The 72,089-nt window shown below is 34.7% G+C and overlaps 2 protein-coding genes and 1 pseudogene across 8 annotated transcripts in view; all 3 read right to left on the minus strand.

The window, feature by feature from the left end:
• Nucleotides 1–24,258: 24,258 nt before the first annotated feature.
• On the minus strand, nt 24,259–25,596 carry LOC149828858 (pentatricopeptide repeat-containing protein At2g13600 pseudogene; annotated as a pseudogene).
• Nucleotides 25,597–25,787: 191 nt separating this feature from the next.
• LOC149828859 (pentatricopeptide repeat-containing protein At1g31920-like) lies at nt 25,788–26,285 on the minus strand. Its single transcript, XM_090017159.1, has one exon. It carries the CDS (start codon nt 26,283–26,285, stop codon nt 25,788–25,790), a length of 498 nt encoding a protein of 165 aa, XP_089873285.1.
• A 41,749-nt stretch (nt 26,286–68,034) lies between these two features.
• The window catches only part of LOC149828860 (squamosa promoter-binding-like protein 16), a 7,570-nt gene continuing 3,515 nt past the window's right edge, over nt 68,035–72,089 (minus strand). For 6 of the 7 annotated variants that reach the window (XM_090017762.1, XM_090017760.1, XM_090017764.1 and 3 more), the window contains 8 exons: nt 70,865–71,754; nt 70,678–70,752; nt 70,490–70,597; nt 70,271–70,388; nt 70,048–70,183; nt 69,819–69,957; nt 69,111–69,713; nt 68,035–69,011 (listed from right to left, as the gene is read on the minus strand). In XM_090017762.1, coding sequence (XP_089873888.1) covers nt 68,577–69,011; nt 69,111–69,713; nt 69,819–69,957; nt 70,048–70,183; nt 70,271–70,388; nt 70,490–70,597; nt 70,678–70,752; nt 70,865–71,754 — 2,504 coding nt within the window. In that variant the 3' untranslated portion in view covers nt 68,035–68,576. The remainder of the gene's footprint in view (nt 69,012–69,110; nt 69,714–69,818; nt 69,958–70,047; nt 70,184–70,270; nt 70,389–70,489; nt 70,598–70,677; nt 70,753–70,864; nt 71,755–72,089) is intronic. The other variant, XM_090017765.1, reaches the window with a different exon arrangement.

Here is a 72,089-nt window from a genome sequence, read left to right on the forward strand (position 1 = left end):
TTACCCTAGTTGAGCCTTTGGTCTGAACCCAGCCTTAGCTAACCTAGCATACTTTCTCCTAGGACCTAGCTCGGTATTTGATTTAAGCCTAGGTTTGACCAAACCCACTATTAGGTTTGAACCTAGCTCACCTAACTCCACCTTCTTCTACCAAAGCTAGGTTCTGCCCAACTTAGCTTAGCCTAGTAGAGTTTGATTTCTGCCAACCTTTATTAACGAAGTTACACACTCAGAGGAATCGTCGGAGGTATCGTAGTATTATTTTTTAAGAAAAATTCCCTCGGGTTGTTTTAGAAATTTTTTGCTTCTCACGACAAGCGCTCCAAGGTAGGGTCTCTTCCTACCGAATGCTCATAAAATTATAATGTTTGACTTTATGATCGGTTATTTTATTTGATTATTGCATCAGTACGAAAGTTTATGAAAAAATGAATCTTTTACAAACATTTGCAAGAAAATACATATTTTACAAGGGAAATGACTAGTTTACAAGGAAAGAGATATTTTACGAAGAAATGGTTATCTTTGAATAAAATATTATCGTATATGTGATAACACGAGAAAATATATTTATATATACTATTCGGTATTCACATGCAATTATTTGTGCTTCACATGTGTTTGCATGCATTGGTTCACATGTATTGATTCATGCTCGCATATATGGGTTTACGTAAAATTATGGTTCGCAAGTATTGATTCATGCTCGAATATATGGGTTTACGTAAAATTATGGTTCACATGTATTGATTCATGCTTGCATGCATTGGTTTACGTAGAATTATAATTCACATGTATTGATTCATGCTCGCATTAGTTTACATAAAATTATGACTCACATGTATTGTTTCGTGCTCGCATGCATTAGTTTACCTAAGATCAAGCTTCGCATGTACTACTCTATGCTCACATATATCTGAATTTATATTTACTATATTAACATCCTGAATAATATTTTTTCTGCATATTTATAGAGTTTTTGAAATATATAATCTAAATTCACTATGACTTCTAGATTTGAGAACAATGTATTGTAAATGTTAAATATTACACTTTTACTTGGAATTGGTATGGAACCCTTCTAGGCTTTCAGTCTGACCCTTTTTAGGGTCAGTTGATTGCAAGTAAAGAATACAATATAGAGTGGATGTGGGATGTTGCGGCGCTATCGACGAGCTAATCATTTTCCTTTCCTAGGCACTAACACATGATATTGTATTGGTTTTGTAATATTTTAAATGATACATTGTTATTTTAAATAAAAATATTTCATATGTGTCATGTTATCCCCTTTGAATTCAGTATAATCATTTTGAGTGTAATGTAACCCGCCTGAGGTTTTGAATCCCTGTTTGAAAAGGTTTCCGCTAATGATTTTGATAAGAAAAGAAAAGTTTTAAATTTTCATGTAATTTTCCAAGGGTTGAAAATCTCTGGGCGTTATATGTCATGACCTCCACCATAGCAGTACTTGCCCTCACCCTCACAACAACCTCAGTTGAATCCATAACAGAGGCAAAATACTAGTCGAGTTTATGCGGCCACGACTAATGAAGCAGGCCTGAGTCATAGGGTCATCGAAGGTACAATCTCTATAGTTGATCACTCTGCTTGAGTATTATTTTATTTGGGTGCTTCTCTGAGAATGAAGAAGGTATGTGTTAACTATCTTTCTAGTATAGAGGTGTCTATTGAAAGACACAAAACTTTAGCAAAACTTATTCTACTAGAAATGATAGACTATGATGTCATTTTGGGAGTGAATTAGCTACATAAGCACTTTGCTAATCTAGAGTGTCATGGGATAAAGGTATTGTTAGAATGACCTAATTACCCAACTATTGAGTATAGTTCTGTATATCATTTTGAAAACAAATGAAAGATCTCTTCACTAAAAGTGCAAAAGTTTTGTTTACCTTATTAGTGTTATATTTTTTTTTATGATTATGTAACAGACATTGAAAATCTGAAAATAGTACAAGAATTCAAAGATATTTTTTCAAAATTGTTATTAGATTTACCACCTATGAGGGAGATAAATTTTTCTATTGATATAATACTTTAAATTGCCTCAGTTTCAAGAGCATCATATCGAATGGCTCCAACCAAATTGGTCAAGCTAAAGAAGCAGTTAAAAGAATTGATGAATAAAGGATTCATTAGACCTAGTGTGTCACCATGGGGTATATCAGTCTTGTTCGTAAAAAAAGATGGTTTACTACAATTATGTGTTGATTACCGCATGTTGAACCAAGTAACGCCAAAGAACAAATATTATTTACCTAGAATTGAGGACTTGTTTGATCAACTGAGGTCAGCCAAGGTATTTTCAAAGATTGACTTAAATCAGGCTATCATCAGATGTGCATCAAGGCTAATGATGTTCAGAAGACAGTCTTTAGGACTAGATATGGTCATTATAAGTTCTTCGTAATGTCATTTGAACTCACGAATGCGCTGACAATCTTCATGGATCTTATGAATCATATTTTCAGAAAATTCTTGAATCAATTCTTCATAGTTTTTAATGATGATATATTAATTTATTCTGAAAATGAGGAACACAAAACCTACCTTTGGATTATCCTAGAAACACTAAGAAAACATCAATCATATGCTAAGTTTTTTAAGTGTAAATTCTAGTTGGATTGTGTCATATTTTTAGGATACATTATCTCAGGCAATGGTATAGAGGTTGATCTAGTCAAGGTCAAAGAAGTGTTATCATGGGAACAACCAAAGAACATTACCAAGATCCACAATTTCTTGGGTTTAGCTAGATATTACCGCCAGTTCATCCAAGATTTTTCAAGAATTGCAGCTCCAATAACTAAATTATTGAGAAAAGGAGCTAAATTCATTTGGACTCTCCAATGCTAGGAAAGCTTTGGAATGGCAACATTGGAATGACACTCTATAAGGCATTATATGATAGTCTTTGTCGATCGCCAACATATTGGAGTAATGTTAGAGATATAACTCTTGAATCCTCAATTGTCATTGAACACCTTTCGGATCAAGTACAGATAATTCGACAAGGTCTACTTACAGCTCAAAGTAGACAGAAGAGCTGCACAGACCAAAGGCAGCATGAACTAGAATTTGACATTGGAGACCATGTTTTTATTAAAATATCACCAACCCGAAGTATTTTTAGGTTTGGTAAGAAAGGCAAGCTTAATCCTAGATATATTAATCCCTTCAAGATACTTGAAAGAGTAGGACCAGTGGCATATCGAATAGCTCTACCACCACAGTTCGCACAAATACATAATGCATTTCATGTATCGATGCTCAGACAATTTATCAAAGACCCCTCTTATGTAATTCAACATGAAGATCTAGAGGTATATGAGGACTTGACAATGAAAGAGCAGGCAGTGAAAATTATAGATCATAGCAAGAAAATATTGATAAATAAAATTATCTCACTAGTTAAAGTATAATGGCAGCACCACAGAATCAAAGAGTGTACCTTGGAACCAGAAACAAAAATCCCAAAAAAATATCCCCAACTATTCAACTAAGTGTATAGATTAATTTCGAGGATGATTTTTTTTAAGGGGGTAGGAATGTAATACCTAAAATTTTTAAAGGTTTATTAAATTCTTTTATTTTGATTTATGGTTTTTAAAGCTTGAACCTCGTCGAATTTGAGTCAAATTTGAATAAGATTCAAGGTCTAGAAGATCGATTAAAGTGAGATAAGGATTTGAATCATTTGTTTGTTCTGGATATTAATCCAGATCCATGCTTAAATAATGACTGGATCCTTTAAGCAGATACGGACATTATCCAAGTGGATATTTTTAATAGATCCAGATATTAATCTGAATCCATACTTCAAGGACATATGCTGGGAAATATTTAAATTCTTCAGGGATAAAATAATAATTTCATAACTTAGGGGTATATTTTGGAAAATAATTAAATTGTCTAAGGGTAAAATAGTAATTTTATAATCTAAGAGTATTTTTAAGAAAATAGTTAAATTATACAAGGGCAAAATAGTAATTCACCATCCTAAGGGTATATTTAAGTAAATATTTAAAATATTAAAGGACAAAAAGGTAATTTTTATACCAAGTGGTAGATAGGTTACTTTAAATCATACCAAGGGCATTTCAGTATATATTTCAACTGGTTTTTTGAATTTTTGAAAGTTTAGGGGTTTTTTAAAAATTTAGAACATGGTTTTCTAAAAAAACTACATTGCAGAAAACTGTGGGAGTCTCACTTTTTCTCTCTAGTGCTAACACCCAGAAAGAAAGGGGGGGCATTTTCTCCCTGAAGCTAATGCATGGCACCCTCTCCCTTTCCAGCTTGCTGACACACAGGGGGGTGACCCACCCCCCCTCCCCTCCCCTATAAATACCACCCCTCTCTTCCTTCTCTCTCATCTTCCCTCTTTCTCTCTTTAAACCCAACTCCCTCTCTCTAAGTTTTTTATCCCAAGTTCCATTATTTTTTTGATTTGTTCTGCCAGAAACCCTCATGCCTTGTTTCGCTACCTATCTAATGTCTTTGATTTTTCTGAAGGAGTGCTGGCAGTTCAGAATCAACTTTTGAAGCTTGGTTAGCAGAGGTTCTACCAAATTTGAAGTAAGTCTTGAAACCCGACCATAGAAGCACTGCCAAAATCTTCATTCATCATTGGAGATTTTCTGATAGTACTGTGGAAGCACTGCCCGATTTTCAACTATTAAAAAATAAGGTATGTACCTGTAGGACTCATTTGGTCCCATGTATAGATTTTTAGGACTTCCTAACCTCTTGTCTGAACCCTTAGGATTTCTTTTATGCAGTTATTACGTCAAAATTTTAGTCTATTGAGACTCCTGTATAGTGGAGGTTCTGTTAAAAAATTTAAATAATTTTTAGAAATTTTCATATTAAAGAGGGTAGGTTCTACTAAAATTTTCAAAATAATTTTTAGGTTTTTTATACTAAAATAAGGTTGGTATTCTCCAAATTTTTATAAAATTTTCAAATACTATGATATGATATAGAGTAAATAATGCTAGAATTATATTACTATATTACTGAATGAGCAATTCTGTCTTATTTGAATTTGAAATAATCAAAAGGGAATTATTGTTATTTTAAAAAAAATAAATTATATATTATCTGTTAAGGATTTAATTTTTAGCATTTATTTTGATATATTGTGGAGGATGTGAAATAAAATCATAAGCTCTGAGGTAGCATTATTTTTCCAAAATTAATAAAAAATATTTTACACTTTTATTTACGAGGATTGTGGGTTCAAAACCCTAAATTTAATTAAATCATTTTATGAGACTTTTATATGACATGTATGCTAAGAATTGCATACAAGATTGTGGTTGAGCCATGAGTGTTAATCAAGGTTTCTGGAATTGTCCAGAGATCCATTTATGATTGAATATATGTTTCATGATGATAATTCATACTATATGTGTCTAATTGCAATTATGATACATTTTGTAACTGCATATTGACGCATTTTGATTGCATGAAATGTTTCATGGGTATTTACCCAAAAGTTCAACTATTGTGAATTATGAGCATGTTGCATTTATTTTTAATGGCATGCATTAAAAAGATGATCTCAAAAAACATAAGAAAAGTTACATTGTTATTTATGGAGCCAGTTTGATGGTGAGAACATGACAACTAGTGAGTCGGTCAAATAGTACCGGCGCTTTGCACTTATTCCTGTGGAATCCCTGTGAAGGGTTGTGAGGGTGAAAACCTAAGAGTAGATAATTTATCCCTAAGAAGGGTTGTGAGGGTTAAAACCCAAGATCAAGAAATCGAAAGGATGCATGATCATGTCCCTGATCCATGGCTGATGTAAAGTGGGATGGACTTGGTTAAAAAATACCGACAGGCCAACCATGTACATGTGTAGCAGTTGACTGCGATTATAGCCAGTCGTGAAAAACCTTAAAGAAGGTTCCTTTACTCTGGTGTCGGCCTCTTTACTTCTAAGAATAAAATGTGAAATAAAATTTGTGAATAAACACCCCTTGAAAGTATGTATGCTCATAGTGGACCGAGCAAGTGGTGCCTTGGGATAATGTTGAATCAGGATCGTCACTTAATTTTGTGTAATGTTTACTAGCATGATATTTAACTCAAAAGCAATTTAAATTGAAAGATTATAATATGGTTCATGCATATAAGATAGGCATGTAAATATATAATTATTTTTTTATTAATTTTTAAAATTAATTTTTATATTTTATAAAAAAATATGAGATACAAGCAAAATTTTTTATTATTTAGATTAAATTATTTTGATCATATATGTAACTCATAAAGAATTGTGAGACGCCAGCAATTCTTTATGATTATTTAATTAATTATAATTATTTTGATTCAATTTGTACAAAAATGCTTGAAAGAAATTTGTCTCATGAATGTATTTTGAAATATCATATATGAGAGTTGTGATATATTTTATGTACATAATTTTGTACACACTGGAGACCTGAGAAAGGTCTACTAGTACATACAATGACATTAAGTTGTCTCATTTATTTTTATTAAAAAAATTCAAATTCACATAGATGAACAAGCGAATGTTACAGTACACGAAGACTCAACTATGATTTTGTTGTAAATTAAGTTAATTTGAACTGTATTTGAGTTTTCATGATTTTGGCTTGTATGTACTCTGATATTCATTCAATTCAATGAAATATTTTTGAAATAATTGTTGTAGTTTTCCTTTTACCTGTAACGAGTCTGAAGATTTAGAGTTGATTTATGTTTTAAAAATAACTTTTGCTGTATTTAAAAAAAATAGTGACTTTTTTAATCTCTGAATTTTTGGGGCATTGCATGCATAATTGCCCCAACAAAAATGTTAATGGTGCTTTTATAGGTTGCAGTGGTTATAGGATTCATTTTAAATGTTTGGTTTAGTTTTATGATGAGGATAATATCTGTCTTTTTTATCTTTTTCTTTTAACTACAATTTTGTGATGACTTTTGAAGACCTCTGTATCTACTTATGGTGCATGAACTTTGGGATGATGATGATGATGATATTATGTGGTGAGAGGATTTTGGTGGGTTGGTGTCAGTTCCACCGGTCTCCTGTGTCATCCCCCATCTCCATACCCCTATTAAATTTTATGATGCAAGTTGTTTTGATCAAGTCTAACTCTATAGATGGATTCAACATGGTCAATTTAATAAGAATTGACCTTTAGATCGCTTTTTTTTAACAAAAAAAGTTGCTTTTTTTAAAGCACAAAATTTTGTGTTTTTATCAACCATTGATTTTTTAATTTCCAAAAAACCTGCACATAAGTCAGATTTCAGCGATTTAAATGTTAATCTTCATTAAACAAATGATGTAAATCATATCTATGGAGTCTGATTTGCTCAAAACAACTTACATCACTGAAATTCCAAGTATGGGTACGAAGATAGGGATGACTGAAACCGATTTCCTATCATGGTACCAACACTTAAACCAAATTTTTGATCTCCAGAGATAAACTGAGCTAAAAACTCTAAGGGCATGTTTGCAATGCCGTCTGATTCTTGGATTTTCCCAATTTTCTGAAATTGCAAATCACTATCACAACCATTCTCAAGTTTAGTGCATGAGCTGTGATTATGAATTTCACTTGAGAATGCTTCTACTTTGAATCTTGTTAAAATTGGTTACAAGATTAACCTTGTGACCAACAATCAAAGCTTTTAAATTTTCAGTGGTGATTGTTCATCCCACCCTATGACCAAAGAAAACTTGCCCTAATTGTATTTTATATTCATTACAATTAATTTTCATGCTAGCACATTTCTTGAAATCTTTTGAAGTGAAATAACTGAACTATCACTCACCTGACAAGAAAAGGGCATCGTCTGCAAAAAAAAAAATGTGAGTCCTAGAGTGGTCCATTAGGAAATTTAGACAAGCTTAATTTTCCATTTATCTCTTCCATCAACAGTCTCGTGGACTAATCTTCCTTTGACAATGAGAAAAAGCGATGACAAAATTGGATCACCTTGTAATGCTGTAAATCTCATCATCACTCGAAGATTTATTTATAAGAATAACAAAGCAATTGCTAGAATTCTGACCTTAATCTAGTGTATTAGATTTCATCCACAAATCTAAATAGCTTCAGAGAATTTTATTAAAAATTTCAATTCACTCTATCACATGCTTTTGCCAAATCCATTTTAAGGCAAAATGCTATTTAACCATGATAAATTATAAAGTCAGCAACTTAATGGGCTAACATGATACTTTCTCAAATATATCTACCTTTAGAAGGTGCACCTTGATCAGGCCAGCTGGCCTCTTTGAGAATTGAGGCCACAGCCTAGGGCCTCAAATGAAAAAAATAATATAACGCTTATATTACATATGCTGAAGGCTTCCAATGAAACATGGCACATGTTGAAGGCCTCCAATGAAAAAATATATATGGATATATATGGGCCTCTAATGAAATATGCATAGGGCCTCAACTTCTCTTGAGCTCCCCTGACTTTGATTTTTCAAAATTATTCTAAGTATACCCCTCTTATGATTCACCATAATCTTGGTGATGATCTTATTTAAAAAAATCACTATCACCATAGGAACCAAGATAATACTAATCCAATTGATTTTCCTAACAATTTTGTCGGTCTTGAAAAGCACATCTAACCCGGTGATATCCTAATACCTTTTATAGAATGTTGTAGGAAAACCATCTGACTAAGGAGACTTGACAAGCTTCGCTTAGAAAACAACTTTAACTGCTAGTTATACATGCAACGTTAATAGTTCACAAGGGCTCCACGCATCTAGCTCGGTGAGCTAGCTTAAGGCATTCAAGTTGAAAGGTGTAATGAGTTTGGCAGCAAGCTTCATAGTGGGGGTGGAGGTGGGGGGTTGGGGGTGACCAATAGAGGTTTTAACCATTTGGTGGTGGGTTGTATGGGCAGAGCGTCAATTTCTCCCGAGCCTCACCACCTTAACCAGGGTTTCTTTACAACAAATATAAAAAAAAAAGTTGATCTTCTTCGTAATCATGTATTCAATGAATTAGGTGTGCAATAGTGGATTAGTTATTTGTTGATGCATAGTTGTATATAATGAATCAATTTTAATATTGATTCAATGATTAAATTATAATATGTGAGCATGTATGAAGCATGTTTATAATATATTGCAACCCATACTCATGTCTTCAATGATTTAGGTATGCAATAGTTGATTAATTATTTATTGATGTGTATAATTATAACCAGCTATAATTAATCAATTTTAATATTAATTTAATAATTAAATTATGATATATGAGTATGTATGAAATATATTAGTAAGAGAACAAATTATATATTGCAATCCATAATCATGTATGCAATGATTGAATTATGATATGTGACTAATTTCATGCAAATTCTATTGTCATTTCATGATTCACAACCACAAATAACAGATAATTTACACTCATTGATACATTGGTTCTATTGGTTTCAAGCACACAAGTGGTTTATAATGCTATCAAAGGACCAAAATGGTCCACCGGATCAAATGCACTTTCAACAATTCCTATAGGTTTCACTATGGACTATTGGTCATAGTCTTGTAGATGTCATCATGCAATTTGAAGTTCTGCTATTAACACTTTTCAGTTCTCCAAATTTGAGCTTACCATCACTTTGGAAGACATGTCACATACCACATGATTAAAGTGTCATAGAGAGCTAATAAATGCACTAGGGTTTAGAAACTTCAAGTATGAATGTCAAGTTATAATAGGATGATGAATTTGAAGGTGATAGACTCAAATTGTCATAGTTGATGAAGATATATGACAACAATAAATCGAGGAGACTAAAAGGAATGATACCTTGTCTGAGAGGGAAGGCCAGTCACATTCAAGACAAGGAGTTGAGGTTATTACTGATGTATTTTCTTGGCAGTTGTGCAAATCGACACTGGTGGGAAGACCATCCATGCATATTATATGCAACTTGCGTGAGACCTAGATCATGTTGATGATTTTACATGTGTGACAACTTCACTTTCACACCTATATGCAAGTCTGAGTAAGGTAAAACAGGGTAAAGAAAAACTTAGTTGGCATGTTAATTTTGTTGGAGGTACGAAAAGTAATATCTTGATTTGATTTGATTTACATAAAAGCATGAATTTGTGTAGCACTTGTCTACTTTACAGGTTTCAATATAGGAACACCTAAACATTGGAAGGCCCCTTAGACGTGACCCAGTGCCTGAGTTTCCACATATGGCAATGTGGAGTAGGTAATGTAAGAGAGATAACGAAAAAGAAGAGGAAGATAGGGAGTGAAAGTATAGAAGAGGGAAGAGTCATATTGTAGGAAGGGTCATTTGGTATGCAAAGTTGTGCAAACTAACTGAATCTCAACTGAGTATATGTGAAACAAGGAGTTCTTGATTTTATAAATAATGCAATATATTTATTAATATTTGAAACTTCTTTGTGTAAGTAATGTGGTGCGCCTATGAAGAACATGAAGATAATAACGTAGATGTGGTTGTCCATATGATGGATCTCACTAAAATGGACATACAAATGCATAACATGAATGAAGTCAAATTACAAATGGTGAGTTGAGAAGTGTGACAACTTGGCTATGGTTAGCCACTACATAATCATCTTTCATATATAAGCAAAACCATTTCTTGTTTTCTCAAGGATCAGTTGAATGATTACCTCACCATATTCCTCAAGGAACTACAAAACTGGCACGATGGTGGAGATGACATTGCATACTACTCTGATATAGGTATTGCCACAGGATATGTAGAAGCTTACAAGCAATAGTTGTTTGACAACTCCAACACCAGGAGAGGCAGTAAGATAGTAATACAAATTACATACTTTGATAACCTCATACGCATTGTCATGGTGTATGATATTCATAATTTGTTTATGAAACTTATATACTTTGTTTACAAATGCAAGGGGATCGAGCAAATCAAGGCAAGAAGTCTGAAGCATAGGAGTTCAATTGAAATGATAATTGCAACTGATCAGTTAGATGTAAAGGCAAAAAATAGCAGTTGCTAAGGCTGAAATCTTTCAATTGCATATAACTCTTATGGCCTTGAATAAATTACTTGCGACAAAGGAGAAGCTTCTACAGATCCATGAAGAGTTACTCGCTATGAAGGATAAAAAGATCCATTATATTATAGTATGTGTGCAGGCTTTGCAACATCCACAAGAGTCACAATCCATAGATTTCTCGGTTGACATGTGATCAATAATTTTTATAATAACATGAAATATTATGTAAATAACATATTTTTTATATTGTGATAATTGTTCTTATGATTCTTTCATATTGCAAAATTTGAATTTGAATGAATATAATGGTAAAGATATGATTTTTTATAAAAACATGAAATGTTATGTAAATAACATACTTTTTATACTATAATAAATACTTTTATAATTCTTTAATGTTGCAAACATTGAATTTGAATGAATGTATTGGTAAATGTATGATTTTTTATAAAAACATGAAATGTTATGTAAAAAACATACTTTTTATACTGTGATAATTGTTGTTGTAATTCTTTAATATTGCAAAAATTGAATTTGAATGAATGTATTGGCAGGGATAAGATTTTTAACAGAAATATAGAATGTTATGTAATGCTATTATAATTCTTTATTATTATAAAATTTGAATGCATGTATTGACAGAGATATGATTTTTTACCAAAACATGAAATGTCATATAAATAACATACTTTACAAAAATTAAATTTGAATGAATGTATTGGTAGGGATATTATTTTTTACAGAAACATGAAATGTTATGTAAATAACATACTAATGATGATGTTTGCATATTTAAGTTAACCTCTCAACTGATGAAGTTTGCATGTTAAAGTGTTCGGACATCAGGACAATCACATTGTTACTTAACCTCTCAAGTGATGATGTTTGCATATTAGGGTTAACCTCCCAACAGATGAAGTTTGCATCTTATAGTGTCTGAATATAAAAACATTCACATTGTTACTTAACTTTCTAAGTGATGATGTTTAAATATTAGAGTTAACATTTCAACTAATGAAGTTCATGTATTAGAGTCTGCAGACATGAGGACATTTGCAATGTTACTTAACCTCCCATGTGACGATGTTCACTTATTATAATTAACCTCTCAACTAATGAAGTTTGCATGTTAGAGTATGCGGACATGAGGACATTCACATTGTTACTTAACCTCCCAACTGATAAAGTTCATATGTTAGAGTGTGTGGACATCAGAACATTCACATTATTAATGATGTTCGTATATTAGAGTTAACCTCTCAACTGATGAAGTTCGCATAGTTATGGATTCAAGGATAATGTGGTACAATTTGTTGGATTGTAGAATCTAAGATGTTATCTGTATAATTACACTGAACATCAATAGCACTAGTTTGCTAACATACCTACACATTTTCTGCAAACATCATCTAATCATGTACAACATTAATTGTTTGAGAAAGTTAAACATTTAAAGTATGACATCTATATCCCTAATTGTTTGGGACAACTGCATGCCCTCTGCGGGCATATTACAAACATTCGTATTGTCAATTGTTTGGGAGAGTTGGATGTTTGTGGCATGATTTTTCTTAATAGATACATTACAAATTGCTTGAGATAAATATATATTCTTCACACGAATCTCATTATCGTTTGAAGTACTACTTCTTTAGTGGCAATTTTGTTTATCAATACTTCTTGAAAATCACTTTCAACTGCTTATTGTCTAACTTTGTCATGTAGTATAATAAAAACAATTAAGTAACCATCAATACTACATAACATAGAATCTACATCATCATCCAAAATGAGTAATTAATTTTTTTTTTTAGCTTTCTATGTCTACAAAATAACTATCCCAAAAGATCAAATGTTCTTTAACATATCTAGTTTTACCAGACATCAAAGCTATAAATTCTTTAAAGCTATTATTTTTTTGACACTATTATAAATCATCAATGATACAGTGATGTACTTTAACCTTCTCTGAAGCCATCATAAATTGTCTACACCAACCACACAACATATCATGCATCAAAGAAAAGTAACAAAAGCCCATCCATATATTATCCATACATTTAATCAACACAACTGTCTACACCAACTACGATTGTTGATACTGAAAACCAATTAGTTCAACCCTAACCCCATTACCTCAATTGAATGCTCATGTACAATCAACCCTAACCATATTACCCCAACACAAACCAACCATAACAAATATTAAATAAAATATAATTTATCTAAGGTGGCAACAACCAAATACAAATGCTATAAGGCCAACAAATATTTATATATAACTTAAAACCTTAAGAATGCAAGATAACACATGAAACTCACTTTTCATCTTAATTTTTAGTGGCCAAAAGACGAAAAATATTGACCAAAAAATTATCGCAACCTCGCTAGAATGCTAGAAGATGAAATGTTCGGGAATCGCCGCAAGGATGAAAGAAAAATGGTTAAGCTTCTAAAGACAAACAAAAAACAAAAGAAGAACCGCCAAAACAGAATAAATTTATATGAATTAAAAAGCATGCAAAGGTAAGTTCATTCACAAAATAACCTTAAGACATTCGCATTTTAAAATATAATGGCATTGCATTAACAGGAGTTTCACGTACAGTATTTGTAAAAGTCACATCATACATTTGTGAGTATCCTGACTTTATGCAATTTTTAGTTAAAGGAGGTTTACATGGTATCAATGCAAAGGTCGGGAGCTCCACAATGTATGACGCGAACATGTCAAGCTCGAATGAGAAAACATGTGAAGATAAGGATGTTCGCAACATACATTTGATGATATTCCAACTTTATGTGAGTTTTTAGTTAAAGAAGGTTCACATGTTGTCCGTGTGAAGGTCAAGACGTCCGCAAATGTATGACACAAATTTGTTGAGCTCAAACTTATAAATTCTAAAAGGTTTGCATCAGGCTTGCTAATATCATATTTGCATATTTCATATATGAATCTTCTATAATGGGATTCAAGTTGGCCATATTCACATTTTTTTTATGTAAATTTTATCAGGTCCATAAATTTTTTATGTGAATTTCTGTGTTCTTAAGATATTGCAACCTTCGAATGGCATACATATCCATCGCGCTTTCACTTGTGTGGAAGATAAAAATGCCTTAAAAAGGTCAGAAATTGGCAATTTTGGGCAAAAGAAGGATTTCAGCAAATTAGTAGGCAGTTTTTTAAATGCGCCATTTTTGAAAGACAATACGGTCATTTTGGAAATATTAAAATATCGATGAGAGAGAGAGAGGGATAATTATTTACAACTCTTTCCTAATAGTTATATACTGATGTAGGATTCCTTATTAACCATTTCTTTACTTTTCAAAAAGAATGACATACAGTGGCATCGAGATGCAATTGAAGCATAAGGAAAAACGTTCCTCGTTTTTCTAGAAGGGTGTGTTTGGGTACTTTGGAGGTAAATTATCGTGAAAAGTTGAATTCTCAATCCAAAGAAATTCTCAATTCCCTAGTTGCCTGTTTGAGATCTGGGATGGGCGTTTATAGAGTTTATGCATTTGAGGAAGTGGCAGCTGAGCTGCAAAGCAGCTGCTTTGCCAGCTACCATCTCTAGGAGGTGGTAGCTGCCAAATCCATCCTTCAGTGTAAATACAAAGGAGAAACGGCCTCACTTCCCATCCCAAATGCATAAACGCCCATCCCAGCATCGAGATTCCAAACAGGACCACCACGGGCATTTGACCAAGATTTTGCCTCAAAAACATCAAATGCATAACCGCCCATCCCAGCACCGAGATTCCAAACAGGCCCTAGATTCCCATTATTTGGGTAACTCATGCTCAATGATTTCTTTTCAGAAAACTCGTATTATTGTTTGGTCTTATCATTGAATTCATATGAGAATTCTCATTCTTCCATTTGAATATGATTGAGAGTTCCACTGGATCAAAATGTTATGGTTCCAAATCTAATGGGACACGGCTCATATTGTTTATATCCAAACAGTATTCTTGACTTTCTTTGTGCAGCACCTTTTTTACCATGTCCTCAGATTGGTGCGTGTGTGCTTAGTAGGTATTCCAACATGGGGTAGGCTGCAAGCTGAGGAACCTCTCTCTTCCTCGTCGTGGAGAAACCAAGAATTTTCTGGTGCTTAGCAGTATCGTTAGCACATGCAAGATAATGCCCATTGCACCATTTCATTTTGGTCCTTATCTATATTGTCAGCACACGTAGCACAACACCCATTGGACCATCAGCATGTGGCACAACGATCACTAGGTCTACCATAAGAACCATCGTGTGTCAACCATCACTATCATCACAATCGTAGATATTTGGTCTATCTTATCAGATTCAGAACAATACAGAAAGCTCTGATTTTGAGCAAGTTACAAGAAAAACAAAAATATAATCGGAAGAAATAGTATAGAACATTATTTCCATTAGATGGAATTCCACCAAATTGCACAAAAACACACTGAAACGGTATGTGAATGTAGTGTAGAATTTACAGAGATCTTTTGTGGTAGATGTGAGCCCTACGAATCTTGGTTATTCGTCATGACAAAGTTGTTGCAAAGGCTCAAGCACTGTTGTGAGCTGAGCAAATGAAAGTAGCATATTTGGGTCACTGCATTGAAGTGAAAGGGATCAACAAAAGCATAAGCCAACCAAAAAAAAAACAGAATCATCCTCACCTGGTAAAAACAGGACAAATCAAGAAAAAACGAGAAACATCAAAACCTAGAAGAAACAGAAACAACTGGTCAAAAAATGTAGCACTAAACCATCATGAGGTTAAAAACAGGACAAATCAAGAAAAAATAAGAAACATCAAAACATAGGAGAAACAGAAACTGGTCAATAAAATCTAGCACTAAATCATGAGGTTTACCTGTTGTATCTTGCACTTTGGACGCACTGTTGATGCATTATATCCTCTTCTCAATAGTGTGAATTCAGGTTTCAAGTAGCAGGCCACCATAGAGAACCCCACTTTTAAGCTCATACTCATCATTCAGGAGTAGGACACTAAGAAAGGGCAAAGATGTGTTGTCTGTACACAAATATCACAGTTTTGTTAAAATGTATCATTCAACATTTGTAATATTATATATATTTTATATATATAAAATATAATACATATTCATATATGGTATATATGCATATGTATTATCCTAATTATATATATAAAATATATATTTCTCTATTTATAGGCATAGGGGTAGTTTAGACATTTTACAGTTTTACGCATATTCCATTTGGAATATGATTGTAATTTTACTTTTAATTTTCCTTTTTTATTTTTCTCTTTTTTGTGGTTTGCGCCACCTAGGGAGGCTCCCCAAAGAGTCGTTGGGGAGCCCCCAACGGTCACAAATGTGACCGTTGGGGGCTCCCAACAACTCCTTTGGGAGCCCCCTAGGTGGCTCCTCTCTTGTGTTATAAATAGGGGTCTCCCCCTTGTAATTCCTTCACTCCTTGGAGGAGCTTATACTCCATTGTATAGAGTTTTTACCCTCTTTTTCCTATTTCTTCAATAATATTCAACTTATGACTTTAAGTCATATTTATCCCTTTTATGGGTTTATGTATTAGCACTTGATGTGCTTGTGTTGTTCCCTTAAGTGGGTATATTCGCACTTAATGTGCATGTGTATGGGTTCATTATCGAACCTAAAATATTCAAAGTCACTTTCTAACATGGTATCAGAGCAAGGTTGAGATCGAGTTGCTCTTTGGTGCATCGGGAAGCGTGGTATTCAAGAAAGTTTTAAAGAAAAATGGTGAAGTATTCATTTCTCTCTCTTTTCTAAAAGTTATTCGGTATGCATTCTATTTCTTTAAGTATTGTATAAAGAATTTAATATGTTCCTTTTTTTATGTGTACTCTTTGTCATTATGTCTTTTTATAAAAAATTGAGTTACTTGATACTCTATTGAATATTTTTCATATACATACTTTTTCGTATGTTTTTCTTTGAAATTTTTTAAAATGATAACTTGTTTGGCGAAAAATTAGATATATGATTGCTCAAAACTTAATGGGTCGGTAAAGATTTATGACCATTGGAGCCTTGAATTTATATTTTAAACCTATCTTTGTTTATAAGAATACCTTTTATATGTGGTAAGTCTTTAAAGAAAGGTATGTTAAGATTAAAATGTTTGTGAGATGTAGTTTTTCGAAAAATGCTTGGCATATATGAAAAATTTCTTAATAAGTTTTGATTCACTTACCTAATGTGTCCTTTTTTATATGAGCAACATTTAATTAAGAAAGTTTTTTTTTTATATATATAATTCTGGTTGAATTAAGTCATGTTTTTTTATAAAACTTAAGAGCTTTTTGAATTTTTCCTCAATAAATGTTTAATTTTATAGATTTATGCCATAGTACAATCTTACTTTATCATAAGGTTTTTTTAACAAATCTATTATTCTTCTTTGTTGAGATTTCTCTCACTTTAGTGGAGTTTCCCCCTTCTTTGGGAATTTTGTGTGTTTTGAGCTCTCTTTAAGGAGCCTTTTTGGTCCTTATAATCTTCTTGTGAGTACATGCTCTTTTATGAAGATTTCATGGTTGTTGTGAGAAGATTGTTTGTGAGTATCTTTTCCCTTGCATAATATCCTTCAAATATTCATTAATACTTGTAACCCTTTGTGGATCTTTTGAGATTGGTTGTGAGCATCATTTTTTAAGTTACAATAGTGGATTTCATAAGATTTTCAAACTTCACCATCTTTATGAATGCCTATATTGGCCTAAGTTTGTTATTTGCTCATTCAAGATTATTGTCATTTAAAAATCTTGCATTGCATAAAAGTGCATCTATTATCATTTGGTATGCATTTAGTTGCGCTTTATATCTATCATGGTTGAGGCTTGTTTCTGACTTTTTGATTATTCCAAATCGGTTCTTACGCATGATGTTGCTTAATATTTCATAATTGTGTTAGTTGCATAATAAGTCTTTTTTGTATAAATGACTTCTTTTGAAAATTAAGCATAATTCGTGTTTATGCAAAATTGTTGTTATAAAACATATTATTGTGATTGATTATATTGGACCTTTGATTCAATTTTTAATCGGTCCTCTTTTCTTTGAAAAATAATTTCTAAAGTGTTTATTGCCTTTTTGTGGCATTTATATTTGTCCATCACATGTTTTTTTTAATGCATCATTGTTTTGGCCTTTTTTTTTATATTAGAGATGTTTGTTGAGGTGAGTTAAGGGCACCTTGTGTTATGTCATTTTAGATTGTCCAAATTGTCATATTATAGATGGTGGTTGAGGTGAGTTATGGGCACCTTGGGACTCTAGAATGATTTGGTATATGATCTCTAATTATGAGTGTGTCACTCGTTGTTATGTCATTTTAGATTGTCCACTTACCATATTATAGATGGTGGTTGAGGTGAGTTATGGGCACCTTGGGACTCTAGAATGATTTGGTATATGAGTGTGTCACTAGTTTAATGTTGGCCATTGATCTTATGGATGCTCTTATTTATATATAAATGTGATGGATATATGATGTTTGAAACCTTAAAATGTTTTAAGGTATATTAAAATCAAGGTTTTAGGGATTATTGCCCAACCTTTTATTGTTTATGAAAATTATGAGTGCAGTTGCACATTTGTGATTTCGTGCTTTTGTGCACAAATGTTCCATATGTTCTTGGTGTGCGTATGTTCACACATTTATTTTCAAGAATATTGTTCTATCGGTTGTTGTATCTTGTTGAAGATACTTTTACATAGTTTATTCCAAAATGTTATTTTTATGGGTATTCTTTTTGAAGAATATTGTTCTATTGATTCAAGGTTTGATTTATATATATGTTTGTCATTACTAGTTTTATTACCTCAAAAGTCTTCTCCTTTTATAACTCTTATCTAAGTGTCATCATATGTAGACAAGAATTTTATTACACCTTCGTGTGTTGGTAGCCCTTTGTTGGCTTTTGCTCTCTTGGTCTAGTAGCTGAACACACTTGTCTTTAGTGTTATTTTATGTAGACAAGGCACGTTGATTCACACCATGGTGTGTGATTTTAATCCATGTTGGCGTTTGTGTCCTTGTTCTAGTCGCTGAGATGTATGCCCATGGTTGGCTTATTTCACTCATTTCAAGTGCCATCTTATGTAGACAAGAGATGTATTGTGTTTTAGCCCATGGTTGGTTTGTTACTCTTGTTCTAGTAGCTGAACATACTTGGTTTTGAGTGTATTTTTACGTAAACAAGAGATGCTTTTGGTCCATGTTGGCGTGTATTCTCTTGTTCTTGTCGTAGATGCACTCATTTCAAGTATTATTATATGTAGACAAGAGGTTCTTTTGCACACCTTTGTGTGTGTCTTTGGCCTTTAATGGCATTATATTTATATTCTTGATCTAGTAGCTTATACACTTGATTTATGGGTTTTGGAGGACTAATGAGGTAGTTGTTTGTAATGGATGAACTATTGTTGAAATTTGCAAAATTTCATTCATGACTTGTGTTTTAAGATATTAAGTGAATCATATTTTTGATATGCATATTTTAAAATCAAGTTGATTTTTTGGCATTTAATCTATATATTAAGTGCTTATGGTTTTTTTGCCACTTTTGTATGCAAAATGTGTTTTTTGTCAATTGAGTGAGATTTTCCTAAATGGGTAAGATTCTTTACTCAAATAACACTCTTCGTTTTGCCTCGTAAATGGATTTAAAACCTTGTGAACTCTTGTGTTTATTTTGTCTAAAGTATGCTTGGAGACTTCGTTTCTCTTGTTTGTCACTTCATTACATGTTTAAAGCATGTTTAAAGCATGTTTAAAGCATGTTCATTAATGATTTTATTTAAGTATTAATTCATTTCATGATAGTATATGCATATGCTCATTATGGCCTTTTAAGGCCCTCTTTCATTAAAGCATATGTAGCTTATGCCTTTTCGTAGGCTTATTGTGGTGTCCCTTAGTGGACCATTTTGTTATTTCCCATTATGGGGTTGTGATTGTCCAATGATGGACCTTATAAATGCATAATGCATTCATGCATTCTTGTAATTCGTTTTCGCTCACTCTTTAACATGATATTTGATTTTTGAAACTTTGGTTTTCTAAATTTTCTTTTTATGCTAAAGTAATTATCCTATTATGCATAAAGTTTGCACCTTGTTAGGAATATTCCTTTTTGAGTAAAGTGTAAATATTTTTTACTTGTTCTTTGTTGTTGTTCCTCAGGATCTTGAAGATAAGAGGAAAAGAAGTACCTTGGATAGATCATAAAAGGTGCTCATCGTTAAAGACGTTGGAGGAAGACATTTGCAATGGCATTCGTACTGAAGGCTCTTGAAGCCTTGAGATTCTTCCTCTTGCTTTCTTCAATCTTTTCGTTCCCCCACGCAAAGCTTGAGGGGGGGTGTTAAAATGTATCATTCAACATTTGTAATATTATATATATTTTATATATATAAAAGATAATACATATTCATATATGGTATATATGCATATGTATTATCCTAATTATATATATATATATATATAATATATATTTCTCTATTTATAGGCATAGGGGTAGTTTAGACATTTCACAGTTTTACGCATATTCCATTTGGAATATGATTGTAATTTTACTTTTAATTTTCCTTTTTTATTTTTATTTTTTTTGTGGTTTGAGCCACCTAGGGAGGCTCCCCAAAGAGTCGTTGAGGAGCCCCCAACGGTCACAAATGTGACCGTTGGGGGCTCCCATCGACTCCTTTGGGAGCCCCCTAGGTGGCTCCTCTCTTGTGTTATAAATAGGGGTCTCCCCCTTGTAATTCCTTCACTCCTTGGAGGAGCTTATACTCCATTGTATAGAGTTTTTACCCTCTTTTTCCTATTTCTTCAATAATATTCAACTTATGACTTTAAGTCATATTTATCCCTTTTATGGGTTTATGTATTAGCACTTGATGTGCTTGTGTTGTTCCCTTAAGTGGGTATATTCGCACTTAATGTGCATGTGTATGGGTTCATTATCGAACCTAAAATATTCAAAGTCACTTTCTAACAAGTTTCACTTCATACCTGTAATGAAAATCATATTTCTGCTCAGCCTTGGCAGTATCTCTTGAACAATGTCTGTAATTTTCAATGCTTGATAAATGACAATTATAGGGCACATCGCAAAGCAATTTTAGTAACTATAGAAAGAGTTCATTCAACATGTACGTTTTAAAACTCACACACACACACACACAATCCCAGCCAAATGAACCATTTGGCTGGTGTTGGATGCTACTCGACTCTGGCTGATACACAACCAGCCAAAACAATACAAAGTGGCTCTGCACCTCTTCCAATCAAAACTGCACTAGTGTAGAACTCTAACATCTTCCAAACTTTCCAAATAAGCTATGCATGCCAGGGACAGAGTGACAACCACGTATCTTAAATACTGGCATCTGTCTTACAGCCAATTCATTAGATAAAAAGCTTTAAGGATGAGGATTCATGGATTAAACATTGATTGACCCCTCAGGACTCTAACCAAGCCCTAGCATTTGCATATAAACTACATTTGCAATAGTAGGAACTATGCAAACACCTCTTGTAAAAATGCAATAGCTATTTCCTACTATAACTAGCAAATCTGCAAATCTAGAAATTTCTGGTTTCGCTGCATCATTTATTTTGTTCAAGCTGAAACAAGTTGAAATGCAGGCAGCAAGTATGAAAGAAAAATTTAGGAAAGAGCAATCCTCCTAATCACAAGAAGCATCACTACAATATAACAATTCTCACCTCTTCCGCCATGATTAGGTCATCTATTTTATAGTAGTTGCCAGAGCCCATAGACGCACATAGGTTATGGCTTTATACAGTAATCCCTTTCTATTTACTGCTGAAATATTTGCTAAATTAGACAAACTCCCTTGGACTTGCACAAGTTCAAAAAGTGGCTCAAACAAGTTTAAAAAGGTTAATTAACTTAATTTTCATAACCTATCATCAATAAAGTCCCCAATTAATTTAAATTGAGTTGAAAGTACTGAAGCTTGATAAAAAGAAACCGAAGAAAACAGTGTGACATCAGGTTAAACCACATGCACAAAATAAATGTGAAGTTCACACACACAATTTTGATATTGGTGTTAAGGTAGAATATAGATTTTAGCAAATCAGGTTGGTACCATCACCTAACCATGGCAATATCCCAGTTTTAGGTGGTTGAGGATGCATTGTCTAAACAATCCCTAAGTACTACTAGTAGTAATTGAAGGAACAAAAGGATATGATAAATGTTCTCATATAATAAATGACCTTACAGAGTAACTTTGCAACCCAATTCATAGAAGGGTATTGGCTTCTCAGATCCACACATGCAGGATTAGATTGGATTTCCTTTTTTGCCGTGCCAATTTTACAAAATATGAACAGCTTAGACAGAAAGCATCATAAAAGACATAATAACATCTATTACTCTCTTTTTTCTGTTACAAAATATAAACAGTTCTAGACAGAAAGAATCATAAAAAACATGATAACCTCCACTACTATTTTTTTTAGGAAATATTTTTATTGCATTATCATTTTCAGCTAACTGCAAAAAATCATTTTTTTTCACCAACAGATCCACTTGTGGTAGAATAAAGCAAAGCAATTATCACAGTAATCCATATCTTACATTTGATTGAAAGCAGGAGGCACATTGAGGGTAACTTTTTTTTTCTAGTATAGTTCATGTGCAAGTGAAAATGGCAGATTAATCCTTGCACCTTGTTCAACCTAATCAATGTCAACAGAACTGAGAATAATTAACTTATAAATCATCTCATAGTGGTGAACACACACACAAGAAATAAGAGGTACATACAAGACAGTTTGAATTTAGTAATTGCTTCATGTAGCTTTCAAGATTCTATCCATGGAATACAGAGTTTACATTGTACCTACACCGTTATTGTCTGAACCAAATCTAGGCTCCAACTCCATATGCTCCCACCAAAAGACAACTGAAACGAGCTGAAAAGCAAGCAGCAAGCAGGAAAGAGTCATCCTTTGAATCACAAGAAGCATCACTATAGTATAAACATTTCTCACCTCTACCCCCTGATTGTGTCATATATTTCATAGTAATGTGCCATATACAGAAATAGGCAATGGCTTTATACCGTAATCCCTTTCTATTTACTGCAGAAATATCTGATAAATTAAACTAACTCCCTTGGACCTGCACAAGTTGAAAAAGTGACTCAAAAAAGTTTAAAAAGATTATTTCCCAAAAACCATCATCAGTAAAGTTTCCAATTAATTTAAATTGATTTGAAAGGACTGAAGCTTAATAAAAGAAACCAAAAAACACAGTGTGGGATCATGTTCAATCACATGCACAAAATAAATGTAATGTGCAGGCTGATTGGAAGACACGTTCTGGTGGACCCCAAAGAATATGCCACAAACTGGTTTAGAATTGAGTGGATATGGATCCAGAACGGCTTCTTGGGGTCGGATCTGGGACAGTTCGTAACATTGTGCCAACCTCAAGAGTGGATAAAGGAATAGGATTGGCATTAGACGGCAAGCAGCACTAGAATTATTTGCACAACCTATGAAATAAGTCATGTGAAGGCATACCTAACAATAGGATGTTTTCATGTTAGCAACAAATTATAATGAAAAGTAGAATAACACGAAAGGAAGAGTATGACAGCGGGAATAATAAAAATAAGGAGAACGAATACTATCTTGATAAAAGAAGAAACATGAAAAGACTAATGCCACATGAGACAGATTTAAGTGACTCTTAACACATACAAAAGGATAATTTTACAAATGGTGTAGATATTTGATAGTTGCACTACGGATTTTGATTGCTCCAACTTAGACAGAGCCATTGAAATTCATAAAGCAACTAATAAGATTATTAGGTTTAATATTATCTTAGGCAAATGTCTAACTTTTTTCATGTTTATGTACCTCAGGTAGGATTAAGTAGAAAAGTTGGAAAAAAAATTAGCACAGCTAATGAAAGAAAAGTATGACATTCATATAAGTGGAACCGTATTCATAGATGAAGACTTAAATGACCATGCGAGAAAGGTGATTAAGTGAACTTCGAAAGAGCATACTGAGAATAAGGATATATATATATATATATATATATATATATATATATATATATATATATATATATATATATATATATATATATATATATATATAAAGGAAAACAGTTCTTGACTTTGCATTGGCGTTACTGTAACCTTAAAGAAAAAAGGTAACAGTCTATAAGGTTCAAGAGAAGATACTGACCATTCTTTAAATAACTTCCAGAATTCAAGTTCAAGATACTGCACCCTTTTGATTTTTTCACTCCCTTGTCATTCATAATGTCTCTCATAATTTTTACATCCACCCACCTATTTACAGACGCATAAATGTTGGAAAGAGCAACATATGTTGCACCATCATTTGGTTCAATATTCAGAAGAGTTCTTCCCACAATTTCTCCCAGGGAAAAGGTGCTATGAGCCCTACATGCCCCCAGCAGGGCACCCCATAGTACAGCATCTGGTTTAACTGGCATATCTTTAACCAGCCGATAGGCATCTTTGACAAAGCCAGCCCTTCCCAGGAGATCAACCATGCACGTATAATGCACAATCTTTGGCTCAACGTTATAAACTGATGTCATTCTCTCAAAATACCAACATCCCTCCTTTACCATGCCTGCTCGGCTGAATGCACTAAGAAGGCCTACAAAAGTTACTTCATCAGCCTCCGCCAAGGAAGACTGCATCCTCTCAAAAAGATCAAGTGCCATTTTGCCACAGCCATGTATGGCCAGCCCAATCAACAAGGTATTCCATGAAATAATATTTCTATCAGGCATGGAATCAAAAAGCAATATTGACATCCCCATGCACCCACATTTTGCATACATATCAACCAGAGCATTACCAAGGCTGACAATCAACTCAATTCTGCTTCTGTAAATAAATCCATGAACTTGCTTACCAGACTCCAAATTTCGCAATTTGGCAATTGCTGAGATGAGGCTAACCAGTGTGACCTGATCAGGCCTCTCGTTCAAGAGGATCATATCCACAAACAGGCTCAACGCTTGCTGGTAACGGCCACAATGAATGCATGCTGCAATGAAAGTATTCCATGTAGCTACATTTTTATATGGCGTCTGGTTGAACATCCAATAAGAGAGATCGAATTGACCACATCCAGCATAACCACCAATCATGGCATTCCAAGAGACAATGTTCCTATCAGTCATCCTATCAAAAATGGTGCGTGCAACATCTATGGAACAGCACTTTGCAAACATATCAACTAACGCTGTACCTACAAATACATCACCTTCCAGTCCAAATTTCTGAACAATTCCATGCACCCAATTGGCAATTCTGACATCTGCCAACTGTGCGCATGCCACAATTAGAGTAACCAAAGCAACCCCATCTAGCTCCAAATCAGCAACCTTCATCTCATAAAACATACTCACAGCAACACCCGGTTGATTATCTTGTGACCAACACTCCATCATTGTAGTCCAAGCAACCACATTTCTCTCAGGCATTTCATCAAACGTTTGGCGCCCAGCACCGAAATCACCACAATCAACATATCAATGCATCAATGAAGTCCATGAAGCAACATCTTTTAAAACCATGGCATCAAAAACTTGCCTAACCGTGTTCATGTCACAAAACTCAGCGTACATATGAATCAAACGGTTTTGTATATATACATTACAATCATACCCAAACTTCACCACAAGTGAAACTCCCTCCCTTCTTGACGTAAAAGAAGTTGGGCACATACTTTTATAACTAAAGGAAGCGTATACCTATCAGGACTAACACCTCCATACATTAATTCCTTATAGAACTCAATAGCTAGCCACGGTGAAGGGCTAGAAACGTAGCCCCTCATCATTGTGTTGCACATAAGCATATCGGGAGGATGAATTCGGTTAAATATTGAGAAGCCATGATCAAGATTACCAAGCCTGGCGCATAGGCTCATGATGTTACTTACACAGAGGTGCTCATGAATAAGACCGGTGATGATCGTTCGTGCATGAACTTGCTTTAGTTCCTCGAGGTTTTGGCACTGGCCTAGAAGAGAGAGGAGTGGCTGGTTGATTGGCCCATGTGGTGGGGAATCCACGTTGGGATCAAGGGTTGGAGAGACACGAAAGGAGAAGAGACGCCATGTTATCGACAAGCAAGAGGACAGGCGCTGTTCCAAGTGCAAGGCAAGCATTTGTCACAGTCACAGTTAAGAGGCAAGAGTAACAGCATTGGATAGACACCAACCAGCCGGCTATCTCAACAACACATGATTGTGATTTGTGAGAGAATTCGACACGTTTGCTTCTGAACGTTCTTTTGCATTACGAAGGAAACCAGATCAAATTACTTAGACGGCCCCACAAAATTTCTTATATCAACTTTTTTATTTCACGGCTAGGTCTCTGCGCCTGCGGCGGTTTCTTCGAGTATAAAAAAAAAGAGAGAGAGAGAAACCACCACAGAGGAGGGTGTAAACTCGGGGCACCCGCAGTACTCGAGCCAAGGGGGGCCACCAGCTTCGGCTTATGCAAGGAGCATAATATGCCCATGGGATTCGAACCCCAACTGCTCATCTGACAGCCCAAGCATGTTCCAACCGCGCTAACCCCTCAGGTCTTTTCACTTTCTAGATAAATCACATCAATGGCTGAAGTAGTTATTCCAAACCTAAGAGAGGAGGATGTAAACTCGGGGCACCCACACTCCTGGACCCAAGGGAGCCACCAGCTTCGGCTTATGCAAGGAGGATTTTTGGTGGTTATTTCAAACCTAACAGACTATTTGGTGGTTTTGCCAAGCAAGGTAAGTACCAGTGTGTGTCTGAAAGTGAACCAGGTTTTCGAGATCATTTGTAACCTCACAGAGCAAGGTTGAGCTGGTTTGAGAAACACTTTGTTGAGAAAAAAATTGTTGGACGATAGGTAGAGATAACATAAGAGAAATGTTGTTTCATTTCGTACCTTTTAAGCTTGTTTTAATTTTTTTATTTCTTTTGAAAGGTTTTTCTTTTGAGAATTCATGGGAGCAAATACAAGGAGTCCTACACCTCTTGTAAGTTCATGGATATGGTGGAGTTACCCCGGTAAGGCCTTAAGGTGGAGATACCCTTCTTAAGATTATCAATTTAAATGTAAGACTTCATACTCCAGTGACGAGAGTCACTTGTACTTTGGGCCGGTACCATCGAAGAAGTGTAGATCTTTCTGTGTATTTCTCAAACTCGGGATTCTTATGGCTAAACTCTTTGATGCATATAATGAGTTGTTTTTATGATATACAGTGAGATTCATGCATGTGTAATAGAATGGGTAGCATATGACAACTATAAATTATTGATCATATAAGGTCGCAGATTTTTTGTCTTTCTTCAAAAATTGAAACCTTCTTAATAAATTGATTCATGCACTTGAGATTCCTACACTTTAGACTTTTCTCTTCTTAGGTTGGTCTAAGATAGCGACACTCAGCTTCATTAGAATTTTTCTTATTTAATTCTGCCTTGGTTTCAAGCGACTAGATATAGGGACCTAAGATTAAGTCTCATGGCATTCATGTTAGGTCTGATGGTCTCCACTAAGGCTTGAACACTGAAGGACTACGGTTTGATAAAAATGCATTTAAGTACAGCTCTTGTCCCTAAAAAAGTTTACTGGGGTCTTTGTTTTTAGCTCGAAAGGATTTCATTCCTCACTTTTATCATCCTTTAACTTGAGGCCTAGTAATCATGGGTCTTATGACTTCTTGATCCAGAAGGGTGGTGTGAGTTTTGAAAAATGATTTTTAAAATAATATTTTTAAGGAAAACAAGTGTGAAAGCTAGACACCAAATCATAAAAATCAACTCACACTAGTGGTGAAGTTTAGGTCAATATCAGGGAACGGGAAATACTTCGTATTCAAGCACACAACTAACTACTCTTTATTGCCAAAAATAAAATCAATTAATTGAGTAAATAAGGGAGAAAGTGCTGCTCTTTGCAGAGGACTTTAAACAATAATTAAGCGGCCTTATTACAACCCCAAATTAATTGAAATAAAAGAAAACCTAAGCTAGAATAAAGGGAAAAAAATCTTCAATGATTCGAGTCTCTTTAGTCCCCTTCAGGTAATGTTTGTTTTCTTGAACTTTTGCTCTCTGAGGGCTCCCTAAAGGGCCTTTTGAGGGCACCTTTTCAGGACCTCAGAGGGCTCTTCGAGGGTACAAAATTAGGCTTCTCGCACGTCTGATCGCTTCCCTGCAAGAATCAAAAACACAAACGCAGCAAAAACTAATAGAACTAAAGCAAATTTACGTTTAACATCAAAGAAAGCAAGATATAGCCATTGTTCTAACAAACTACTATGCACTAAAAGATGAAATAGTGTAACTACTAACAAACATGAAACAAATTAAGGAACTAACGTATGACTAGATTAACTACTCCAATCAAGTATACAACTAATGTATCCAAATAAAAGGAGGAAGAATGAAACTGACTACCATCATGTAAAATCATCAAATGATTAACTGAATGAATAATATGAACTTAGGTTAATGAAAGTAAAACAAGAAAGCAATTGATTAATCTCTAAAAATGTAAATTCAAAATTAACTACAAGCTAACTGAACATGATATGAATTAAAGCACAGTGAGTATACTAAATCAAGAAAACAATATGAATCTAGACTTAATTAATAATCTAATGACTATACTTGAAATCAACGTCTAATGCTATCAACGACTGATGCTGAATTACTAAAGCAAATAACATCTAATGAAATCCTGGCTAATGCAATACTGAAACAAATACTTGCTAATGAAGTTGACGTCTATTGCTGAATGAAATAAGTAACTAAAGCAATCAACATGACATGATCAAATGAAATAACTAATTAAAACACTAACTAATACAAATAGCAACTAGAACAAATAACGTCTAACGAAATAAGTCACGGCCATGAAATCAATAAACAAAACAAATAGCAACTAATAGAGCAAATAACATCTAATGAAATACTATTAAAACCACTACTACGTAATTCTAATAAAAATATATGACAAAAAATAATTAAGACAAAACGTGATATGTAAAAACTGACTGATAAAATAAATTAAAACACAATAGTCAGAACTGACGTTGATCCACCAAGTAAACAAGAAGAAATAAATTCTGCAATGTAACAAAACAAAATCAAAGACTAATTTTAAATTAATATGATCTAACTAAAAAAAATCAGATGCTATGATATGTGATGAATATACAGGAAAACAAGAATGCATGCAATGATCCTACGAGCTACAAAGATGGGGGAGAAGAAGATGGTTTTTACCTGCTGCACCCAAACGAACTTCAGCTCTCTCTCTCTGGCAGAGAAGATGCGAGGAACCGACGTCGACGGGTTTTAGAAGACAGATTGAGAAGCATAAGAAGCAAGAAAGGAAGAAGGTAAGCAACCAGTCAACCGAAAAGGGGGAAGAAAGGAAGAAGGGGAGGCAGAGAAGAGAGAGAGAGAGAGAGGCGTAGGATACAGGGCTGGAAAAAATGATTTCTCATGTTGAACAATCCTATTTATACTAACAGAATTAGGTTAAAAATGGATTTTTCAAAAAGAGTCCAAAGATTTTTCAATAATTTTTAAAAAGGGTCTCTTCTTAAAAACGTGTTTTTTCTAAAAATCAAAATTCTTAAACTAACTAAAATCAACTAATTGCAGCCTAATCTATCTAAAGTATAATTAAGAAAATTCTAAAACTAATAAAAACACTAGAAACGCAGGACTGGATCAAAAAATGTGATATTTTTTTAAAAATTCAATTTAAAATAAAACCTCAAAAACAATGATAAAGATGGGTTTTTAATGCGATTTTATCATGGATCGTGCATAAATAGAGATGAATAAAATATGAATATTATGCATGATCAGAGGGATGTCACTATCTATCCAACCTCTACCTTCGTAGGCCATATGACCAGAGTCTGCTACATTACCATAGGTCTAGAGGTAAGTAATGGCTTTCTCCTAGCTCACATTTTTTTTATTCCAACCTCTGCTCCTGAGGCAATCATATAACTGGAGCTTGCCACCATGCCATAAATCTAGAGGTGAGTATTGGTTTTTTTATTTCTCTTTTTTTTATTCAATGTTTTCCCTTGAGATAAAAGAAAAAGCTCCTCATGAGATTAACCTATGAAGCTTATTAGCGTTGAAGGTATTCAATACCCAACCATTTTTTTGTAGAGTCAGTTGCCTAGGTGGATGTCCATCAGATCTATATTCATGCATTGATAATAATCTCATACCTCTATAATACATCCTTATATGCGCATGGGCTAGAAGCATTTGATTAAAATCTCTTAACGCCATTGTGTCACTTTCTTATCTTTCTCTTAAGAATTTGATGTCTTATGTGGTAGACTCTCATGTAGGGATACACTTGCAGGAATGGTCATCTTGAAGAGAGTTGGATTTGTTTTAAAAGAAGATCTTTGACCTTTATTCATCTTTCAATAATATGTCTAACATCATGATGAAGTTATATCCTCTCCCTATGATTATGGGAGTCAATGTGAATTAGACTGTCAAGACCATTCTAAGTCTTGTCGAACGAGGTCGGATCAGTTCAAGGACAACTGGATTGCCAAGATGGTCTGTGGTCTTGTCGAACGAGGTCGGATTAATTCAATGACAAGTCGATTACCAAGATCATTTATGGTCTCGCCGAACGACGTCAGACCCACATCCGGGACAACTAGGATGTGGAGACCGTTATGGGTCTCACCAAATGACGTCAGGCTAGTGTCCATAGGTAAACCAGGCTTTGAAGAACACCTTGATCTTGTCAAACGAGGTTGAGCCAGTTTGGTATATGTATGCTTGACTGACAAGGCTTCCTTCTTGGCTAAAAATTTTGGACTTTGAACGGCTTTACAATACCCTATCTCTAGGTTCTGGATAGGTTTAGACTCCTTGGGCATGCCCCTATATGATTTCAACCTAAAATCATAATTGAGAATGGTTTGAAAACAAAGAAGAACTTGACAAAAGCTTCCTTAGTCTGGTCAACAGGAATAGTATGCTTATACAATGAAGAGGATAGATTGGACCTTGAGAGAAAAATCTTTTTGATTTTTTTTTTTGAAATATTTTAATTTGTTTGGATTTTCAAGATTTTTTTTTTGAGATTTTTTTTTTTTTGAAAAACTATTTACAAGGTCCAGGTCTTAGAGGCTTACCTGAGGCCGTAGGATGATGACTCGTGTTGAAGATTTTTTCTTCTCCAGACCCTGGTGGTTTGGCCTTGACTTGTGATTGCCCTTTTTTAGCATGGTGGCCCTTTTTTAGATAGAGAGGAAGAGGAACTCAAACTGTTGCATGTTCTTTGTAAACCCAGGCTGAGCTGAGGCAATGAAAATGTCAGTCCTGTGTCATCTCTTGTGATGGGCATCCCTACCGAGCCGACGCTGGTTGACCCCTTTTTGGATTGCTCTTTTAAAACCCACATAAGTTTTTTTTCATTGAGCCCTTTATGGTCGAGACCCTGGGTTCTCATTCTAGGTGTGGCTGAAATAGATTCTCTTGTGACCTTGGGCCTTTTAGAAAGGTTTTTGACTGACACTTGGCCCAAATTGGGTAATGCCCCACTTACAACTAAGCTGGGTGACGAGGTCATTTCTTCTTTTGACCAAACAGTTGACATGTCAGTTTGCCCCTTGGGTTTGGATAATAGAGACTATAGAGGGAGGTTGTCTTTCTCTATGATTGACTTTCAATGTTGGGATGTTGTGGGGGGGGGGGGGGGGGACTTGAGTATGATTATTATCCGGTGGACCTAGATCAATCACATTTACCTTACCGATTTTCTCATGGAATTCATATTTCTTGTACCATCATCTATCCTTGGTAATAGATTTGGGATACTAGAGGCGTCAAGCAGAAACAATTTCTATAGATGAGGGTTCGTGGAATATAGACCAATTTGTCAACGAAAGACTCTTGTTTCATATTGTTCCCCGCAAACCAGTTTTATCTTGCTTCATAATCTTGAATCACTTTTTCTGTAGTGTGATCGTTGTTGTTGGGCTCTGGTTGTTTCTCATTCAGAAGCAGTTTCTCATTGTGTATGTGGTCTTGGATAATGTGCCTCAAGATAGGATAATCCTCGATGTTGTGCCCCACAACTCTGTGATGTCGACAGTACTTAGTTGGGTCAGTTCCTTTCATTTGTGGTGGGTTAGACACTTCGGGTAGCCTAGATAAGTCATCCTGTAATAGCAAATACATGACTTGTGACATCAGCTGCTCGAACCTAGTGAACGTTCATTCTTTGGTCCACTTAGGATTGCCCCCATATCCGTTCTCATTCAACTTCTTTGGAGTGACCTTTTGGTTACCTGTCTTCTATCCCTAGCTACCATTTTTTTTTTGCCTTTTGCTCCAAGGTTCGCACTTTGTGGACCTAACCTTTAGATGGGTCTGACTTTCTATAGATGTTGTTATTGTCTTTTTTGCTCTTTAGGAACCCATCATATACTCCTCTTTTGATGCCTATTTCGAAGGTTATAGCATTTTTTATGAGTTCGACATACGTTTCAACCTGAGCCATGTTGATTAGGCTCCATAAAAGTTGCCCATCAGGATGACCAGTGCATGAAAATCTAAGATCAGCTCCTTTATCCTGCTGGCCATAGACCGCCACCGGTTGATGAATTCATGAGCACCTTTCTCTTTCTTCTATTTCAGATCTTATAATTGGCTTATGGTAGAAAGGGCTTCAATGTTAAATTTGAACATCTCTATGAACAAGTTGATGACCTGCTTAAATTCTCTGATATTTTGGAGGTTCAGGTTAACAAACCATTTCAATGCTTCTCTCTTCAAGCTTTTGGAGAACCAATTAATTAGCCTCCTATCATTATTTTGATATTTGGTCATACTTTCTAAGAACAAGGACAAGTGAGTCCTTGGGTCTCCTTTCTTACTAAACTTTAAAAACTTGAGAGGCATATCATCATCACATCTCTCGGGCAAAAAGTTGTTATTCGAGTATTCCCTTCGGTCCATGTTCATATATCTCATTCTTGACATTAAGCTCTGGACTATATCTTTCAGTTATTTGATCTTTTTGTCTGCTTTTGAGGACATGGTTTGGACTATACAGGTCAACCCAGATCTAGGGACTCTCCTCTCGAGATCAGACACCTGAGACTCTTCCCACTAACCGTACTCCTTGTCGTCTTGCAGATCTAGAGTCTATATGGTCATTCTAATCTCTTTATTGGATCATATCCTCTCACATTCTGATTCTTGGATTCTTCAGGCTCTCCTTTCGGCTTGTGCATGTTCTCGTTTCAACTGTTTTTGGATTTCTCTCATCTTATTGTCCATCCTCTCAATATTTTGTGTGGCCTATGCTAGCATATCCTCTTTCTTGGACTAGGCTTTGAAATAAGAGGTCTTAGGGGTTTGTCTCCTGGTGAACTCAACCGTGCTAGAGTTGTTTGTCTTGTAACCCATGTGAGAGACTTTACGAGACTGGTGGGGGTGTCGTTCTTCAAACCAAGCTTTGAAATGTTAGGTCTTGAAGATTCAGCTTTTGGTAGACTCGTTTGTGCCAGAACTACCCATCCCGTAACTGGCATGGAGGACTTTACAAGACCGATGAGGGTACTGACGTGAGCTGGATTTAAAAAGTATCAAAACATTTCCCCTTTTCAGTTGTCCATAGACTCATCAGAAACGTTTGTATGGGTCCTCTCTTTAGGATCCTCATCGAATATAATGTTTTACATCATATGGGGGGAAATCTCATACGTAGAATTCTCGATAGGTGATTCCTTTAAGATGGATTAGATTTTGGGTTTATGGGCTTTAGATCATGTATATATTATACCCCAGACAATTGATTCAAATAGGCTCAAAGAGGTAATCGAAAAATTTTAAAAAAACAAATTGGGTACCCTAGAAAGGTTTATCCACTGACCTATGAGGTTTCTTCGGGTTAAAGAGTTTTAGGGCCCTCACTACAAGAAATCTATGGATTAGCGACAGATGCTATCCGACGTTAATCCATTGTTGAACTGTTTAGCAACTGATTGGTGATGGCTTAGCGATGGATAGCGTTTGTCATAATTCCTTGGTCGCTAAGTAGCGACATAACTGATCTATCGCTACTTTCGTCGCTAATTTGTGATAGATCAGTGAATGTCATGATCCATCGTAAGTTCGTCGCTAAATAAGCACAAATTTGGTTTTGTGACAGATACATATCCATCGCTAATCCGTTGTAAAAATCTAATGATGAATATGTATTTGTCTCTAAATTATGTCACCAATTTAGCAACATATTATCGTTGGATTACATTCTGTCGCAAAACATTGGCTGATTCAGTTTTTAGACAGATAAATATCTGTCTCTAATCGATCGCTAAATTTGCGACAGATATTATTCATCGCCAAATATCGTCACCATTTTGTGATTGAATTTCTTCAAAAAATCCATCGCTGAATATTAGCGATGGATAATATCTATCGCTAATCTGTGACAAAATTTAAAAAACTAAAACAGTTTTGTTTGAAATATAAATATCGAGAAAAAATTTTTTGTTGTACAATTTATATAACCTGTGTATAAAAAGCAAAGTACACATAAAAAATACATATACAATGTAGGTGAAACAAATTTAACACAAGTTATAAGTGAAACAAATTTAACTACCCAGTATAATCCTCGTCAAGTTCTAATTAGTTATAAGTGAACAAATACAAAGGGTTTCGTTTAAAACAAGTACATGAAACAAATTTAACACATGAAGCTACTCCTCGCCAAGATTCGGAGCATCATCCTCTTCATTGTCTCGATGTGCCCCTCCATCAGCTCCTCTACGCTGATCATCTACAGCATCCTACAAGAGAACCAAAATGTTAGTATTGATAAACAAAATATAATGAAATAAATTATATGAAATGCACCTAATCTAAGGCAATGAAAGTAACATGGTTGAATGACACATAGACTAGCAATAAAGTGAAGGACATTAACAAAATTCAAAGGATGTCAAAAAAAATTCATACTTATAAAACCATGCTTATATGTGTTCTAAGGTTGTCAAAAAACTTTTATAGTGATGAAATCATGCATATATGTGTTATAAGGCAGTAAAAAAATATTCATAGTGATTCAATCATGCATATATGTGTTATAAGGCAGAAAAAAAAATGTATAGTGATTCAACAATGCATATATGTGTTTTAAGGTTGTCATAAAAATTTTATAGTGATTCAATCATGCATATATGTGTTCTAAAGGTGTCAAAAAAATTTATAGTGATTCAATAATGCATATATGTGTTCTAAGGTGGTCAAATAAAATTTATAGTGATTCAATCATACATATATGTGGTCTAAGGTTACCAAAATTTTTCATAGTGATTCAATCATGCATATATGAGTTCTAAGGTTATTAAAAAAAATTATAGTGATTCAATCATGCATATATATGTTATAATGCTGTCAAAAAAAATTTTAGTGATTCAATCATGCATATTTGTGTTCTAAGGTTGTCAAAAAAATTTCATAGTGATGAAATCATGCTTATATGTGTTCTAAGGTTGTCAAAAAACTTTCATAGTGATTCAATCATGCATATATATGTCATAAGGCAGTCAAAAAATTTTATAGTGATTCAATCATACATATATGTGTTCTAAGGTTGTCAAAAAAATTCATAGTGATTCAATCATGCATATATGTGTTCTAAGGCCGTCCAAATTTCTTATAGTGATTCAATCAAGCACACATGCATTCTAATGCTATCAATAAAATTTCATAGTGATTCAATCATAAATATATGTATTCCAACATTGTCAAAAAAAAATTATAGTGATTCAATCATGCATATATGTGTTCTAAGGCTGTCAAATAAATTTTATAGTAATTGAATCATGCATATATGTATAACAACATTGTCAAAAAAAAATTATAGTGATTTAATCATACATATATGTGGACTAAGGCTGTCAAAAAAAAATCATAGTGATTCAATCATGCATATATATGTTCTAATGTTATCAAAAAAAATTATAGTGATTCAATCATGCATATATATATTCTAATGTTGTCAAAAAAAAATTATAGTGATTCAATCATGCATATATGTGTTCTAAGGTTGTCAAAAAAAAATCATAGTAATGAAATCATGCTTATATGTGTTCTAAGGTTGTCAAAAAACTTTCATAGTGATTCAATCATGCATATATCTGTTATAAGGCAGTCAAAAAATTTCATAGTGATTCAAGCATGCACATGTGTCATAAGGTTGTCAAAAAAAATCATAGTGATTCAATCATGCATATATGTGTTGTAAGGCGGTCAAAAAAAATTTATAATGATTCAAGTATGCATACATGTGTTCTAATGCTATCATTAAAATTTCATTGTGATTCAATCATGTATATATGTATTCCAACATTGTCAAAAAAAAATTATAGTGATTCAATCATGCATATATGTGTTCTAAGGCTGTCAAATAAATTTTATAGTGATTCAATCATGCATATGTGTATTCCAACATTGTCAAAAAAAATTATAGTGATTCAATCATACATATATGTGGTCTAAGGTTGGAAAAAAAAATTCATAGTGATTCAATCGTGCATATATGTGTTTTAAGGTTATCAAAAAAAAATTATAGTGATTCAATCATGCATATATATGTTCTAATTCTGTCAAAAAAATTTATAGTGATTCAATCATGCATATATGTTTCTAAGGTTGTAAAAAAAAAATCATAGTGATAAAATCATGCTTATATGTGTTCTAAGGTTGTCAAAAAACTTTCATAGTGATTCAATCATGCATATATGTGTTATAAGGCAGTCAAAAAATTTTATAGTGATTCAATCATGCATATATGTGTTCTAAGATTGTCAAAAAAAATCATAGTGATTCAATCATGCATGTATGTGTTTTAAGGCTATCAAAAAAAAATTATAGTGATTCAATCATGCATATATGTGTTCTAATGCTATCAATAAAATTTCATAATGATTCGATCATGCATATATGTATTCCAAAATTGTCAAAAAAAATTATAGTGATTCAATCATGCATATATGTGTTATAAGACTGTCAAATAAACTTTATAGTGATTCAATCATGCATATATATATTCCAACATTGTCAAAAAATTTTATAGTGATTCAATCATACATATATGTGGTCTAAGGTTGTCAAAAAAATTTCATAGTGATTCAATCATGCATATATGTGTTCTAAGGTTATCCAAAAAAATTTATAGTGATTCAATCATGCATATATATGTTCTAATGTTGTCAAAAAAATTTTATAGTGATTCAATCATGTATATATGTCTTGTAAGGTTGTAAAAAAAAAATCATAGTGATGAAATCATGCTTATATGTGTTCTAAGGTTGTCAAAAAACTTTCATAGTGATTCAATCATGCATATATATGTCATAAGGCAGTCAAAAAATTTTATAGTGATTCAATCATACATATATGTGTTCTAAGGTTGTCAAAAAAATTCATAGTGATTCAATCATGCATATATGTGTTCTAAGGCCGTCCAAATTTCTTATAGTGATTCAATCAAGCACACATGCATTCTAATGCTATCAATAAAATTTCATAGTGATTCAATCATAAATATATGTATTCCAACATTGTCAAAAAAAAATTATAGTGATTCAATCATGCATATATGTGTTCTAAGGCTGTCAAATAAATTTTATAGTAATTGAATCATGCATATATGTGTAACAACATTGTCAAAAAAAAATTATAGTGATTGAATCATACATATATGTGGACTAAGGCTGTCAAAAAAAAATCATAGTGATTCAATCATGCATATATATGTTCTAATGTTATCAAAAAAAATTATAGTGATTCAATCATGCATATATATATTCTAATGTTGTCAAAAAAAAATTATAGTGATTCAATCATGCATATATGTGTTCTAAGGTTGTCAAAAAAAAATCATAGTAATGAAATCATGCTTATATGTGTTCTAAGGTTGTCAAAAAACTTTCATAGTGATTCAATCATGCATATATCTGTTATAAGGCAGTCAAAAAATTTCATAGTGATTCAAGCATGCACATGTGTCATAAGGTTGTCAAAAAAAATCATAGTGATTCAATCATGCATATATGTGTTGTAAGGCGGTCAAAAAAAATTTATAATGATTCAAGTATGCATACATGTGTTCTAATGCTATCATTAAAATTTCATTGTGATTCAATCATGTATATATGTATTCCAACATTGTCAAAAAAAAATTATAGTGATTCAATCATGCATATATGTGTTCTAAGGCTGTCAAATAAATTTTATAGTGATTCAATCATGCATATGTGTATTCCAACATTGTCAAAAAAAATTATAGTGATTCAATCATACATATATGTGGTCTAAGGTTGGAAAAAAAAATTCATAGTGATTCAATCGTGCATATATGTGTTTTAAGGTTATCAAAAAAAAATTATAGTGATTCAATCATGCATATATATGTTCTAATTCTGTCAAAAAAATTTATAGTGATTCAATCATGCATATATGTTTCTAAGGTTGTAAAAAAAAAATCATAGTGATAAAATCATGCTTATATGTGTTCTAAGATTGTCAAAAAACTTTCATAGTGATTCAATCATGCATATATGTGTTATAAGGCAGTCAAAAAATTTTATAGTGATTCAATCATGCATATATGTGTTCTAAGGTTGTCAAAAAAAATCATAGTGATTCAATCATGCATGTATGTGTTTTAAGGCTATCAAAAAAAAATTATAGTGATTCAATCATGCATATATGTGTTCTAATGCTATCAATAAAATTTCATAATGATTCGATCATGCATATATGTATTCCAAAATTGTCAAAAAAAATTATAGTGATTCAATCATGCATATATGTGTTATAAGACTGTCAAATAAACTTTATAGTGATTCAATCATGCATATATATATTCCAACATTGTCAAAAAATTTTATAGTGATTCAATCATACATATATGTGGTCTAAGGTTGTCAAAAAAATTTCATAGTGATTCAATCATGCATATATGTGTTCTAAGGTTATCCAAAAAAATTTATAGTGATTCAATCATGCATATATATGTTCTAATGTTGTCAAAAAAAATTTATAGTGATTCAATCATGTATATATGTCTTGTAAGGTTGTAAAAAAAAATCATAGTGATGAAATCATGCTTATATGTGTTCTAAGGTTGTCAAAAAACTTTCATAGTGATTCAATCATGCATATATGTGTTATATGGCAGTCAAAAAAATTCATAGTGATTCAATCATGCATATATGTGTTCTAAGGTTGTCAATAAAAATTCATAGTGATTCAATCATTTATATATGTGTTCTAAGGCTGTCAAAAAAATTCATAGTGATTCAATCATGCATATATGTGTTATAAGGCTGTCAAAAAAAATTTATAGTGATTCAATCATCCATACATGTGTTCTAATGCTATCAATAAAATTTCATTGTTATTCAATCATGCATATATGTGTTCTAATGCTATCAAAAAAAATTATAGTGATTCAATCATGCATATATATGTTCTAATGCTGTAAAAAAAAATTGTAGTGATTCAATCATGCATATATGTGTTTTAAGGTTGTCAAAAATATTTCATAGTGATGAAAGCATGCTTATATGTTCTAAGGTTGTCAAAAAACTTTCATAGTGATTCAATCATGCATATATGTGTTATAAGGCAGTCAAAAAATTTCATAGTGATTCAATCATGCATATATGTGTTCTAAGGTTGTCAAAAAAAATTTATATTGATTCAATCATTTATATATGTGTTCTAAGGCTATCAAAAAAATTCATAGTGATTCAATCATGCATATATGTATTATAAGGCTGTCAAAAAAATTTATAGTGATTCAATCATGCATACATGTGTTCTAATGCTATCAATAAAATTTTATAGTGATTCAATCATGCATATATGTATTCCAACATTGTCAAAAAAAATTTATAGTGATTCAATAATGCATACATGTGTTCTAATGCTATCAATACAATTTTATAGTGATTCAATCATGCATATATGTATTCCAACTTTGTCAAAAAAAATTTATAGTGATTCAATCATGCGTAGATGTATTCTAAGGTTGTCAAATAAATTTAATAGTGATTCAATAATGCATATATGTGTTGAGGTTCTGAGTTGATTGGCATATACGTATTAAAATCTAACAATATGAAACTAATGACATGAAACTGTAGATATGTATTGAAATAAACGTTATACGTACCTGACGGGCACCGGAGCTCATGTTGAAGATAGACAAAGTTCCCTTGTCCCGAAAAAAGTTGCACAACTCATTATGGACAAGATTGGGAATGGTTTCATGTAAAAAGTCACGCATTGTGTCTTGAAGAAGTTGGCAGACACCATCCCAAGAAATAGCAGGGTCAATCGGACGCTGAGAGTTGATGCTGGCGGAAGAACTCTGAGAGCTCTGGCTGGAGGAGACAACGACTGTTGTGGTGTTCATATTACTCTCGAACCCGAACACATGACCTTTTTTGGGTTCACCGGTTGCAGTCACTCATGCTGCAGGATCAAAAGGCGGATGTTGAGTGGAGTCATCGTCATATCGCTCTACCATCTGCTGCTCTTATGACTCCAACAAACTAATGATTACAGTATGAATAAATAATTAAGAATTATAATGTTTATGATAATGTAATTTATGGTAAGTTGTATATTATAATGTTTATTAATACAATAAATATATACCGTTGTCGCTCTCACCTTCTCTGATACGAAATCTCATGTGCTCTTACGTTTATGTGTTTCAACAAACACATCCTTGTAAGGCACAGGGCCTCCTTTTTCGGCTTCATGCAAGGTTAAATGATAAAAAAATCAATTAGAAAGTATGAAGAAATACTTATAAATTTGATTATATATTTATATATATATATATATATATATATATATATATATATATTGATGAGTTACCATTTTCTTCTGGTGGCTCCCAAAAGTCCTAGAACGACCTGTGTGTAGATGGGCATCGGGCATCTTCGCTCGGTTCTATGCAGCCTTTGCTGAGCGGTTTTGAAATTCATGGCTCGCCCACTTATCGCACATTGTATCCTAATAATTTATCCTGATAGTAGAAGGGTCCTGACCCTTCCACTGCAGTGGATCATCTATCCTACCAACTGCTTTTATTGTTGCAGTCTTCATATTATGAAGTATGTCGGCAAATTGACTGGCAGCCACCTTCTGCTACACTAGCCTCGCGTTCTGCTCCTCCTTCATAGTCGTGAAGCGATTCAAAGCCTACAAATAATTTCAGAAAGTTAGTACACATAACTATAACAAAAAAATAAATATGAAACACATTAGTTATGATAAACGATTGTATACCATGAATGAGGACCATAATCTATCCAACACCTCCTTCAGGTACTATTTCCATTAAGTGACCGGTCCTGAAAGATGTTGAACTAGTGACTTCTTAATTTCTCGAATCACTTCTTGTGGCTCGAACCTCGTGTTGCATATGAATTTGTACACATTAACAATCGACTATCGATATACACTATTTATAAGATAAGTATTGGATAAGTGGCAATGAAATACTTACGATCGACTATCGATATATGATATTTCAATGAGTCATTGTGTGTCAGACTGAGAAGACCCAGCATCCGTATGACTCTCTTGGACTGTTGTACAAAAATAAGAAAACCCATGTACACATTCTATCTACATGTTGAGTAAATAACTTTAACCATTATGGAACTATACATACCAACCGGCGTTGACTCGTGGTGTGTATGAGTAGCTGGTGTAGGTTGGTCATGTCTAGGCAAAACATCATCTTTAGAACAATGAGTTAGAAATTCACACAATGCACATTTAAACTAACCAAGTATATAATTATTTAAATGATATACCTATTGAAGCATTACGTAAAGATGAAGGTTGAGACTGGCTATCACTGAGCACGGATCTTATAAAGATGATTAACAAGTAACAATTTTTATATCAACATATATGCAAAAACATAATGAATGCCTATATTTAAATATAACATAAAGGTGTCTACCTAATGTTGTCCCACGACCTCCACTTGGTCCTCGACCACTTGGTGCTCGACCACTGCGACCTCCATGAACCATATTCTAATAAATAAAAATGTTATTTAGATTAATTACATAACTCTTGATTTTAGCATGGACATGACATGTGTATGAAATATAAATATTTAAAGGTCCTACATGAATCAGTTTTATAACTATGCATGCATTGTGCATGTACATGCTAAGTATGCATGGAATGTAACATGATATGCAAGATATAATGTTAAAATAAATGGTGCATATGAGAAAGTGATATACAAGATGTATTTCACTAGCTCGAGTATGCTTCCTCATCACTTGTTTGACTTTCATATTTTTCTTCTTCCTCCTCTTCATCTTCGTCATCTTCGTCTTCAGTATCTCTAAGTAAGTTATAAAATCTACTAGCGGCATCGTTTGTTGCTTCTTCCTCTACCCCAATTGGTACATTACTAGGACCTATAGCAGAATCCAGTTCTGGTCCAACAACATCAAATATCAAATCCGCATATGGATTATCATGCACTATATCCACTCGTGCATCAAAATTGTTCCAAAATTCTTCATCATCAAGAGTCTAATTCTGATAACAACTGACAAAATCATTCATTTATAGGTGATGTCTAACGTCATGAGGTTATACAAATCGATTGTTTTTACACATCGTGCAGGGGCACCTGATCTGACCAGTGGGATTCACTCTACTGACACTTGCCGTTGCAAATTCAATAAAATTGTCAACACTATTCATATATTCAAGTGACACCTCATTATCAACTATCCTACGGTACATTCATTCATGGTTTGCAGTCATTTTGTCCTATGATATTATGGATATTATCTTAACCAGTTAAAAGAAAATCATAAAAATGCTATGATGAAGAAAATATCTAATTTATCATGCATTGATGGTGGATGTAATGATTTGATATATATATATATATATATATATATATATAATCCTAACTATTCACTTCATTATTCTCCATTAGTTACTGGAGTGTAACCAAATGTGTATAAGAAACGGTGTACTGATAAATAAAATTTATTCATTCCAAAGTCAGAAGAGCGATCGGGTTGCAAAAATAAAGGATTTCTAATACACAATCTCTTGTAACTATACCCAAACACGAACGAGTTGAATGGAAAAAGAGAGGATGCGTTGATTAGACGTCTTGTCTCTGGTATATATATATGATGTCATTCACCTTCAAGAAACTACTGTCAAGCAAAAATAGTTTTTCACACATTCAGATGAAATTACAAAGTAAGTTCCATTTTTCCAAGTTAATGGGAATGAAATGATTGATTTCTTCTTGTTGGTTTGCTATAATTTGCATATTGTAGGTTATAAAGTCTTCATTTTGCTTGTTGATTGTGTTGAGTTGGTTAACACTTTGTTGTGGTTTACAAATCTGTTAGAATTTTTTGTTTGGTGATTGTTGGTGAGCAATTTCTTTGTTTCAGTTAATGCATAAATTTTCTTTTCCTCTCTATCGCAAACATGCTTAACATAAAACACAATTCCATGAACTATTATGCATGCATTGATAATTTAATTTTTTTTTTGTGTGTAACACCATCACATCATATTTACACACATCACAAGGATATTTAGAAAGATGAATTTACATTCACAAATACGATATATTCATTTTAAACATATTTTCATGATACAATTTCACATTGAATGCATAATCAAATCGAAAATAACTTCATGCAAGCATGAATAATCATGTTAAATATTGCAATACATTCAATCATTCATATCACAACAATGTCAAACATGTACCTGCAACAAACACACTCCAATATCTCGCTAACTACAACCATGACTAGCATGGTCTCTAAACTACAAAAATAAGAGCACTTCTATTCTCATACATTCAAATCATGCTCAGCATAATCTCCAAACTCCAGTAAAATAGTCCTAGATATCCACAAGTAAGTGAGTGTGTGAGCAGGAAAGTGTTGCATCTAAGAAAGTAAATAACTTGTGATGTGCTTGCATCACTTACTCACCATGGGTATTTACCCGATTTGCATGCTTTTGCATTTGCATTTTTCTTGTTTCTTTTTTCATAGCATTTTAAGCCGCATGCAATGCTTAGCACTAAGCATCACGTATTTTGCTCTGCTACGCACTTGCAAAGCACAAATATACAAAATAATACAATACATTTCTACGTTGTGCCCGTGGTGCAGTGTCCATTTCATTGTCTTCTCCCGTTCCTAACCACTCTTCATTATCTTATAAATAAAAAAGAAAAAAAATAGATTTGTCCTTGCATGAGGGTGCCTTTCTCCTTTTTCTCACTGCTCACAACAACGTTTCATATAGAAAATAGTTGGAGTACAGATAAATGAAGAGGAAGAAAGAGAAAAGAAATGATGAGGTTGTTCATAAATTGCCCTATGACACACACATGCAGAGAAAGAGAGAGATTAGGCCAGCAGAACACAGACTGCACCTCTAAATTACAACAATCTTGAATTGTGCATCATCGTACTTGTAAATCCCAAACACATTCAACATTACCAGAACCACACTATTCATTTGATTCTTGAACTCTCTTACCTTTATCAACCTTCAAAGAACATTCATTGCCAATATTTGGAGAATGGCATTGTTCATTTGAACTCCATCTGAAGAAATTACATCCGTCATCTTTCCGAAATACAAGAAAATTACACGATTACATGTAACACACAAGTGATGCATTGATAAAATTAACTAAAAAAATAATGCATTATATTACCCAATTAGGACAATCGTCGAATTGTCTTACAATTTTTTTTTTGTTATTGATATAAACACAACACATTCCATTGACTGCTTACATTTGCAAAAAGGTATAGCTTTCAAACCCATTTTGCAATAAACAAAAAAAAGAAGGGATGGAGAAGCATCTACAAGAAGCGCATGAAAGTCTTTGTCATTGCCTTTCTGATATATCTAGACTACAAGGTTTGCTTTGTTTGATTAACTTTGAAATTTGTTCTGGAATCAATTCAATTTGATTGCTTCCAACCGCCTAGATATGTTTGCTTAAGCAGTTATAGGATTCTCTTCCTCCTCGTCCATTGAAAGAGGTAATCTTGAGCAATTATTTTGAAGAAGTTTAAGTCTTGATCCTCTGTTTCTTCCTCAAATTGTCATGTTGTGATAATTGAGTGATGAGAAATAAAAAAGAATGGTACATCTTCTGTATCATCAGGTATGTCGCACAATAGAGAAAGAGCTGGGGCAATAAATGATCTTTTCTCAGATTTAATCAAGATGCCACTTGCTACAACATCAAATATATGTTGAAGAAATCACTCGTGCTTTTACATACCAAATATATGTTGATGGTTTTTTCAATGGTGATCCTCATCTTAGTATGTTTTCAGTACTGTTTCTTTGCAGCCTTCAACAACTTTTCATCTCTTCCTACTAAGAATTGATATTTGTGCTAATCTTTTTTGCCTTTTTTAACCGGAAAACAAATAACAAAAAAGGAAACATTTTGCAAATATTAGAACTCTAAACCTCAGTTACATTAGTCGAATGCTAGAGCAAAAGACAGCCAAAAATCCACATTAAAAAAAAACAAGCAATGTAATGTTAATATAAGGCCCAAATCATCACAACCACCAATAATAGTAGAGCAGAGAGAGGGAGAGACCGTAAAAACTCTTCAAACTTCCTGTAAAAACTCAAAACTCTGATTGCGAACAACTACATCAAATCAAATCCATCCCAAGACACAAACTCATCACCACGATAAGGAAAATCCCCCATCCAGAATGCTCGAAATCATTTGATCCCTCCATAAATGCAAACTTGCAAATTCCTTTACCGCAAAAAGTTGGCAAAGAAATGCAATTGATCCCTTCGCATTCCTCCGATCCTCCTACAGAGAGAGACACAATGGGAACAACTAAAGAGAGTCTGGCTGTGAGATAGACCCGATGGAAACAAAAATCTTGCATGAGAGAGAGGAGTCCAGACGTGAGAGAGACCTACGTGAGAGGGTGAGAGACGGGCTATGAAAGAGGGATCTGCATGAGAGAGAGAGAGAGTCTGGCTATGAGAGACCCGACAGGAATCCATTCGATCTTTGGTCGAGGAAAGAAAAATAGGAGGAGAAAAGGACTCTGGCGACTGCATGCGAGGGGGGAGAAAAGAAATAGAGGAGGAGAAGGTGGTGGTCACGGTGACGGCACAACTCCAACCAATTTAGGGGTAATCAAAGAGAGAGAGAGAGAATTTTGCATCCTAGATGGGCCATTTTATATCAAAAAGTAGTGACGGATTAGCGACAAAAATATTCCATCGCAACTTTACGATGGAGTAGCGACGGAAAAATTTTGTCGCTCATCCGTCGTGAAGTTGCGATGGAGTTTGAGACAGAATATTTTTGTCTCTAATTCATAGCTAATTAGCGATGGATTTTGAGACAGAATTTGTTCGTCGCTAATTCTACAACTAATTTCAATTTTAGGGACGACTAGTTTTCTCTAGCTAATCCATCGCAAATTTGCAACGGATTATTTTCGTCGCAAATTTTTGTCGCTAATTAACATTTTTCTTGTAGTGTCTCTTCCAAGTCCACACTGATATTCCCCAGCTAACAAATGAAGGGTACTAGTGTGGAGAATCCAACTCCAATGGTACCGCCATCGATATACCCCAGCTAATAATTGAAAGGTACTAGTGGGGAGATTCGAGGATCCAAATGATAGAACAGGAGAATTTTTAAAAAAATCACAATAAAAAAGAAGAGTTATTTCTTAAGAGATAGGAAGATAAAAAAAATAAGAGCACACGATGAGATCATACAGTGTTTAAAACAAAACCCTAACTTACTGGAGGTTATATTTTTCCTAATTTCTAAGTGAGCATGAATTTTCTCTAGCAAGTGTTTCTAAAATATGAGAAAAAACTAAGCCTAATATTTAATACATGAATCTAATGCAAAAGCAACTTATACGTGGGATAAACAAATTAAACAAAAAATCTGCCAAAAAGAAGCAAAATAAGCTGCAAACACGAGGCTCTGTAGACGACATTGCCTGTCAGTGAATGACAAAACCTATTGATATGAGGGTCTACAAACGGCACTGCAGTTAGCAGACAATAGAAACTGCAGATGCAAGGCTCTGTAGACATCACTGTCAAACGACAAAAATTGCAGATACAAGGATATACAGATGACATTATTAGACAACATATGACAAAGCCTGCAGATCCTTGCATCTACAAACAACATTGTCTATTAGCGGATGATGTTGTCAGTCAGTAGGCGGCAGAGCATGCAGATGTGAGGATTTGCAGCTGGCCATGTATGTCAATGAACGACATTGTCAGTCAGCAGACAACCAAACTTGTAGACACTAGGATTTGCAGAATGGCCAAATGTAACTGGACAATGTTGTCAACGGACGACATTGTCGAACAGAATTTTTTGACAGATGATATCAAACAGCGAAATCTGGATGGCTAAAGTCCAATGGATAGCGGTCAGCAGACGATCATACGTGACAGATGGCAATCAGTGAACAACCAAACGTGATGGATGGCCAAAGCTCAACAAATGGCAAAACCGAGATTGTCGTCTGGCAGAGACAAAAAACCCTATAAAAAACTTGAAGCTTTCCAAAAAAAATTGTAATACAATTCTAGGAAAGATTAAGAAAAAGTATGGCATCCCATCACGGTCGCCAAAAACTATTAATGATTATTTTTGAGGTTTGAAAATATGAGACTTACCTAGATTATGGAAAATCTGGTTTTAAAATCGTAGGGGATGTCGTTACAAGTTTTGACTGTCCTTCGCCTTATGAGAAGGTAAAGATGGAGCAGGTTCCTTAAATCTACGTAGCTCGAATTGCTTTGTCGTGGATTGCAATTTTGCACTCGAGGGTCCATTCTATCGTTCAAGCTCGTTCTTCTGTCTGTTAGCACCTTTGTGTAGGTATATGCATTCTTCAATGGTGTCTGAACAACGTATTTGCATGGTTGAAGTAGATGTGTTCTTGCAAGGCCAACACGTAGGTATAGGATTTCTCGATTTCCAGATCCTCTTGAAGTATAAGGGTGAGCACCTATTTATAGAGGGTCTACAAACGGCACTGCAGTTAGCAGACAATAGAAACTGCAGATGCAAGGCTCTGTAGACATCACTGTCAAACGACAAAAATTGCAGATACAAGGATATACAGATGACATTATTAGACAACATATGACAAAGCCTGCAGATCCTTGCATCTACAAACAACATTGTCTATTAGCGGATGATGTTGTCAGTCAGTAGGCGGCAGAGCATGCAGATGTGAGGATTTGCAGCTGGCCATGTATGTCAATGAACGACATTGTCAGTCAGCAGACAACCAAACTTGTAGACACTAGGATTTGCAGAATGGCCAAATGTAACTGGACAATGTTGTCAACGGACGACATTGTCGAACAGAATTTTTTGACAGATGATATCAAACAGCGAAATCTGGATGGCTAAAGTCCAATGGATAGCGGTCAGCAGACGATCATACGTGACAGATGGCAATCAGTGAACAACCAAACGTGATGGATGGCCAAAGCTCAACAAATGGCAAAACCGAGATCCAATTTTGTCGTGGATTGCAATTTTGCACTCGAGGGTCCATTCTATCGTTCAAGCTCGTTCTTCTGTCTGTTAGCACCTTTGTGTAGGTATATGCATTCTTCAATGGTGTCTGAACAACGTATTTGCATGGTTGAAGTAGATGTGTTCTTGCAAGGCCAACACGTAGGTATAGGATTTCTCGATTTCCAGATCCTCTTGAAGTATAAGGGTGAGCACCTATTTATAGAGTCTAGCACACTTGTCCAGAAAAGTCTCCTCATACGAATACTATGTTATGCCAATGAAGCCATACATGATACTTCAAGTACAAGGTTTTGATGATGAGCAAGTGAAATCAACTGCATTTCAGCTAAGGCAATGAAGATATTGAAGAATTCGATGAAGAATCTTTGAAGACTAGTGTGCAAATGTTAAATTCATTAAAAGTCTTAGATTCTTGTATGAGCCTTACTTAGAATGCATATTTCAATTGCATTTCACCTAAAAATTCTTTAGAAAAACTTTTCTAAAAGAACCCCTCATGAAAATCTTTTTAGAAAACTCTTTTCTTAAATTTTCGTGTTTATTAGTCGACCAATAGACTCATCAGTTGACTAATTCTTTCGCGCCATATTTTCTAAAAAGTCATTTTTGTCAAATTAGTCGACCGAAGATTTTATCAGTCGACTAGACAGAATGTCTATTTTCTGAAAATTTAGCAGCAGTCGACTAATGACTTTATCAGTTGACTGGACAGAACATGTGTTTTCTAAAAATTTTAGCAGCAGTCGACTAATGCTTTTATCAGTCGACCGGACAGAATGTATGTTTTTCAGAAGATTTTAGCAGCAGTCGACTGAAAGGTTTTTCAGTCTACTGATGATATTATCAGTCGACTAACTTTTTCTCTAGTCGACTAAGTTTCAAAAGTTCAGATTTTCAAACGGCTCGATAAACAGATCAATCGACCGACGATAACTGTCAGTCTACTAATAACTAACTATTAGTCGACTAACTACTGTTCAAGTCGACTAATTTTGCCATTTTTTCTGAAACTTTAAAAGGGCATGTCTTTTCATTTTTCAAACATTTTGATCATTCAAAATGGATTGTTTTGACACCCTTTCATACCCTCAACGTATGGAAACTTTCAACTATAAATATGAGTGCATTCTACACTCAAAAATATCAAATCCAATTGAATTACTTTTTGCTTTTCACTCCTATTCATTCAAGTATTTATTTTCTCACTCACTTGATATTTTCACTTTAGTTTTTCACTCAAATTCCTTTGAGAGATAGTGAATTCGTGAGTAGAGTATTTCAACAACCTCAAAATCCAATTGCATCTCATTTGCATTCAAAAGAAAGGCTCATAGGTTGTATTGTAAGTTGTTACTTATTTTCTGTAAAAGGAAGGACTCCTTGGTTTAAAGGAGTTGTTTGCTTTCAGTAGGTGTGTTACTGGAAGTGAGACCGGATTTGGTCTGTATGATCTTGTAGTTACACAAGGTTGGTAGTGGAAATCTCAAGCGGGTTTTGCTTGGGGACTGGATGTAGGTCGGAAAAGACCGAACCAGGATAAATTCTTGTGTTCCTTTGTGTGATTACTTTTCAAATTGCAAAATCCGTTAATATTCCGCAGACAATTTTTAAAAGCACTATTCACCCCCCCCCCTCTAGTGCTCGTTGCCTCGATCTTACTGCACTTTCATACTCATTCAGGAGGAGTCCTCCCACCCTAAAAGACGTGCAGAGTGGTTAGAACTGGATAGGGATAAGCTTTGGGGCTTATATGCATGTTCGGTACAACAGACGGCAGTCAGACTGTACAATCCCTTAGTAGATGACATTTTGTGTTCTACCATTACTAATGGACGGTTGTTCGATTTTGTCATCCAATGATGGACAACGGTGCCTGTTTTATCGTCCAGTGAGAAGGGGTCCAATTCTGGTACCTACAAACACTTTATCTTCAACAAAAAGTTAGCAATTAGGCATCGTGAATTTTTAATGTCTACATATGCAAGTGTGTCACAAGTTTCACATTGTGAGGACACTTAGGATATTCTTGGGGTTGACTAGATATTACTAAATATTTGTAAAAGATTATGGTCACATTGCCTAGCCCCTTTCCTCCCTCTTTAAGAAGTATAGTGTTGTGTGATCCAACAAGGCCATCAATGCATTAGAGAGGTTGAAAGAAAGCTATGTTCCAAGCTCTAGTTCTTGCCTTGCCAAATTTTTTCCGGTCTTCATGGTGGAGACAGATAAATGTGATAGTGGGGTGGGTGTTGTCCTATCTCAAGAGGAATACCCTATTGCTTTTATGAGCAAGGCTTTGCTCAACCAGAGTCGTGTTTGTCTAACTATGATAAGAAAACACTTGCAATGGTTCTTATGATAGAGTAGTGCCCTTATCGCCTTAGGTATAAGTTCATCATGCAGACCGACTATCAAAGCCTTGGATAGTTGTTTAGGTAGCGAATCACTATCGTCAGCCAACAAATATGGGTTTCGAAGCTCATAGGATATAACTTCGAGATCCAATACAAGAAAGGCTTGGAGAACAAAGTGGCTGACTCCCTTTCTCGATGATTTGAAGACACACTGAATTTGCAAACTCACCATAGTTGAATGCAATGTTTGGAGTAAGGCATGTAATGCCCAAATAGACCATATTGGAATCCAAAAAGTGATGTATGAGTTGGAAAAGAATCTTGAAAGTCAGCCTAATCACATGGTTAGAGGTAGAGTCATATTCTAAAAATGATGGATCTATATGCCGTCAAAGAGCAATATGATCCAAGATCTCTTGTACGAGGTACACGACACCTTGAATGGAGAACATGGAGGTAATTCCAAGATATATTGTAGGTTAAAAGCCCTCTTTTGTTGGCTAGGCATGAAAGGTTGTGTATGAGAGTATGTATGATACTGTGTGGTTTGTCAAGCCAATAAGTATTGGAAGATGAAACTATCCGGATTGTTGCGGCCCTTGCTGATTCTCGAGTGGGCATGGCAAGACATACCATGGACTTTATGGAAGCTCTTTTCTCATTTGAGTTGAAAGAGGTCATTATGACAATGGTGGATAGGTTTTTCAAGTACGCTCACTTTGTCATATTGCCACAAGAATATTCATTGAGTTGGTAGCTAAGCAATTTGTAAGTCACTTTGTGAAACTCCACGGGATGCCTAGAAGTATAGTGAGTGATCGAGACTCAATCTTCTTTACCCAATTTTGAACCACTTACTTTAAGTTAAGTGGGACAAAGCTAAACTATAACACCGCCCACCACTATCAAATAGATGGGTAAACTGAAATTGTGAACAAGGCGGTGGAGACTTACCTTTGTTGCTTTGTAGAAAACCACCCAAACAAGTGGCGCCATTTTTTGACATGGGCAGAATATGCTTACAACACAAGTCAGCAGTGTTCTATAGAAATGACTTTGTTTGAGACATTATATGGGTTTCCACCCTTGCCACTGGCTACCTATGAGCATGGGAGTGTTGCATCTCCCAAAGTAGACCATGATTTGAAGATGCAAGATGAGATTGTTGTCACATTGAGGCAGAACATCAAAAAGGCTCAGCAACGCATGAAGCATATCTACAACAAGGGTCATTCTTATTGGATAAAAGGAAAAGACCCATACATTTACAAGTTTTTTGTTGGGATCTTAAATACATCTTGATCTCAATGCTTTAATCTAGTTGTTGTGCAGTTGGAAGCCTTTGATTGGCTAGAAAGATTAGGTAGCACTTTCCTATTGGTTAGAATAAAGGTTTTGCAAGATTTGGTGTGGATTTCACAATTTTAAAAAATATATTCTTTGTGTCCAATACCAAGTCCAACAAGGTAAGTTTGGATTTGCCGACAACCTAGGAGGTTTCGGCTTAAGTCATCTCTAAAGCAACTTTGGATCTGGATCCCAAATTTGAACAGACTAGCACTTGAACAGATTTGGCTCCAAATGGATATGTCTAGGTCCATTTGATTTGGCAACACCTTGGTTATCACTAAATCAAATTTAGATCTAGATACAATTGTTCTGTGGAAATTTAGGTTGTCGTCGACCAGATCCAAAATATTTGCCAACAACCTAAGTTGTTTTGGATGTAGATCTAGATCCATATATGAAATAGAACTGTTTTCAGCTTGTCTAGATAATTTTGATTGTTCTTTCCATAACTTTAGCTCCAAATGTAGGGATGGCAGTGGATCGGGGCGGGGGCGGGGGACAAGGTCTCCACCCCTGCCCTTTTTCAAAATCTGAACATTCATCCCCGCACGGAGATGGATTTTAACCTCCATCCCCATTTCATGTCCTCCATCCCCGGTCCAAATGGGGGTGAGGCGGAGCGGGGCCCCGTTTCCCCTCGGTCTATATATAGTCATTCCTTAAAGGATTGGGGATGGGACGGGGCGGGTGGGGAAAGGCGGGGATTGAGACGGGGATGGGGCGGGGTGGGGGAAAGCGTAAGTCCATCCCCGCTTCCATCCCCGCACGGGGATAGATTTTAACCTCCATTCCCGCCTCTATCTCTGTTTCATGCCCTTCATCCCCAGTCCAAACGGAGCGAGGCATGGCGAGGCCGTGTTGTCCCTCGGTCCACTGCCATCCCTACCCAAATGTCGGATTTGAGTTATTTTTGGTGTGTTGGAAAGTTGGTAATCTTGTCTTTTGTGCAAATACACTTAAAAACATTGTTTTGGGAGCAAAAAATGCAAATGAAATACTAATGATTTTGAAGTCAAAAAGCCTTTATTTTTGGACAAAACAATAGGTGTTTGGATTAGGTATTGTTTGGATGACAGGGAAAAAACTGAGTTTTAAGAAACCCAAGTCTTGCCTAAAAACTATGTTGTTAACCTGTTTGGATGACCAAAAATAAAAAAATCAGGTTTTGGTCATTAATACCTTAAAAAAGGCTGGCCATTTTCAGGCCAGCCACTATTGGGAAGTGGCTTGGCAAGGACAACACCATCACAACCATTTCTTGTCTAATGGCTAGCCAGAATATCCAAAAAAGAGAAAATATATACAAAAACAAATTATGTCCACTCATCAACGAAAATGGCCATCAGACTTAAAATGCAAAAAAAAAAAACAAGTAAAATCACCAACGATTTTTTGGTCAGTAGCTGGCCATAAAATGGCCAGACAACCATGGGTTATAAAAAAATCTTATTTTCGATGAGGCACTGGTGGAAAAAGTCCAGTGGTATGGAGAAGCATGGATAAACCCATGGAAAGGGGGGTGGTCAAGGGATGGGGAGGCTGCCCCTTGTAAATTAAGTTAGAAAAACCACCCTCCAACTATTTTTTGAAAACTAGGTTTTCAACCTAGTTTTAAAATAAACCTAGTTTTGTGGCATCCAAACATGCCACAAAACTGAGTTTTAGAGGCAAAACTTACTTTACGACCAAACCCTAGCTTTCAGCCTAGTTTTGGACATCTAAAGCTCTGTTTGGATGATAAGAGAAGGGTTTTGCTTAAATTCAGGTTTTTGGCAAGCAAACCAGGTTTGCCAAAAACTAGTCTTAGAAGGATGTTTGGGTGACAAAAACCTGATTTTCAAGTTTTTGGTCACCTAAAATTTTAAAAAAAAAACAAAGCTAGACATTTTCCAGTCAGCCACTGATCGTGAAATTTTTTGACCAGTGTCGCCTAGCCTGGGCGACACCGATCAGACCATTTCTCGGCTAGTGGCTAGCCCTTATTTTTTAGGAAAAATAAAAAAACAGAAAAAAATGTCTGACTAGGTTAAAAATAAAACAAAAAAAAAAGAATGGTTGGTCGACCGTTTCTCTGCCAGTAGCTGGTCGAAAAATGGCCAGCCGACCACTTTTCTGTGAAAAACATAAAAAACTAGGTTTTTCGTTCATTTTCTAGTCGGTTATCGATGGGAAAATGGTCAGCTAGTACTACCCTCGCTAGGTGGTAGCAGTCCAGCCAATGGCCGACCAGAAATGGTCAGACACAAGTTAGAGGTTAGGGACAGCCGTGTATGGGGGAAAAAAGGAGAGAAAGGAGGGTGGAAAGCCCCCCCCGGATAAACCAGGTTGAAAAAATTGGGGAGGAGGGGGGGGGGGGCATTTTGCAAAACTAGGTTGAAAACTCAGTTTTGGTTTGGTGGCATCCAAATAGCCATCAATTCAGGTTTTGTGGCTAAAACCTAGTTTGGCACCCATCTTAGTTTTTGGTGTCATCCAAACGGTACCTAAATGGCCCCTAAAACTTTTTGCTTGGTCAAAATTGGAATTTTTACGGTACTCCATATATCCTAGAGTATTGTGTACCAAATTTATTAATACAAGATATTGGCATGCAATTTTCTTTGAGAGCACGTAAAAACAAGAAATAAGGGTATTTATGTAGTGGCCATTGATTCTAAATTGATGCATGAAAGGATCCAGTTGGATACATCTTTTATTTTTAGATTTCTTTATATTGTAGTTTGGATATTGAATCTATATGAGATTTGTATCTAACTAAGAAGTTAGTTAAGATAGGGACTTATCCTAATTAAAGTTTATCGCTTATGTATTTGTTTAGATTAGGAATTTTTATTTATAAAAAAGATGATAAATCCAAATGTTTAGGAGAGCTTGATTGATTAATTATTCTAAACTTGGTTTCTCCTTTTCCTTCTTTTATAGAACCCTATTCCCTACTTTCTTTTCATAGTTGATAGTATAAATCGTAGATCGTAGTGTAGATCTTCACGAATTTGCATCAATTTGATATCAAAGCGGGGGATCATCACCTTGCTTCTATTCAAGAGTTGATCCTACTAAATTTTCAATGTTTAACTCGGGGAACGGATCTTAATGAAAGAATGATGTATGACTCCTCTACATATTTTCTATATCGACAATGTTTGATGTCTTGCGTCAAATGGTTTTTAGGTGACATTCCATGGTCATCCAACCCCCCAGTGAATCGATCAATTGCGATCACTAACCATTGTAGCCCCTTGTGTTCAACGATACAATGGCATGATCGAACAACATTTGGTGAGCAATGGCCTCTATAAACTTGCTATTGATCACATTAGATTGGGGTGCACCTTGTTCAGTGGCCAAACAAGCTTGGCCGACATCGGGTGGTACCCTTTCGATAGATGAATCTATGTTCACCAACATCAGCCCCTTCACTTTACAACCAGACATCCAAGTAGACTGGAGTACCCCTGCCAACGAGAACTTGGTTGACGATTGGTCGTGTCCCACCTCCTCTTGGCCTTCCACTCCTTTCCCACTATCACCTCTTCTTTACTCACCACCAACACCTTCCTCTGTGTTTTCTTCTTCCCTACCACCATTGTTCCCTCCTCTTTCACCAACCTTTTATTTATTCCCCTATTCTTTCCAACAACCACCACCATCTAATCGGTGGCACTTTTGATCATCAGTTGGGAGGCCACTTGGTTCCCCTTTTCATTCCCCGACTCCTCCCTCTACCGCCCTTTTTTCTTCTTGCAAGCAAACTGGACTGCCAACCGCTGATGGCTTAAACGTTGGCTAGGAAACGGCCTCTCTTAGCCATCGAAAATCATGGTTGTCAGTGATCGGCACAGCCAGAGACCCGCCATGGGAGGTGGATAGAGTGAGGGTTCCTAACCCTAACTCCACCCTGCCCCTCCTTCCCCATTGTGAGAAACCCACTCATGATGGGTGGGTGAAACCCAGTTCAATACAGAATCGGTTCACCCCCAACAACCAAAACCCTTCTAGACTCAGACCTAGCAGAACCTGTTCTCAACTGAATCCCAGCACCAAACCCTTATTTCAAGTTCAAACCCGACCTTAAGCCTTCTAAACCTGATCCAAAATCTTGCAAATATAACTCATCTTTATCCAAAACCTTGTTTGAACCAATTGGGTCAAGACCAAACTCAAACTCCACTAAAAACTACAGAGCAATGGTTAGAGTATTGGATTCGTGTTGAGTATTGCGATTTATTGGACATTCCAGAATTCACAGGCTATCACGATCCAAAATGCATTATTTGATTGGATTCAAGCAATGGAGCAGATCTTCGAGGAGAACTATATTTCAGAGCATCAAAACTCCTTCTAGTCAATATCATCTTTTGTGAGATTGCTAGATGGTGGTGGATAAACATCCAATTCAACTGTAAGAACAAAGGAATAAACAAGGATCCAACATGGATTGAGATGAAGCAATTGATGCGGGTTAGGTTCGCGGATTCACTATCCCTCACTTTTAGCCAAGAAAAATACCCAAACCTAGTTAGATAACACCTTGTTAAGGCCTACCTCAAATGAGCCTTCATTTAAGTTCATTCAAGACTTATCTGAAATCTCAGATCCAAATAAAGATGATTTGGATCCAAAATCTCTTAGTAGATCTAAACTTATTTTAGTGGATCCATTTGAACCCAACTTAGGTCCCAAAGATCCAACCTTAGACCCACTTGACCCAATACAGAGTGACCTTAAACTAACCCTACCAATATCCAAATTTATTTAGGATCCAAACCTTAACAACCAAATTCAAGACTGTCCTATATCGATATTCTACAACCCAAACTCATTTAAGACATTGGACTTGCTCAAACTGGATCAACATGGGGTTCCACAAGCATTTATGAATAAGGTTCCTTTAGAGTAAATCCAATTTTTGTCTCAATCATTTGCTCCAGATCCATTTGACCCATTTTACACTAAAGGCATCTCGCGTGATTTTTTCTAGTTTGAAAAGAATTAAGGTAGATCCTACTTTGTTTGTTCAGTTTATAGACAAGTACCGAGATCTGGTTTCATATTATGGGCTTATAACCCACAAGGTAGAACGAAATTGGAAAAAGCACAAATGGGATTCAAACTTGAGAGCAAGTATTCTCTAACTTAAGGAGAATGATGCAGGAGTGGAGCAGAAGACCAGAGTCCATAAAGAATCCAGTTGGATCCATCTTTCATTTTTAGATTTCTTTAGATTGTATTTTGGATATTAGATCTATATGAGATTTGTATCTAATTAGGAAGTTAGCTAAGATATGGACTCATCTTAATTAGACTTTATTGCTTGCATATTATTTTGATTAAGAATTTTTATCTATAAAAAGATGAAAAATCTAGATGTTTAGAAGAGCTTGATTGATTAATTATTCTAAACTTTGTTTCTCCTTTTCCTTCTTTCTCTGAACCCTATTCTCTACTTTCTTTTTGTAGTTGATAGTGTAAATATCATAGATCTTAGTGTAGATCTTCGCGAATTGGGAAACTGATTTGCATCATAAATCCTCAAACCGACTTCTCTACGAGGGAGGAGGTAATTATCAATATCTATATTGATGCCCACTCTTATGGATGTTCTGACACACCTATTGATTTTTCGACTGCTTTCTCAATTACCACCTTAACTTCTGACCTGATGGCCTTGACTCTTCTAGAAAACCTTACATCTCTTTCTCTCTCTATATATAAAGTGTCTTACGAAGGAAAGGTTGGTTTGTGCCTCTCTTCCTTGCCTTTAAATAAAAACAACAAATTATAGGTATTATTCTGATGCATATCTACTACCTCATGCATGTTTCATTCTTCTTCTTATTTTGGGGGTTATTTTGTTGTATCTTGTGTTTTTTTAATATCTTATTGTAAAAATCCTATTTGGGGTTGTGTTTTATGACAATTTGCAATTAAAATCCAAACTTTTTGTGGTAAGCTTATCTTTGTCGTGGGTGTATTATTGTTTATGATGGAGCTCATGGCTCCATTTCATAAGTTTCATTTTGTTATGTCGAAACTCATTGCTTAATTTATTTTTTTATACAAAAAAAAATTATTTTCAAGTTTGTTGTTTCTTATTTACCGCTTTTTTTTTTGTTACAAATAGCACTTACCATATTTCTTGAAAATCACGCTTAGTATTTTACATATTGTTAAAGCAATAAATGTTAAAGATCAAATCAATTACAAAATATCTATATTTAGAATATACATACCAAAATTGAAGCCCAAGCATCCTTCTTTTAAGAATTTGGTAATGCACGCTAAGTCAAAAAATATAAAGGTATCTAGCAAGTATCTCGTGTGATGATTTTTATGAAGTTGCTAAGGTATTGCGCCTCTCGCCTTATGTGTTGTTCATACTTATTAATGACAATCTTATGCTTCTATTCTGGGCTAAGGCTAAGAGTAACCAAAGCACGTGTATGTCCTCTTCTCCTCCTAACTACCGCATTAAAAATACATGCATTGATAATTTGTTAGTTACCATAAACAATATTGCATTATCAATATGACATAGCAAATACTTAACAACTCAGCAAACATTTCAGATTTTTTTGTTGATGCTTGTGATGATTCTAGTATAGGATTTTTCATGTTTAGAAAATTAAATAATAAATTAAAATCTAAATGATATATGAGAAAAAAATCTGATTTAGCATGCATTCACTAAATAAATTATAAAATTAAGAATTAAAATGTAAAACCCCAAATTTTAAATTATATAAAAAAATTAGCATGCATTCAAAAAATAAATTACATAATTAAGAATTAAAATACAAAACTCCTAAAATCTAAATCATATTTGAGAACAAATCAGATTTAACATGCATTCACTCAATAAATAATAAAATTAATAAATAAAATATAAAACCTCTAAAATCTAAATCATATATGAGAAAAAAATCAAATCTAGCATAATTTCACTCAATAAATAACAAAATTAACAATTAAATGCAAAAGCCCTAAAATCTAAATCATACATGAGAGGAAAAAATAAAATTAGCATGTATTCACATAATAAATTACATAATTAAGAATTAAAATGTAAATATCCTATAATCTAAATCACACAAGAGAAAAAAATAAAATTAATATGCATTCACTCAATAAATAATAAAATTAGCAATTAAAATACAAAAGCCCTAAAGTCTAAATCATACATAAGAAAAAAATAGAATTAGCATGCATTAACAGAATAAATTACATAATTAAAAATTAAAATGCAAAACACTTAAAAATTTAAATTATATATAATAAAAAACATATTTAGAATGCATTCACTCAATAAATAACAAAATTAGCAATTAAAATTCAAAAATCCCTAAAATCTAAATCATACATGAGAAAAAAATATTACTAGAATGCATTCACAAAATAAATTACATAAATAAGAATTAAACTACAAAACTCCTAAAATATAAATCATATATGAGAAAAAAATCATATTTAGAATGCATTCATTCAATAAATAACAAGAATAGCAATTCAAATGAAAAAGCTCTAAAATCTAAATCATACATGAGAAAAAAATAGAATTAGCTTGCATTCACAAAATAAATTACACAATTAAGTATAAAAATACAAAACCCTTAAAATCCAAATCCTATAACAAAAAAAAAAAAATTTAGAATGCATTCACTCAATAAATAACAAAATTAGTAATTAAAATGCAAAGGTCTGAAATTCTAAATCATACATGAGAAAAAAATAGAATTAGCATGCATTCACATAATAAATTACACAATTAAGAATTAAAATGCAAAACGCCCTAAAATCTATATCATATATGAGAAAAAAATCAGATTTAGAATGCATTCACTTGATAATTAAAAAAATTAAGAATTAAAATACAGATGCCTTAAAATTTAAATCATATATAAGAAAAAAATCAAAATTTAGCATACATTCACTCAATAAATAACAAAATTAGCAATTAAAATGTCAAAGCCCTAAAATCTAAATCATAGATGAGAAAAAAATAGAATTAGCATGTATTCACATAATATATTACATAATTAAGGATTAAAATGCAAAAGATCTAAAATCTAAATCATAAATAAAAAACAAATTTATCATATATTTACTCAATAAATAACAAAAAGTAGCAATTCAAATGCAAACACCCTAAAATCTAAATCATACATTGAGAAAAATATAAAATTAGCATGCATTAATAGAATAAATTATAAAATTATGAATTAAAATTCAAAACACTTAAAAATCTAAATTATATAGAATAAAAAAATCAGATTTAGAATGCATTCACTTAGTAAATAATAAAATTCGCAATACATGAGAAAAAACAAAATTAACATGTATTCGCAGAATAAATTACATAATTAAGAATTAAAATACAAAATATCCTAAAATCTAAACCATATATGAGAAAAAAATCATATTTAGAATACATTCACTGAATAAATAACAAAATTTGCATTTAAAATGCAAAAACCCTAAAATCTAAATCATACATTAGAAAAAAATAGAATTAGCATGCATTCAGATAATCAATTACACAATTAAGAATTAAAATACAAAACTCTTAAAATTTAAATTATATATAAGAAAAAAATCAGATTTAGAATGAATTCACTCAATAAATAATAAAATTAGCAATTAAAATGCAAAACTCTTAAAATCAAAATCATACATGAGAAAATTTATTAGTATGCATTCACAAAATAAATAAGACAATTAAGAATTAAAATGTAAAATCCTTAAAATTTAAATCATAGATAAGAAAAAAATTACATTTAGAATGAATTTACTCAATAAATAATAAAATTGCTAATTATAATGTAAAAGCCCTAAAATATGAATCATACATGAGAAAAAAAATATCACTAGCATGCATTTACATAATAAATTATATAATTAAGAATTAAAATGCAAAACCCCAAAAATCTAAATCATATATGAGAAAACAATTAGATTTAGAATACATTAACTCAATAAATAACAAAAGTAGCAATTAAAATGTAAAAGGCTTAAAATCTAAAACATACATGAGAAAAAAATAGAATTAGCATGCATTCACAGAATAAATTACATAATTAAGAATAAAAATATGAAATACCTTAAAAGTTAAATCATATATTCATAAAAAATTAAAATTTGAATGCATTTACTTAATAAATAACAAAATTAGCAATTAAAATGCAAAACTCCAAAAATCTAAGTCATATATGAGAAAAATCAGATTTAGCATGCATTCGCTCAATAAATAACAAAATCAGTAATTAAAATGCAAAAACCCTAAAATCTAAGTCATACATGAGACAAAAATAAAATTAGCATGCATTTACAAAATAAATTATATAATTAAAAATTTAAATATAAAAAGCCCTAAAATCTAAATAATACATGAGAAAATAATAATTTGCATGCATTCGCTTAATAAGTAACAAAATTAGCAATTAAAATACAAAGAAATAGAATTAGCATGCATTCATAGAATAAATTACATAATTAAGAATTAAAATATAAAAACTCTATAATCTAAATCATACATGAGAAAAAAACAAAATTAGTATGCATTCACAAAATAAATTATACAATTAAGTATTAAAATACAAAACCCCTAAAATCTAAATCATATATGATAACAAACAAAATTAGCTTGCTTTCATAGAATAAATTACATAATTAAAAATTAAAATATAAAAACCCTAAAATCTAAATCATACATGAGAAAAAAATAAAACTATCATGCATTCACATAATAAATTTAAAAATTAGGAATTAAAATATGAAACCCTTAAATTTTAAATCCTATATAAAAAATGAATTAACATGCATTCACATAATATATTTCTAAATTAACAATTAAAATACAAAACCCCTAAAATCTAGATCATTCTTGAAAAAAATTAGATTTAGCATGCATTCACTAAATAAATTATAAAATTAACAATTAAAATACAAAACTTCTAAAATCTAAATCATACTTGAAAAAAAATGGATTAAGCGTGCATTCATTAAATAAATTATAAAATTAGGAATTGAAATACAAAGCCCTTAAAATCTAAATTATATTTGAAAAAAAGATTGGATTAAGCATGCATTCACTCAATATATTTTTAAATTAGAAATTAAAATAAAACCCCTTCAAATATAAATCATACTTAAAAAAAATGGGTTAAGTATGCATTCACAAAAATAAATTATAAAATTAGCAATTAAAATTAAAAAAACCCTAAAATCTAAATCATACTTGAAAAAAAAATAGATTAAGCGTTCATTCACTCATTATATTTTTAAATTAGTAATTAAAATACAAAACCCCATAAAATCTAAATCATACTTGAAAAAAAATTGGATTAAGCATGCATTTACTTAATATATTTTAAAATTAGTAATTAAAATACAAAACCCTTAAAATCTAAATATACTTAAAAAAATCAGATTAATCATGCATTCACTAAATAAAACCCTAAATTAGCAATTAATATATAAAATTCCTAAAATAAAATATAAAAAATAAAAAAATACCTTGCTTATGGTAGCAGGCAATAGGAGCGAGCAACAACTATGATGGTTGGCAAGCACAAAGAGAGGAGGAAAGAGAGAGAGAACAGAGAGAGAGGGAGCAGTTGGTCGACGGTGATGGCCAATGAACACATAGTGAGGAGAGAGAGGAGTGGCAGAGAGAGGGAGATGCCAGCGGCGGTGGTCATTGGTGAACATAGAGAGGAGGGAGAGGTAGAGAGATATAGAGGGCACAGAACTCATAGGGAGAGGTCATCGACGGTGGCAGTGGTGATCGTTGATGGTGTTGGTGGTGGTCACTTATGATGGTGGTGGTGGTCGTCGACGGTGGCGGTGAATACACGGTGCGATGGAGAGAGCGTAAGTGGGTCTTCCAAAAGTCAATTTTTTTTAAACCCCCATTTTTTTATTGGAGCATTTTTTATGTGTGCCAAAAATAATATTCTTTATTGGCGCAACAAGTAGATGCACTAATAAAAATCTTTTTTCTGGCGCACTTCTTTCTGTGCTACAGGAAATACTGACACTTTATGTTTGATGCCAATATAACTTACTTTTTCACTTGAGCTGAGTATATTAGCGCATGTGAAAATGACCCTTTACTAGTGTGCCTGCCGGGTGCCAGTAAAGGCGTTATTTCTTGTAGTGTGTGGTAAATTCGATATTGGTGCTCCCAAACAAGCAAGTAGGAAATGGTAAAATCATAATTCCTTGAACAATTGTTGATTTCATAGATGCATCCTCAATTGCTGGCTCCCAAACAGGGCCTTAAGAAACTCATTTAAACTTTTTAAACCCTCATGTAGCATTACCACTACCTTGAACTCTACTAGTGTTGCACCCATTTCTAGCAACCATGTTGTCACATGTCACGCTACTGCTGCTCCTTTGGACCCAATGAGAAAATAAATTTTGAGAAAGGCTGAAGCATTAAATGTAGGGGTGTGTCGGGTTTGGTTCGGACCCAGGTGGAACCAGTCTTGGACCAAATTTTTGGGTATTGTATCAGGTCTGGACATGGGTCTAATTGGGTCTACTATAAGAGAAACCATGCCCAGACCCGATAAGAACTACATGAACCAGACCCGGACCATACCCTGTAAAGTAATATTTTTTATCATTTTTACATTGAAAATTGCAGGTCTTAATCAGAACTCGGATCGGGTTTGGGTCTGGTATAAATTTTCACAAACTATACCTGGGTCTATGTATTAATCGGACCTTCGGGTCCGGACCCGAGTCTTAATAGGGTCTTCTTATTTGTAACCATACCCGTACCCTATAGGGTTTGGTCCAGGTCGGGTCTTGGTAAATCCGACCAGTTGACACCCCTAATCAAATGTAGTTGCAGAACATCTTGGGATTTTATTTCCATCACAATTAGAAGGTTTACAATTTTATTGAGAAGAGATAATCAGGCAAATATATCTTAACACCAATGAAGCTGATTTAAGATGTTGCTTAATGGCAAACTAATTTGATTAAAAAATAATACTGACCTTGGAAACCTTTTTCTTTTCTTTTCTTTTCTTTTTTCTTTTAAATAGGAAAACTGGCTGTTAAGCAGAAACCTACCAATTCGTTAATAAAATAAATATTGTTTACAATATTAAAATGATTGTGCTACAAATCTAGGTCATTCAAATGCCAATTCTGGGCCTCGTCTGAATAAGTATGATTATGGCTTATCCCAGCTAGCAATCCTCATTAATAACATATATATACACACCAACGGTGGCTCCGGTTGGCTGGTAAGAGCAGTGAGTACAGGTCACCTTGTATTGGGACGTGGTAAGTTCAAATCACAATGGTATTGTTGTGTAAGGGGTCTGCTTAACCCAGCTTGCCTTTCAATATATATATATATATATATATATATATATATATATATATATATATATATATATATATATATATATATATATATATAATTTACAAATATTGAAATGATTGCATTAAAAAATCTAGGTATTCAGATGCCAATTCATGCGGTCAAGCTTATTAACCCTTCCTGCAAAGAGTGGTCTCAAGCAAAGAAAATTGCTCTTTGTGATGTCCCCACCTTTCATAAGGCATCCTTGGGAAGGCAAGCAACTCTTGCCTCTAACTGAGCCATACGAGGAAGAGAAAGGAGAACGGTCCATCCCTCGAGCAAGTCTATTTAAGATTTTGAGGGGAAAAAGAAGTCAAACACTTGCAATTAGGAGTGTCAACGGGTCGCTTTTGATCCGGACCCGACTCATTCTAAACCCTATAGGTTCAGGGTTTGGTGATAAATAACAAGACCCAATTAGAATCCTGGTTGGACCCGAAGGGTCCTATTAATACATAGAGCCAGGTATGGTTTGTGAATTTTTATACCAGACCCGGGCTCGACCTGAGTTCCAATTAAGATCCGTAATTTTTCAATGTAAAAATGGTCTGGGTCTGGTTCATGTAGTCAGTCCTATAGGACCCAGGTATGGTTTCTCTTATGGTGAGTCAAATTAAACCTGAGTCCGGACCGTGTACCATCATCTCAAATCTGGTTTGAATCTGGTTCTACCTAGGTCCAAACATAACCCAGCCTGTTGATAACCTTATTTGCAATACCTTTGCATACAAAAGAGCCTTTAACCCAAGAGTGATGCTTCTTTCATAAAATTGGTCCATCACTAATCTTATATTTAGATTCAATAAACGAGTTCCAAGGACCGATTCCTTGAGCAAGTCTCCATCACTATTTGCTTAAGAGGGCCTTATTCAACAGCTAAAGCCTCCAAATTTCCAACCCACCTCTGTCCTTGGGACACGCAACCGAGTGCCAAGCAACCAGGGTTTTTTCTAGGCCCCTGTTTATGCAGGATTACCAAAATTGCACTTGCTGGCTTTGAAAGGTAAGGTGCAGACCATGATCGACTTATTTGAAAGAAGTGCCATAGAACACGGAGAAGCACGTTTAGGAAGTATGAAACTTGCTGAAAAGTGCTAAAAAAAAAAAATAGGAAGAGCGCTTCTCATTTAGGGGAATCTCGCTTCTCTTTCTTTCTTTCTTTTGTGTTTTTATTTCTTCCTCGCTTTCGGTTCACTTCTTAGTTCGCTTTCTCGTTTTCGCTTCCCGAATCGCTTTCCGCTCCCACTTCCCTGCAACTATGATTGGAAATTAACTATTTTTCCTTTAACTATAAAAGAATGATGAGCTACAAAAGTGAAACGCCACTTGTTATAAGTTAGGTACCTACGTGTAAATGACATTTTTATTCAGACGAGTATATGCATACGCAGGAGAGAAAGTTGCAGTGGAAAAAGAGGCGTGCAATTGCCATTTTAGTTGGAAAAGCTTGGATAAGGCCCTCTTAAGATCATCCATCAAGTTTAATTTTTGTCTCATTAATTAGTTCCATATGGTTTGTCCTACTACCTCACCAACTTCCTACCCTCTCTTTCTTTCTTTCTTTCTTTTTCCAAAATATTTGTTTACACTGAACCATGGAAATGTTTTTCTCAATTGGCCTTAGGGACAAAGGGAATTCGAACGCACACCTTCTAATAGGTCTTCAAACCCTGGAAAGTTTGCATAACTGTTTGTCTCCTAGCGAATAGGGGCCATTGTCCTTGGTAGGTCCACCGATATCTAAGCCCCCTCCACATCACTTCATCATTCAAAACCCAGTTAGGCAAGCTTGACCAAATCCCTCCCCAAGATCTAAAATGATGAGTCTCTGATGACCTATGCATCTAGTGACCAAATCATAGTTACCGGAAGCACCTTCTTGAGGGGAAAGCTCATTTTTGGGGAAGCATCATGCTTCATTCAAAAAAGGAAAGCATAGGGGAAACTCGCTTCTTGTTTGTGGGAAACACACTTTCCACTCACTTCTCAAATCGCTTTCATCTTGCATCTTTTTAGTCTCCCACTTGTTTCTCACTCACTTGGCACTCTTTTTCTTTTTATATTATTTAACTTTTTTGCTTCCCACTCATTTTCTTTGCGTTTTCCTTTTCGCTTCTCATGCATTTTCATAATCGCTTCCAAAACGAAACTCGTTCTATACTTCATACTACTTTCTATCACTCACTTCTCGCTTCTGCTTCACGCATCGCTTGCCATATCCATTTTGTTTTCTAGTAATTACGGGTCAAACTACCAAGAAAGACAGATAAACAATCAGGTGAGGATGACATTTCTCTTTCAGAATGAGCTGGGATTCGACTTTCCCTAGGGTTAGTAGTGAGGAGTGAGCCCCACTCATGTAATAAGATGAATCATTTTTGTAGATCCCAATCTCAATCTGATATTAGGTAGCAAATGCGAAGTCAAATCTATATCCGAATTTTCTAGAGTAATAAGATGAATCTAACTAAAATTTAATATCCAACAAAGAAAATGCTGAAAATAAAGTTTTTTTTATATGCAAACTGGGGTTAGGCAGACCCCCACCGGTTACACAGCCGTACTATTGGGTTTCGAACTTGCAACCTCACAACACAAGGTGACGAAAACTAGCAGCTCCTTCCAGACAAGCGGAGGCCCACTTGCTGATAATAAGGTGTTACATGTAAAAAGTGCTGAAAGAACGACTTCAGTCTGGACATGAATGTACAACCAAGAGAGTACCGATCCATTTATATTGTAACAAAAATAAGATGATGTGTTTCTAAAGTAATTGAGATGGGTTTATAGCACAGAATTACCAAGATGCCCTTGTATAGCACAGAAATCACGGAACCACCACCTGAGTGCATTTTGGGCATTCCGAGAATTGAGAGCCAAGAGACGTCCACAACGCTGATCTCTCTCTCTCTCTCTCTCTCTTATCCATGGTTAGGTAAGAGATGGGGACACGCGGTAAAAGACACAAGAAGAGGTCCTTTGATAAACAGTAAGGTCGAGGCCGTGGGTCCCACTCCTCCTGGGCCCACTTGCTGAATAGGGGAGGCCGAATTGAGGGTGTATATTAAGCCGTTTACATCAAAACAGTCAAAGGGAGGAAATGAACGAACAAACTACACTAACAAAGAGGCCTCTTTAATAAGATATTCGGAAATAAACTTATCTATACACTTCTTTTTTTCTCAGAATTGACATCTTTTTCTATACCCCATTTCATGCATTTTGATACAATGATGACAAATTTTAAAGCACGGTCAGAGGGGTTACCACCACCGTCAGATTCATCAGATTAATAGACACCAAGGAAGAGCGAGCCACACTTCCTCTCTTATCCCTCAGCTCTTTTCTAAGGAAATGCTGATCCCGCACTTATTGAGAGGAGCCAAAAATCAAGATACTGAAAGTCCCTGCTTCCAACAATTCTTTCCAAACACTGTAAATGAATAGACTGGATAGATGTTTGAGCACATGAGCAAGCTGTTGGGACTGATTAATCACACGCAGCTGCCTGTCTCACTGATTCTATTTTCAAAACCAATTCATTCTTTCCTTTCTCACCACTATGCTTGGAGAAGGCAGATTAACAAGGAGAGATTCTCCTCTTCTAATCATGTGCAGTGAGGAAATGGAGTTGCCCATGTTTTCCTTTACTGTGGTTATTGCCAACCATATGATATGTTCCTCCACTTGAAGGGTGCAACCCTTCCCAGCTCTGGGCGGCCCCTGCAGAGAATGCAAACACAAACACAAACTGCGGCGATGGCAAGCAACGACTGAATGTACGACCGGCGAAGCATCCCCCCAGGCAGTCGACCTGGTCTTCTCAATGCGGCGACTGAGCATCTTGTGCAAGAATTCTGCTGACGTGATGAGGGTTTTGATCTCTGAGAGTCTGGTAGTGGTAGGATGCAGGACTCTTCCATTGATGAAGTGTACGAGTGTACAACAGTGATGGAAACCTGCCCATTTGCCTTGTCCAATAGTTTCCTCTCAACTAGCCTGTTGTAAGAATGGTGATTCTTAGTTAAGGCATAGCCATAAGGAGAAAACCCACTTGCATCTAGTGCTGAAGTCCATGCATTCAACCCAATCTGGCATAAGATCAACACATACAAAATGAAATAAGAGGATAGCTAACACTCTGATCAGATCATGATGAAAAAAGGGACTTTCGAATTGATCATGCTTACATCTTGGGGATCATTCGTCAATGCATCAACCAAGTCTTCAGATCCTTGAGCACAGGCGGCTAGATGCAGAGGAGTGATGCCACCAGGCCCAACTGAATTGGGAGCAAAAAGGTAATCCTTGGAAGAATCCGAGCCTCCGCAACCGCCATAATGGAGAAGCAAATTGACCATTTTGATGCACCTCCTCTTCACTGCTCTGTTCAGTAGCTGAATTTCTGACAACATTTCCATCAACTCTTCCATAAATCCTTCCCCTTCCAAATTTTTCTCCATAAGAATATCAAGGAGCCTTTTGACTAATGTAGTCCAATCCCTCTCAATGGAGAAGACAATGAGATACTTGAAGCGATTATATGAAAAATCTTCATCTGTGGAACCTTTGTGTCTGTTTCTTCTTTGGAACAACCATCCAAGTTCATTAAGGAAGTGGACGATGTCCTTGCCAGAGCTTGACAATCCACCATCCTGCACTTCATCACCTGAGTTCGCATTCAATTGCCTCATACCTTGCTCCAACTCAGGTTCCAGACTTCTCAATTCCTTACATGTATCTGCATCTGCAATTATGATGGGGAAGCTGTTGCCTTTGAAGCCATTCTCAACCTGCAACTCGCATTCACAAGGAGATACTCTCAGAATCACAAAATAAACAATATTGCTAAACAGGTTCCAAAGTAACAAATCCAAGAGATGAATAGCAAAATTTACCTCAATAAAGCATCGGCCAAATAACAAGGATGCTCCACCAGGAAAGCTACAACTTACAGAACCAAGCTCATCATTGGTGCTTATTGAATTTTCACAAACTTCTGCAGACACATATCCTCCCATATACGTGCAGTGAATCCTAGAGAAATTCCACTTCAGTATCAAAGAGTAGAAGAAAGCAGCTTATAGTTTGAAAGAAAAAGTTGCACAGGAAAAACATTACACTGACCTGGTGCCAGTAACTCTCAAATTTCGACCCCTCAAAACAATGGACGTTTCCTGCCCACTTACCACTGCCAGCGGAGATGCATAGACCAGTTCGGGAGCATTCCAGTCTCTCCAGGACCTGGACAACCTAATTTTCCCTGGAGGATTGATTGACAAAAAAATCATGCGAGGAGAACATAACATTCTTGTCAACTGAATGCTTCAACATTATAATTTGCACTCACCATCTTTATGGGATGCCAACTGCCTATCCATGTTAACAAGGAAACGACCACTTCTCCAGAACTCTGAGCCAGAGTTCTGGACAAGTGAGATGACATGCTGCCGAAAGTCTTCAAGAATCTGTGAGGCCAGCATACACCATTTGAAAAGGAATAAAAACAAAAAGCTCTGAACAAAAATCAGATGCGTGATTGGAAATCAAGAAGGAAAATGAAACATACTTTTTCCCAAACAAGGCAAGGCATTGATAAATAAACTACGAGGACAACACAACCTGGCCTTATATAGCTCTCTATCTCTGATGGACTGTGTGAAAGCCAATCCAAAATCTGAAGTGGACAGTAAAAGATTTCCTATCAATATGTGAAATAATTTGAGTTCCCAGCCTTTCCTTCCTAGAGAATTTTACCTGTAGCCGAAGTGCATGAGGGAAGTCACCAGGGTTCTTGTCAAACAGCTTGAAGATTATTCGCGCCGTTCGATCCTATATTAAAATAAGCCAACCATTTTCAGTAGCAGGTAAACAACATTCCTATTACTCTGGAAGGAGGCATATATGAAAAATACAATCAGTGAATGAGGATTAGAAAGCTCACCTGAACATCAGAATTTGAACTAGATGGAGAATGATCAGACCCAGATGAAGATGTGTAGCCTGCTCCTCTGACCAGTGACCCTGATTCCTGTCCCCTACAAGCTAAACTCAGAACAACTCCATTTTCAGCTATTCTCTTTTCACCTTTCAAGAGATTCAAAGGTGAGCTCCATCTGTTACTACAAGTGGCCTCTACTCTCAAGCAATCATCTACATAAGTTGACACTCTCTCCTGATTTTCCATTTCCTCTGCAGAATGCAAAGGAAATAGCTTTTGCACTATGGGAGAAGATGAAGAGGACCTCCCCTCTATAGGATTAGAGCTATCAGATGAGAAATACTTCCTACCTGAACCCAGTTTTGGACTATCATCTTCTGGAGAAGAAATAAAGAGCTGCAATGGTTTACTTGGTTGAGAAGGTCGTTTAGGATGCTCTAAAACATCAGGTGAAAGAAATGACTTGCTTGCCTCAAACACAGATGAAGGATGGGGTGTGCCAGAGTTATTCTTTAATTTGGAACCAACCACATGATCCTCAAAGTTTAACTTCATCGAAGGATGTTCCTGCTCACCCATGTCATCAGCACCATGAGTACGATTGTTAAGGCAATTTGATGGAAACTGAGTTCCTGCAGAAGATGCCGCAAGTGCAGCAGAAAGGGCTGCCAGAAAATCTGAGGAATTAGCAGCTTGATTCCCATTAGCTTTAGATGCATATTCTGAAGATCGTGGCATCTGTTTACCATTTAGATCCATGTTTCCTGGTAAAGAAAACTGACCACTCATGTTGCGGGCAGGTGGCAATGAATTTATCCTAGTAAGAATCTGAAGAAGATGGTTTTCTTTATCAGGTAGTGACAGACCATTGCTAGTTATATCCACATTATTCCCTAAGATGAGAAATATTGTGTCAAACAATATCATATAACATTTTCACTGCTAATTCGTACAAACATGCAAGCAAATAGCAGTATAGCACGGAGAATCATCCAACAAACATAAAGAGCACAACAGATGGTGACTTTTGCAAAGCAACAAGAAATTACTTAAGAGCACGTCCACTCTTTCCTTTGGTTAGAAAGACCTTGCTACAATCATGCAGATATTCATGAACATAAATGGAAGCACAGAAAAGTACCGCACAGATCAAGTGCTAGAGCATGTAAAAGTGTTAAACATGGCAATTTTGACCAATGGTTGAAAATAGATTACAGTCTAGGAAGAT

The sequence above is a fragment of the Nuphar pumila genome, chromosome 9 (assembly GCF_984573655.1).
Source record: "Nuphar pumila chromosome 9, dmNupPumi1.hap1.1, whole genome shotgun sequence".
NCBI lineage: Eukaryota > Viridiplantae > Streptophyta > Magnoliopsida > Nymphaeales > Nymphaeaceae > Nuphar > Nuphar pumila.

Bases quoted from the DNA above. Each gene is read 5' to 3' on its own strand.
- LOC149828859 (XM_090017159.1), bottom strand. From the start codon at position 26,285: ATGCTTGCCTTGCACTTGGAACAGCGCCTGTCCTCTTGCTTGTCGATA.